The sequence below is a fragment of the Eleutherodactylus coqui genome, chromosome 10, assembly GCF_035609145.1.
Source record: "Eleutherodactylus coqui strain aEleCoq1 chromosome 10, aEleCoq1.hap1, whole genome shotgun sequence".
NCBI lineage: Eukaryota > Metazoa > Chordata > Amphibia > Anura > Eleutherodactylidae > Eleutherodactylus > Eleutherodactylus coqui.
This window is the reverse complement of record NC_089846.1, coordinates 16,680,190-16,752,278: the sequence shown is the minus strand read 5'-3', so window position 1 is coordinate 16,752,278 and position 72,089 is coordinate 16,680,190. Positions and strand designations below refer to the sequence as shown.

General features: G+C 45.0%; 2 protein-coding genes across 2 annotated transcripts; one reads left to right on the top strand and one right to left on the bottom strand.

Annotated features, from left to right (window-relative positions):
* Positions 1-20,058: 20,058 nt before the first annotated feature.
* On the top strand, positions 20,059-21,312 carry LOC136579690 (uncharacterized). The gene has a single exon (XM_066579747.1). The coding sequence runs from the start codon at positions 20,059-20,061 to the stop codon at positions 21,310-21,312; it is 1,254 nt and encodes a 417-aa protein (XP_066435844.1).
* A 12,186-nt stretch (positions 21,313-33,498) lies between these two features.
* LOC136580117 (beta-1,4-galactosyltransferase galt-1-like) lies at positions 33,499-64,178 on the bottom strand. The gene is made up of 2 exons (XM_066580397.1): positions 64,167-64,178; positions 33,499-38,513 (listed from the first exon to the last, which is right to left on the bottom strand). Exon 2 carries the CDS (start codon positions 38,442-38,444, stop codon positions 37,065-37,067), a length of 1,380 nt encoding a protein of 459 aa, XP_066436494.1. The 5' UTR covers positions 38,445-38,513; positions 64,167-64,178; the 3' UTR covers positions 33,499-37,064.
* Positions 64,179-72,089: the final 7,911 nt, after the last annotated feature.

Sequence of the window (72,089 nt, the reverse complement as noted above, 5' to 3'; positions counted from 1 at the left end):
GGTTGCCCCCTGGGTTCTTTGTAGCTGTTACATCATTTGTCCAATTTTGCATGAGCTATGCCGTAAGCAACAGGGTAGAAGTAAATTGACCACAAAGGCACTTGCCAGGACCACTCTACCCATTTCAGGGATTGCAAATTGACGACATTCAGCTCCCACGTGTTGGGAAGTATGAATATGTGCTTGTTGTTGTTGATGTTTTTCAGGTTGGAGGCGTACCCTGTTACAAAAGTAAATGAGCAGGTAACCGAAAAGAAGCTCATGAATAAGGTAATCTGCAGATACGGGGTACCAGAGGTAATCGAGTCAGATAGAGGTACACATTTCACAGGTGAAATAATGCAACACTTCATGTCTGCCCTGGGTAACTCCCAGGCATTTGACACCCCCTTATCATCCACAAAGAGCCAGAAAACAATTGTGCATTATAATATTTCTCTTCAGGCAATGAAACCCTGCACCAGAGGAAAACGAAAATGGTATGATACCCTATTAGGGGGAATTGGTACAGGTGTAGGGGTTCTGAACGCTATAGATTTAGAGGTGATGAAGAATAAAATGGCTGGGGTAGGACAGGATGTTTCTAGATTGATAAATGTTCAGGCACAATGCATGCCTTCCTTGTTCCTCCCCCGATGTCTTGCATTAGGATATGATAAGGATGTATTAACGCCTTTTTAATCTGGTTTTGCGGTTTAAAAGGATTTGTTTGTAAATGTGAGTAAATTCATGAACTATACTCAATGTAGCCTGCAATATGTATATATGATTCACGAGAGGGACAAAGCAGTCAGATGTGATGACAAATAATGAAAAATTGTGGAGAAATATTCTCAATAATGTAATTCCAGTAGCATCTTGGATACGGCCCGGGGCTGATACTGTAGAATACTCTGATGAGTATAGCACTGGGGAAATGATTTTATGATGTAAAGGACACAAGCCTGATGTGTAAGTCTGTAGTACTACCTGTGGTGTTCGGACCGCCTCTATATGCTTTACAATATTGGTTGCCCAAGTTCACAGGTATGATGATTTATAGTGAAAATAAAACCCATGGTATAGAGAACTGTGAAGAAACACTGGATGGCCTAGCATGCGGACGGAGTACAGCCGCATATGAGCCATGTTTCCAGCAGCCTTCAGTCAGCATATGTGATTGGACGGTGTTACCTGCTTCATTTATATGCTGATAGAAGTTGGCCCCCAATATGTATATATTCTTTGTTGCCAACCGAACTGGAACCACCAGTATGTATAATCTCACCACTCCATTGTCTGGATGTATACAGAACATATCGGTGATACATTGATTTACAGAAACTTACACATTTTTGTCAGATGCTGAAGCAACATTAAGGTACTACTGGTACCCAGATACTATCCCTATGTCAACTCTGACAGTATCCTTGGGTAGAATTGTAAGACTAATGATAGATACTGAACACCTTTAAAAGCATTTGGATGTTACTAACCTCTCCCTTATGGAATTAGAAAAATGTATGGGTAGGAGATAAGCTAGTCAGCCTAGGTATTGAGATCCAGATAGACACAGAGTATAACTGGTATGATATTTTTACTGAATGGTCACCTATTGCAGGAAAGATGATGGATTTTATGTTTCACCCTTTACTAATACTGTTTCTTTTGTTCATTCTTTTGAGTGTTTGCAATTTATGGACATTCTGTGGGATACGGAGACAAGCAAATTATCTGGAATCGCTCCCTCTACGATATCGTTAAAACAGTCATACGTAAAAGAGCAACAACAGTGGGGATCCGGCGAAGAGGATAGAAAGACCGACAGGGGTGGCTTAGCACCCTTGATAGTACCACTACAAAGGCTCTTTTCAAGATGGACTGTTTCAAAATGGGGGATTGTGAGGGTTATGAACATATTAATTTATATATGTATGTATCTTTGATATACGTTTCCGGAGGCTGTAGGCCTAAATTGTACACTCTATTCTGTGTCCTATAAAAAGCTCTGCTAAATGCCTGTACATTTAGGTTAGTACTTAATTACATTAAGTAGAGGTGTAATCTTAAATGTCCATCATGTCTCCAAGAGCTTGTTTATCTCGTTACACTGATAAAAAGGTTGTATGGAATGCTTTGTTTTTTACTGCTGTCTAGGTAGGGCATGTGATTAAAATGTAGAGTGTGATGATAATCAGGATACCAGACACGATGTCTACATACAAACAAATAAAGCATTGTTTATAGAGAAGACAAAATTATGTACCAGTAAAACAGGTCAACCTCTGTAACACTAGCCTACTGATACGCCTACTATTTTCTGTATAAGAATAAGGCAATGTACACAATAAACTCAGATTGCTTCTAGACACAGGCCTGATCTCTGTGTTTCATAGCTTTCTCACGGCGGCCGCCATAACCACCTTTGATTTGGAGCCTCACAGCATATTGACGGAACATTGAATTCCCTAACAGTATGTCTCTTTTCGACAAAGTGTTTTGGAACTGGGAGATCTATATATTTATTGTGAATAGTGCTTTTGTGACTAATGATTCGACTTCTGATCTCTTGGATCGTTTCCCCAACATATCCTAAGCCACTAGGGCAAGTTATAAGATATATGGCAAAATTAGTGGTACATGTGAATCGCTGTTTGATCTTGAATCTTCGTCCTGTGTAGGGGTGGCAGAAGCTAGAGCCCCGTGTCATATTGCCACAACATGAACAGTTGTGGCAGGGGTAGTTACCTTTTTTAAGGGGAGCTAGAACCCTTTGTGAAGTCGTCAGTTCTGGACCAAATAAGGGTTTAACGAGTTTATCCCTCAAATTAGGGGCTCGCCTATATGCCATAAGTGGTCGGTGTTTGAATTCAATAACATTCTCACTACCATTGGTCAACAATGGCCAATGTTTGTTGATAATTTTGGATAATTTCTTACTTGCAACCCCATATGTGGAAACAAAGGGAACTCTTCCAGTGTTGTTTTTTCGCTTTAGGTACCAGCAGACTGTCACGCTCCACCCCCTGTACTTTTGTCATGGTTTCATCAACTAATGTAGTAGGATAGACCCTCATCTTGAATCTGCGGCTCATCTCTATCAATCTCTTATTGTGATGTGAGTCATCCGTTACACGACGAACCCGTTGCATCTGACTAAAGGGTAAAGATTCCAACATTTTAGTGGGATGAAAACTATTAAAATGTAGTATACTATTTCTATCCGTTTCCTTTGTGAAAAGGTCGGTAGAAAGTTTGTTGGCGTCTTTGTAAATTAATACATCAAGGAATTGTATACTTTCTGTCGATGAAACGACTGGGAACTGTAGTTTTGGGTATATGGAGTTCAAAAAACTCTGGAATTCCATTAGTCGTGTGGCACAAATCAAAAAGATGTAATCTATATATCTTAACCAGCGTCTAACAGAGGGCCAATACTGGGAGGTGTATACATGTTGTTCTTCGAAGCGCTGCATAAATATGTTGGCGTAGGCTGGAGCTACATTAGAGCCCATAGCAGTGCCCTGTCTAATGACACCAACATCACACACCAAAGTTAAAGCAAAGGGGTCAAAGTGTGGTGCAAGAAAAAGCATATAGGCTTATTTATATTAGATTTGCCATCACCATATCCTCAGGCAGAGCGTTCCATAGCCTCACTAAGTAATCTTGTGTGGTGCAGAGTGTTTAGGCAGCAGTATGCAGTCCTAATCTCTCGCTCACGACCAGGTTGCAGGTTCACGGTTGACTCATCCTTCTGAGGTCAGTAAAATAAATACTAATTACCTGAAAGGTGTGCTATAAAAATTACCTCACTGCTCTGACTATTTGTTTGACAAGGAAAAAATCCCAAAAAGTAGCCATTACCTTACCAATGAACTGATACAAGAGGAGTGGTAGAAACCTGCAGACAGCCAAATGGGGAAGCATTGCACAGGTAAAAGGAACTATGTTTCCATGTAGCGGTTGCTGGTCCTCCTGGGGCGGCGGTCTGTGGGGTCCCGTGGTCAGGGCCCCCTGGTTTGCTGTCCAGCTGCCAGGGGCATGGGCGGCGTGATGCTGGTGGTGCGGTGCCGTAAGTGCAGCTGCCGTGCACGAGCTCCCTTTTGTTGTGTTCTGTTGGGAGTTGACTGTCTGCTTCTCTCCGCCCCTGAGTGGAGTCTTTTGTTTAAAGGCCGGGTAGAGACTTGCAATCACTGCCAGTTATTGGTTTCCCTCGGTGTGCTAGCTAGTCTGCCTCTGTTGGTCTCCTCACTCTGTCATCTTGTCTGCTATACTTTTGTATTGTCCGCCAGGTTTTTCCATCTGGCTCAGTTCTCCTTAGTATTGTTCATTTTGGTTATTTACATCTGCCTTTCCATCCTGGTACGCCAGCGCCCCTTTTTCGGCTATCCCCAGGACGTAAGTTTACGCCCTGTTGCAGGAAGTACCCCGCTCCCAGGACGTAAACTTACGCCCTGGAGCACGAAGGGGTTAAAGGCTTAGGGACCCATGTTCAAAAGTTCAGCTTGTGGGCCCCTCCCTACCCCAGCCATACGTAAACCGCGCTGCCTACAGCTGCAAAATGAATTTACATACATGATCTAGCCCCTTGGCATAAGCTTTCCAAACACGACTCATTTCCTGCACTATGTAAAAATGTGTTTGTAGTGTTGTAGTAATAATAATATAAATGTGTTTCTTAAAGCAGCCGATGCAAATATATGTATGTATATATTCATATATCCACCTTCATAGAAAATAGCTAGCAGTCAAATTGTTAACTGGTTCATTCTTATGCTGGTATCCTGAAATACACGCCTTATTTCAAGTTCTACAAGGTCCTGAGATGTGTTTCTCATGAGAAAGACCTGCGATGCCCAGCGCTCATAAGGAGGGGTGCTACTTCTGATCTACTCCCTTGGATTCCTAAGTCCAGGCAGAGATATTGATAGTCTATTCTAGTTGCGTTTCCTAGAAATTACGTGTTCACATAGCAACATACACCTGAGGCATAAGCATATGTTAATCATTAGCATCATTACATGATGATCATGAGTTGTTATGATGTTGGAGGGGGCGTGCATGTAATTGGTGTGTCATATTCAGTATAACTGTATTGTACTTCCTTACAATAAACCAGAAGGGTATGGGGGCTGACGGGGAGTATCCACGAGTTCAAATACATATATTCATGCATGAAGCTTCTCATTATAACCAATCTGGAGCAAACCAGTGAAATCTTCTGGAATAGGATTTAATCCGATAACTCTAGCCTCTTAACCGGGCTCGATTACCGTGTATTACGCTGCATGTACGCATGTGTAATACGCGGTAATTTACAGACAATCAAATACATTGCCATACACAGTTCTGCTCACATTTGTAAACAGAAATTGAATAATACGCGAGCACAAAAAAGAGCGCAGCCTCTTCTATTATGCTGAATATTATGCGCTAGAGCGCCCATTGTTCTTTATGTATAAAACAAGACAGGTAAACTGCGCATAACAGGCTATACCAGCATGGTCCATATCCCTATATACAGGAAGATGTATATACACATCTCTTGTATACAGTGCTATCGGCCGTGCTGGGGTAAGGCCAGTTTCACATCTGCGTCAGAACCTCCAGTCGGGGTTCCGTCACCAATCCGGCTCAAAATAGTGGAAGAAAAAATGCTGCATGCAGCGTATTTTCTTCCAAACATAAGAGAGCCAGATGGGCAAAAAAACAGATGGACCCCATTATAGTCCTGTATATAGTGATACGGACCATGCTGGTATAACCTGGGTATCTCCTCTATATAATTATATATGTACAGCTGGTATAAGTTATACATCTCCTGTATATAGTGATACGGATCATGCTGGTATAACCTGGGAATCTCCTGTATATAATTACATATTACATATGTACAGCTGGTATAAGTTATATATCTCCTATATATAGTGATATGGATCATGCTGGTATAACCTGGGTACCTCCTGTATATAATTATATATGTACAGCTGGTATAAGTTATACATCTCCTGTATATAGTGATATGGAGCATGCTGGTATAACCTGGGTATCTCCTGTATATAATTATATATGTACAGCTGGTATACGTTATACATCTCCTGTATATAGTGATATGGAGCATGCTGGTATAACCTGGGTATTTCCTGTATATAATTATATATGTACAGCTGGTATAAGTTATACATCTCCTGTATACAGTGATATGGATCATGCTGGTATAACCTGGGTATCTCCTGTATATAATTATATATGTACAGCTGGTATAAGTTATACATCTCCTGTATATAGTGATATGGATCATGCTGGTATAACCTGGGTATTTCCTGTATATAATTATATATGTACAGCTGGTATAAGTTATACATCTCCTGTATATAGTGATATGGAGCATGCTGGTATAACCTGGGTATCTCCTCTATATAATTATATATGTACAACTGGTATACGTTATACATCTCCTGTATATAGTGATATGGATCATGCTGGTGTTACCTGGGTATCTCCTGTATATAATTATATATGTACAACTGGTATAAGTTATACATCTCCTGTATATAGTGATATGGAGCATGCTGGTATAACCTGGGTATCTCCTGTATATAATTATATATGTACAGCTGGTAAAATTTATACCAGCTGTACATGCAAGATTACATGCGTAACGTACCTCATTGTACCGCATGGTCCGCTGACTCCGCTCTACTCTCCTGCTAGCAGCCACTGCTAGCCGGACAAATAACAACTGCAGTCTCTCAGTGGAAGTGAGTACCGCGCACCGAGGGGAGTCTATAGCCTGTAATTGGCTCCTGGCTCCCCGGGTAACGGCCCTCCCCTCTCTGAGCGCCACCCACAGCTGACCCGCAGTGAAACAGCATATGGCAGGGCGCCTGCGAGGCCCCGTTCACTAAGGGGCCGGGTTGCAATTGTGACTCCTAGCGGTACGCCGGTCCTCTAGATGTAAATGCTTTCTTTTAGTTGTTCATTGCCTCCTTTACAACTTTATTGAGCCCCATTGTTTTTCTTCTATTACTAATCCTTTTATTCCTGTAAGGTATAAACCGCTCCCAGTAATTAATTAAGATGTTTTTAAACATTTCTCATTTATTATCTGTACTCTCATTTTTGGGGTGATTGTCCCAGTCAATAAAGTTAAGGCCGCGCTCACACAGGCAGATCAGATTCCGCATGCGGGAGGCCCGGAGCAGATTGTGACTGAATAAGCAGAACATTCTGGAGGGGACCCCATTAACTATGTGCCACTATAATTCCCCCTTGCCGATTTTCACTTTTTCTCAATGAGGGGGTGAATTCCACACAAAAATTTGTGATAAAAGCCGCGTCAAAACCGGCACCAAATGGTGTGGGTTTTGAGGCAGACTTTCTGCAGCAAATTAACCCCATGTGGACCCAGCCTCAGGGTATATTAACACATAGCAGTACTGGCTCTAGCCAGCAAATGGCGTCATTGTATAATGGCAGAAAGAGAAAGCCCCCTAGGAAACCCTGAATCCAAAATTGGATTGAAAAGGGTTAAATAGAGTTAGACTTAAAAGTAGACACTCTAATAATGCATAGGATCAAAAATCAATGTCATTGGCTTATACTAATAAAAACTTTTTCCTTCTGCTGCATTTATTACAAACACAGAGATGTGATTCTTCTTCTGTAGGATTTTTTTTATTAAAAGGGACTTTGTTAGCCCCTATGAGCCCCATAAACTTAAGTTATAGGGTGTTAAGAGCTGGGGCGCTGCATCTCAGCTGGGTGTGATTCTCATACTTCCCTTTCTCACCAGTTTCCCCGCTCTCCACCCTCAAAGCCGTTGCTAAATGGATCATGCGGACTATTATCCCTTTCCAATCCAATTTGTATCCTGGTTTTCCTAGGGGGCTTACTCTTTTTCTGCCGTTATACAACGGCGCTATATGCTGGCTGAAGCCAGTACTGCATGAGTTGACACATTGGATAGGCTCCAACAGCAGAGAGGCTGGCAACATACAGTAAGAGAACCTCGATGGACGTCTTCTAACATCAGAGCTGTACAGCCTTAAAGGGGTTGTCCCGCGAAACAAAGTGGGGTTATACACTTCTGTATGGCCATATTAATGCACTTTGTAATGTACATCGTGCATTAATTATGAGCCATACAGAAGTTATTCACTTACCTGTTCCATTGCTGGCGTCCCCGTCTCCATGGTTCCGTCTAATTTTCAGCGTCTAATCGCCCGATTAGACGCGCTTGCGCCGTCCGGTCTTCTCCCTTCTGAATGGGGCCGCTCGTGCCAGAGAGCTGCTCCTCGTAGCTCCGCCCCGTCACGTGTGCCGATTCCAGCCAATCAGGAGGCTGGAATCGGCAATGGACCGCACAGAAGACCTGCGGTCCACTTTTTCGGTCCCTAGTGAGAATAGGGACCGCCGCCCAGTTGCCCGCCTGGGGTTAGCCAGGAGTGGAGGCAAGCAGACAGGGACAGGGGTTGTGGGTGAGATCTAGGGCACCCGGGCTGGCATATCTAGGATAGTATACCGTAACAAATTAGCAACCACACACAATCCCTTATATTAATTTAAGTGGCTGATTTGTATTATACTTCCACATTGTTAAAAGGCTAACACCCTTTGTATCTAGTGATAAAACTAATCAGCAACACCCTTCAGTATAAGGAAGTTATGCGAGTAGTTGCTCATCAGTACCTTGGTAAGTATATATCTGTTTTCTGTGACTTCTTTCTGTATATTCCTTTTGTCTGGTGATTTTAAATTGATGTTAGTGTAGAGACAAGAGAACGAGGACTCTTGCCGTGGGCTTGTGAGCTTGTGTACTTTGGCTAAAATATTAATCAATACCTTGTATTTATCAGTATGTACCAGTAACATGCAGTGCGGCTTTGAATGCCCAGAGCCAGTGTCACTATTACCTTTCAGGTGTAGGTCAGCCCAATAGACTGAAATATGGAGATATTAATAGGTTGTAAGCCTTCATGTACTATTTGTCCTGACACCCTTTGTATGCTTTAGCTATGTGCAAGTATATTACTAAGCAGTATTGTCTTTCAAGAGAGAGTTTTATAGGGGAGCTACAAAAATACTAAACTTCAGGAAGGCAAAGTTTGACCAGTTCGGAGATGCCCTAAACCATAATGACTGGGACAATGTCCTCAAAAATAAGACCACAGACAATAAATGGTTTAAAAACATCGTAAATGCTTACTGTGAAAGTTTCATACCTTACAGGAGTAAAAGGGTTTGGAGAAGAAGAAAAACAATATGGCTCAAGAAATAAGTAAACGGGGCAATAAGCACCAAAAAAAAAAAGCATTTAAACTATTAAAACAAGGAGGCAGTGAAAAAGCACTAAAACCTAAGGGAAAAAAATAAATTATGTAAAAATAAGCTAAAAGCAGCAAAGATGGAGACAGAGAGACTTATTGCCAAGGAGAATAAAAGTAACCCTAAACTGTTCTTCAATTATATAAATAGTAAAAACAATACTGACAGTGTTGGCCCTTTAACCCCTTAAAGGGGTTGTCCCGAGCCAAAACCTCAAAATTCACTATTAGCCCATTCCCCCTGTCACCCCCCGGCATAAAGCAGCCCTTTAAAGCGGTTATAAACCGCTTTCCTACTTACCGTTTTGAAGAAAGAATAACTTATAAAGTTCTTCTTCCAAGATGGCGCCTGTGATGTCCCAGGGTGCGTTCCACGGTGCACCGCGCTTCCAGGAGGCTTTCATGCGCGCTCCCGAGACGCCGGTCACGTGAGCAGGTGACTGATGTCATCGGTGGAGGCGTGCACTTGTACTGAATGAAACGCTGCTCCCGTGCAGTGATAGCTCGTCTGCGCATGCGCAGACAAGCTGTATCGCGCGGGCACGCTGGAGCGGCTCGTTCACAGCGGGGAGAGGACAGTCTGCGCAAGCGCGTCTAAAACAGACTGCTGAGGAAGAAATTAGACGGCACCATGGCGACGGGGACGCAGAGACAGCGCGAGGACGGAGACAAGTGAGTGAATAACTTCTGTATGGCTCATATTTAATGCACGATGTATATTACAAAGTGCATTAATATGGCCATACAGAAGTGCTTACCCCCACTTGCTTTCTCGGGACAACCCCTTTAATGACATGGCCTATTTTGGGCTTAAAGGGGTTGTCCCGCGCCGAAACGGGTTTTCTTTTTTCAACACCCCCCCCCCCCCCCCCGTTCGGCGCGAGACAACCCCGATGCAGGGGTTAAAAAAGAAAACCGGACAGTGCTTACCTGAATCCCCGCGCTCCGGTGACTTCTTACTTACCGGTTGAAGATGGCCGCCGGGATCTTCTTCCTCGGTGGACCGCAGAGCTTCTGTGCGGTTCATTGCCGATTCCAGCCTCCTGATTGGCTGGAATCGGCACGTGACGGGGCGGAGCTACACGGAGCTACACGGAGCCCCATTGAGAAAAGAAGAAGACCCGGACTGCGCAAGCGCGTCTAATTTGGCCATTAGACGCCGAAAATTAGACGGCCTCCATGGAAACGAGGACGCTAGCAACGGAGCAGGTAAGTGAAAAACTTCTTATAACTTCTGTATGGCTCATAATTAATGCACAATGTACATTACAAAGTGCATTAATATGGCCATACAGAAGTGTATAGACCCACTTGCTGCCGCGGGACAACCCCTTTAAGGACGCAACGATTTTTGGCGGATTTTCATCTCCATCTTTCAAAAGCCATAACTTTTTTATTTTTCCGTCGCCGCGGCCGTATAAGGGCTTGTTTTTTGCGTGACGAACTAGTTTTTATCGGTGCCATTTTTGGGTACATAGACTGTATTGTAAAAGTTTTATTTTTTTTTATGATAACAGGGAGAGAAAACGCATCAATTCTGCCATAGATTTTTTTTTACTGCGTTAATCATGCAGCATAAATGACACAATACATTTTTTCTGCGGGCTGGTACGATTACAACGATACCAAAATTCTTGTATTTTTTTAGGTTTTTCCACTTTTTTGCAATAAAAACCCTTGTTTTGGAAATCTTTTTTTTTCTATATCGCTGCATTCAAAGTCCTGTAACTTTTTTATTTTTCCATGTACGGAGCTCTATGAGGGCTTATTTTTTGCGAGACATGCTGTAGTTTTTATTGGTACCATTTTGGGGAATATACGGCTTTTTTGATCACTTTTATTGCATTTTTTGGGAGGCAAATTCTAAAAATTAGCATTTTGCCTTTGTTTTTTAGCGTTTTTTTAAATGCTTTTTGCCATACAAAATGAAAAGCACGTCATTACGGACGCGTCAATACCAAATATGTGCTATTTAAATTTTTTTAACCTTTTTTATGCTAATATTAGAAAAAGCACAAAAAAAGGTTTTTTATGTTTTCCTTTTTTTTACATATTTATTTTCCTTTTTTTACACAACTTGTGTCCATCTGAGGGACTTACAACACTGTGCTGATGATCGCTATGATGCCTTATCACTTATACAGCAATCATAGGCTCTGGCAACACAGGACCCCAGTATTTGGCGTCCTGTTGCCATGGCGACAGGCCGGGCTCTCTGCGATTATATCGCAAGAGCCCGGCAACTTCACAGAGGGAGCGCGCTCCCTCTGTTAACCCTTCCCATGCCACGATCTACTTAGATCGCGGCAAGGAAGGGGTTAACAGTGGGGGGCGCCTCTCCGATGCACCCCCGCTGCTGCAGTGGGAGGCCGGCTATCACTGACAGTCATGATCTCGCGTTATTCCTATGACATAAGGGTACGTCATTTTGCGGGAAGTACCATGACGTACCCTTACGTCATGGGGTGGGATGGGGTTAAGAAATAATGTAGGAAAATTTGTAGAGGGTGATGAAGAGAAAGCAAATCTATTAAATAGCCTTTTCTCCTGTGTATTCACAGAGGAAAATGAAATGTCAGATGAGATGCAAAGTGATAAAGTAAACTCTCCACTAAATGTCACCAGTCTAACCCGGAAAGAAGTGCAGAGCCATCTTAAAAAGATTAGGGATGCCTGCACACGGGCGGGTTGCATTCCGCATGTGGAATCCGGGCCTGGCAGCAGCAGCATCTGCGCATACCTGCTCTCTTTTTCTCGAATGTGTACTGTGGATGGTCCACACGGCTTGCCATCAGATATGTCAGATTTTTTTTTTTAACTCCTGGTTTTCCCCTGGAATCTACGGCTCATTGCGGATGGACCGCGGGGTCAGACAGCTTCCATTGACTTCAATAGAAGCCGTCCGTGCGGACCCCGTAGTAAAATGGAGCATGCTGCGATTTTTTTCTTCCACGATTCCGCAGCAAAAATCCGCCAATGTGCAGGCGGCCTAAAATAGACAAATAGCCGCGTCCCAATGCCATACATCTGTCATGATCACTTGCAGGTTCAGAGCATCTTGATGCAACCAGTACAAGCCGGTAGCGTGGTCAGGGAGAAGCCAGAGCTCAGTACATGGATAGTATCTGTTGTGGTTCAAAGGACCAGACAGGTAGCATAGTCAGGGTGAAGCCAGAGGTCAGTACATGGGTAGTATCATTTGCAGTACAAAGGGGCAGACAGGTAGCCTAGTCAGGGGAATCCAGAGGTTGGTACACATGTAGTATCGATTGCGATACAAAGGAGCAGACAGGTAGCGTAGTCAGGTAAGCCAGAGGTCGGTACACAAGTCAATCTGTTGCAGTAGGGGGAAGCAGGTAGGTGGTGGAGCTTAACTAAAGGCTAGGGAGCACAATAATCATGCAATGTTGAGTGGTGCTAGGCTATGTTATATAGGGTGTGAAGTCAGGGAAACGGTGGAGCAATCACTGGATAAGAGCAAGGGTTAGAAGAGGACTGGATAGCTCACCAGGTACAGCTGTCGCCTGGAACACAGGAACTCCTGGGTATTGTTTCTTATATTTAAGGAATTAATAGTGATATTTGTTCCAACGGATTGGCGCATAAAAGAGCCTGGAAATTACTTGCTATCCTGGAGTACCTCAAGGAAAAACTCAGTATCAGTATGGGTTTATGAGGGGTCAAACCAATCGGATCAGCTTCTACGAGCAGGTCACTTCTAGACTGAACCTCCTGATCTATCCCACCAACCACACAATACGCCCCCTGCCCCCACCCTTGCCTATCATGTACCCTTCCTGCCCGATACCTCCTGTACTATCCCCACCTCGTTTGTGTCCTAAAAACTGTATATCACATGTTATCTTCACATTTCTGTTTCCCCCTTGCTCCGCCACCTGCCTCTGTACCTTCTATGATCACCCCACCCCCTCTGTTTCTAAATAATTGTAATTTCTGTAATTTCTACATGAAACTTTTATAATTTCTGGAATTTTCGTATTGTATGTGTTCCCCTTGGGCCTCGAAAGTGCTACAGAATAGGTTGGTGCTTGTAAAACTATGTAAAGAAATTAACACGAGAGGCTGCAATGTGGTTACAAGAGGATCTGGATAAGTTGGGGGTTTGGGGCAAAAAAGTGGCAAATGAGGTGTAACACTGATAAATGTGCGGTTCTGCACATGGGTAGAGGAAATACATGTCACCATTACACACTAAATGGGAAACCACTGGGGGAACACCGACATGGAGAAGGACTTGGGGGTTTTAGTTCACTAAAAAGTTTTATGTTGTGTTGAAACTTTCTTTCCTCTTGACCAGGGGCGTAATTAACCCCTTAAGGACATGGCCTATTTTGGGCTTAAGGACGCAAGGATTTTTGGCGGATTTTCTTCTCCATTTATCAAAAGCCATAATTTTTTTATTTTTCCGTCGACGCGGCCGTATAAGGGCTTGTTTTTTGGGTGGCGAACTGTAGTTTTTATCAACGTCATTTTTAGGCACATTGACTATGTTGTAAAACTTTTTTTTTTTTAATGATAGCAGGGAGAGAAAAAGCATCAATTCTGCCATAGATTTTTTTTTTTTTACAGCGTTAATCATGCAGCATAAATGACACAATCCATTTTTTTCTGCGGGTCGGTACTGTTACAACGATACCAAAATTCTTGCATTTTTTTTAGTTTCTTCCACTTTTCTGCAATAAAAACCCTTTTTTTGGAAATCTTTTTTTTTTTTCTAAATCACTGCATTCAAAGTCCAGTAACTTTTTTATTTTTTGATGTACGGAGCTCTATGAGGGCTTATTTTTTGCAAGACGAGCTGTAGTTTTTATTGCTACCATTTTGGGGTACATACCGCTATTTTGATCACTTTTATTGCATTTTTAGTGAGGCAAAATGCTAAAAATTAGCATTTTGCCTCAGTTTTTTAGCGTTTTTTAAAATGCTTTTTTCCGTGCACAGTTAAAAGCATGTGCAACGTATTGTATGTGTTGTTATGGACGCGGCAATACCAAATATGTGGGGGGTTTAATTTTTTTACCTTTTTTTATGCTAATCTGAAAAAAAGCATGAAAAAGGGTTTTTTTTACATTTTTTTAATTAATTTTTTAAATCTTTTTTCTTTTACAACATTTGTGTCCCCCTGGGGAATTTTTATCACTGCCCTGATGATTGCTGTGATAAGGCATGGCAGGGCTACTGCCCTGCCATGCCTTGTCGCTTACACAGCGATCTCAGGCACTGACATCTACTTAGATCGCGGCAGGGAAGGGGTTAACAGCGGGAGCGCATCTCCGATGCCCCCCGCTGTTGCAGCGGGACGCCGGTCATATGTGATCCCGTGCTATCCCCAGGACGTAAGTTTACGCCCTGTTGCAGGAAGTACCCCGCTGCCAGGACGTAAACTTACGCCCTGGAGCACGAAGGGGTTAAAGGCTTAGGGACCCATGTTCAAAAGTTCAGCTTGTGGGCCCCTCCCTACCCCAGCCATACGTAAACCGCGCTGCCTACAGCTGCAAAATGAATTTACATACATGATCTAGCCCCTTGGCATAAGCTTTCCAAACACGACTCATTTCCTGCACTATGTAAAAATGTGTTTGTAGTGTTGTAGTAATAATAATATAAATGTGTTTCTTAAAGCAGCCGATGCAAATATATGTATGTATATATTCATATATCCACCTTCATAGAAAATAGCTAGCAGTCAAATGGCTAACTGGTTAAGAATAAGAATTATGCTGGTATCCTGAAATACACGCCTTATTTCAAGTTCTACAAGGTCCTGGGATGTGTTTCTCATGAGAAAGACCTGCGATGCCCAGCGCTCATAAGGAGGGGTGCTACTTCTGATCTACTCCCTTGGATTCCTAAGTCCAGGCAGAGATATTGATAGTCTATTCTAGTTGCGTTTCCTAGAAATTACGTGTTCACATAGCAACATACACCTGAGGCATAAGCATATGTTAATCATTAGCATCATTACATGATGATCATGAGTTGTTATGATGTTGGAGGGGGCGTGCATGTAATTGGTGTGTCATATTCAGTATAACTGTATTGTACTTCCTTACAATAAACCAGAAGGGTATGGGGGCTGACGGGGAGTATCCACGAGTTCAAATACATATATTCATGCATGAAGCTTCTCATTATAACCAATCTGGAGCAAACCAGTGAAATCTTCTGGAATAGGATTTAATCCGATAACTCTAGCCTCTTAACCGGGCTCGATTACCGTGTATTACGCTGCATGTACGCATGTGTAATACGCGGTAATTTACAGACAATCAAATACATTGCCATACACAGTTCTGCTCACATTTGTAAACAGAAATTGAATAATACGCGAGCACAAAAAAGAGCGCAGCCTCTTCTATTATGCTAAATATTATGCGCTAGAGCGCCCATTGTTCTTTATGTATAAAACAAGACAGGTAAACTGCGCATAACAGGCTATACCAGCATGGTCCATATCCCTATATACAGGAAGATGTATATACACATCTCTTGTATACAGTGCTATCGGCCGTGCTGGGGTAAAGCCAGTTTCACATCTGCGTCAGAACCTCCAGTCGGGGTTCCGTCACCAATCCGGCTCAAAATAGTGGAAGAAAAAATGCTGCATGCAGCGTATTTTCTTCCAAACATAAGAGAGCCAGATGGGCAAAAAAACAGATGGACCCCATTATAGTCCTGTATATAGTGATACGGACCATGCTGGTATAACCTGGGAATCTCCTGTATATAATTACATATTACATATGTACAGCTGGTATAAGTTATATATCTCCTATATATAGTGATATGGATCATGCTGGTATAACCTGGGTACCTCCTGTATATAATTATATATGTACAGCTGGTATAAGTTATACATCTCCTGTATATAGTGATATGGAGCATGCTGGTATAACCTGGGTATCTCCTGTATATAATTATATATGTACAGCTGGTATACGTTATACATCTCCTGTATATAGTGATATGGAGCATGCTGGTATAACCTGGGTATTTCCTGTATATAATTATATATGTACAACTGGTATAAGTTATACATCTCCTGTATACAGTGATATGGATCATGCTGGTATAACCTGGGTATCTCCTGTATATAATTATATATGTACAGCTGGTATAAGTTATACATCTCCTGTATATAGTGATATGGATCATGCTGGTATAACCTGGGTATTTCCTGTATATAATTATATATGTACAGCTGGTATAAGTTATACATCTCCTGTATATAGTGATATGGAGCATGCTGGTATAACCTGGGTATCTCCTCTATATAATTATATATGTACAACTGGTATACGTTATACATCTCCTGTATATAGTGATATGGATCATGCTGGTGTTACCTGGGTATCTCCTGTATATAATTATATATGTACAACTGGTATAAGTTATACATCTCCTGTATATAGTGATATGGAGCATGCTGGTATAACCTGGGTATCTCCTGTATATAATTATATATGTACAGCTGGTAAAATTTATACCAGCTGTACATGCAAGATTACATGCGTAACGTACCTCATTGTACCGCATGGTCCGCTGACTCCGCTCTACTCTCCTGCTAGCAGCCACTGCTAGCCGGACAAATAACAACTGCAGTCTCTCAGTGGAAGTGAGTACCGCGCACCGAGGGGAGTCTATAGCCTGTAATTGGCTCCTGGCTCCCCGGGTAACGGCCCTCCCCTCTCTGAGCGCCACCCACAGCTGACCCGCAGTGAAACAGCATATGGCAGGGCGCCTGCGAGGCCCCGTTCGCTAAGGGGCCGGGTTGCAATTGTGACTCCTAGCGGTACGCCGGTCCTCTAGATGTAAATGCTTTCTTTTAGTTGTTCATTGCCTCCTTTACAACTTTATTGAGCCCCATTGTTTTTCTTCTATTACTAATCCTTTTATTCCTGTAAGGTATAAACCGCTCCCAGTAATTAATTAAGATGTTTTTAAACATTTCTCATTTATTATCTGTACTCTCATTTTTGGGGTGATTGTCCCAGTCAATAAAGTTAAGGCCGCGCTCACACAGGCAGATCAGATTCCGTATGCGGGAGGCCCGGAGCAGATTGTGACTGAATAAGCAGAACATTCTGGAGGGGACCCCATTAACTCTGTGCCACTATAATTCCCCCTTGCCGATTTTCACTTTTTCTCAATGAGGGGGTGAATTCCACACAAAAATTTGTGATAGAAGCCGCGTCAAAACCGGCACCAAATGGTGTGGGTTTTGAGGCAGACTTTCTGCAGCAAATTAACCCCATGTGGACCCAGCCTCAGGGTATATTAACACATAGCAGTACTGGCTCTAGCCAGCAAATGGCGTCATTGTATAATGGCAGAAAGAGAAAGCCCCCTAGGAAACCCTGAATCCAAAATTGGATTGAAAAGGGTTAAATAGAGTTAGACTTAAAAGTAGACACTCTAATAATGCATAGGATCAAAAATCAATGTCATTGGCTTATACTAATAAAAACTTTTTCCTTCTGCTGCATTTATTACAAACAAAGATGTGATTCTTCTTCTGTAGGATTTTTTTTATTAAAAGGGACTTTGTTAGCCCCTATGAGCCCCATAAACTTAAGTTATAGGGTGTTAAGAGCTGGGGCGCTGCATCTCAGCTGGGTGTGATTCTCATACTTCCCTTTCTCACCAGTTTCCCCGCTCTCCACCCTCAAAGCCGTTGCTAAATGGATCATGCGGACTATTATCCCTTTCCAATCCAATTTGTATCCTGGTTTTCCTAGGGGGCTTACTCTTTTTCTGCCGTTATACAACAGCGCTATATGCTGGCTAAAGCCAGTACTGCATGAGGTGACACGTTGGATAGGCTCCGACAGCAGAGAGGCTGGCAATATACAGTAAGAGAACCTCGATGGACGTCTTCTAACATCAGAGCTGTACAGCCTTAAAGGGGTTGTCCCGCGAAACAAGTTGGGGTATACACTTCTGTATGGCCATATTAATGCACTTTGTAATATACATCGTGCATTAATTATGAGCCATACAGAAGTTATTCACTTACCTGTTCCGTTGCTGGCGTCCCCGTCTCCATGGTTCCGTCTAATTTTCAGCGTCTAATCGCCCGATTAGACGCGCTTGCGCAGTCCGGTCTTCTCCCTTCTGAATGGGGCCGCTCGTGCCGGAGAGCTGCTCCTCGTAGCTCCGCCCCGTCACGTGTGCCGATTCCAGCCAATCAGGAGGCTGGAATCGGCAATGGACCGCACAGAAGACCTGCGGTCCACCGAGGGTGAAGATCCCGACGGCCATCTTCGCAAGGTAAGTAAGAAGTCACCGGAGCGCTGGGATTCGGGTAAGTACTATCCGTTTTTTTTTTTTTTTAAACCCCTGCATTGGGTTTGTCTCGCGCCAAACGGGGGGGGGGGCTATTGAAAAAAAAAAAAAAAACCGTTTCGGCGCGGGACAACCCCTTTAAATCATAATGTCTTCAGAGGTCAGACAGTGGATTGAAAAGGGTTAAGATGCCTTCTAAATCCATTGTGTCTCATTCAGCTCCGTTCACATGGAGCGATTAACACTACCGTATGCGCCAAAACACTTGTTAGTGCGATCGTAGTGGCAAATAGAGTCCCACTGTTGTTGGCAGCACATTGCCACGTACAAGGGTCGATGTGCTAACAACGACAGATGGTTTTTGGTGTCGCCTAAAATATGTGTTTGCTCGTTTATCAGCTGATCGGCAACACCTTCACATGGGCAGATGATCGGGGGAATGAATATTCTAATTTTTTTTACACCATCTGTCCCCCATATTATGAGTGTTCACTTTCTTTTGTGAAGACTCCAATAAACAAAAGTAAAAAACCTCAGCACTCGATGAAGGAAGGACGTCCGGATAACTCCATTATCTGTCCACCAACTTTTAATCCAAAATACAACGCGTTTCGCCGCTAAACTGTGACTTTCTCAAGCATAAAACAAAAAAAAGCTCTTTCACAGATATTTATACATATACATTTACTCACACTTAGGCCGCCTGCAGATGGCCGGGTTGGATTCGGCTGCGAGAATTCTTGCAGCGGGATGCGGACCCGTGCCCCTGCAGAGACCTGCGGCTCACCCACTCCCGGCGTCTTCCATCTCTGCTATGTGCCGGTTGCTGGCCAGCTGGCGCATGCGCAGAGCGGAGCCGGCGCCTCACCAGTGACATTTCTGTGGGGGCCTCTGCGAGACCTGCACAGAAATAGGACATGCCGCGATTTCTTTTCCGCACGTTCTCACAAATCGTGGCTATATGCATAGGATTGCATTTTCTAATGCTATCCTATGGCAGCGGGCACGGGTGGAAATTCTGTGGGAAATCCCGCCGTGGAATTTCTGCCCGTGTGCAGGGGGCCTTTTCGTGGGTGCCGGCGTCTAGTCAGAGCAGTGGTTTCCCTTCCGGGTTCAGGAATCCTTCAGGGGAACCAACACGTCATTACGTTATAGAGGGTCCGTCTTACTATAGAGGACACAGTCACCCACCACATCTCCTGGTCTACAGGATAGGAGGAACGACAAGAGAAGACTGCATCTTATACTGTTTAATGCCTGCCAGGATTTGGAGGTGCTAGTGGAATATTCCAGTTGGGAACTCCACTAGTCACCGGGTAAGTCCCTTTCTTTTCTTACAATTGTAGCATAAGTGGAGCGCTGTCCTAATATCCTATTTATTGTGCTCTTTTTTTTCTAGACCTCCTCCATTGCTGTTATGCTTGGACATTTATTCACGGTCAATATGAAGCTCTGTTTGACCATCTTGCTACTAAACATCATTTTCCTGACTTCTGTCTATTATTATGACCCACTGGAGACAGGAGTAAAACCAAAAGGTCCAACTATTTCTAGGGACACGATTACTCCTCTAGGAAACAATAAAACATTTGTCATATCAGCCTATTATGATGGCAGACAGTCCAGAAGTGTGAGGGTGTTGACCATTATGCATGGTGAAGATGTGCAGGAACTATATTGTTGGTTTCACTGTATGAATGACACTGGATTTGTTTCCGTGAGAGCAACCATAGAGGTCCACTCCCAATGGTTCGGGTTTCAGTATGGTCCAGCAGATGTGGTCTGCCCTGAGCCTTCAAACTGCTCTTCTCACCACATCTCCATCCACTGGTCCAACACAAAAAATATAAGTCATGTTCCTGTATTTGAGATCAAGAACCGCAATCCTCAGCCTTTCTCAGCTAACTTCACAGTGTGTATCTCTACAATGTTTGGAAATCAGGAAAACATATTGCAGTTTGTCCAGTCCCTGGAGATGTATCGTCTTCTAGGAGCCCAGAAGGTGGTTATCTACAAGAATAGCTGCAGTAAAGCCATTGGACAGGTTCTCGATTACTATGTCTCAGAAAGATTTGTAGAGATTGTACCTTGGCCAATAGACAAATATTTAAGAACATCTGATATCTGGCATCAAAATATGGACCCCAAAATCCAAATTGGTTATTATGGACAGCTCTTGTCTCTCAATGATTGTCTGTACAGAAACATGTACAAAAGTCGATATGTGATCCTCAGTGACTTAGATGAAATCATTCTGCCGAGACTTCACAAGACCTGGGATGAATTGATGGAAGCTTTGGAGAAAGAATATCCAAATATGGCTGCATATCGGATAGAAAACCGTGTCTATCCAAAAAACGTCACCGTTGCTAATTTCCAGACGGTTTTTCCCAAAAATGTACAAGGAACCAACATTCTTCAGGTAATCTACTATGAACCAGAAAGCCAAATAATCTACAACCATAAGATGATTGTCAACCCCCGGGAAGTCGTTCAGACATCAGTTCATGATCTATTAAAAGCTTATAAGAACAAGGTTAATGTTGCCCTTCAGACTGTAGGCCTTCATCATGTCCGGGCAGCGGTGATGCCAAATCTCCCACGGGCATCTCTGATAAGAGACACGACCATATGGAAATACAATTCTTCCCTGATAACAAATGTTAACAAGGTTCTGACGCAACTTAATTATCACTGAAATCCAGGTTCTCAAATATTTATCACCGGGGCAGAGGGGTCTCGACTCAATATGCTACTCACAGAAGGAGAGCCCTAAAACTTAACTTTTATTGTACTTAGACAATAGTCTGTGCCCTACTCTCAAGGGCTCAATATCTCAGACTGAGATCTTCTTATTTATGGATTCAAGGATACGATTCTAGCAAAGGTTAGTTATAAATGAAAAGGTTCAATGCGTTTCTATTGGACTTCGCAATTCTTCAGGAACCTAATAAGTCATGGATGCTCTAGTGTGTCAGGCCTCTCTCCCAAGGCCGTAGGCACTTTTCCGTGTGCCCGCTGCATCGCAAAAACACTTGAACGGGTGCACAAGTCTAACGTTTTTGCGCCCGTTCAGACGGCATGGGCCTGGCGATTATATGCCAAGGCTGCAATGCTGTTGCCTCCCTCTTCCCTTCCCCTCACCAGCTTACCTCCTCTCTCCTTCCCTCTGGCAATTTGCAATGAAAGTGGGTGGGAGGGGGCAGAGCTTAGATTTGCCAGCTCCCATTACAACCAGCCAGAGGGGAGGAGAGAAGAGGGAGGAAGTTTAGCAATCATGCTGCTAAAGTCCTTCCCACCTCCTTTCTCCGGCCGCTGTCATTGGCTTCCATAGGAGCAAATGCAGCGGCCAACGGCCAGAAAGATAGTTCCAGGATTATCTTTTTGGCCCGGCGTTAAAAAGCGCCTGGCGCTATATTGGCCTGGCCAGGCGCTTTCATGCCACGAGAATATGGCCATGTTTTCTGATGCATTGGAATCCAATGCATCAGATTGTAGTGTATATTGGCCAGCCGTGAAAACGGCGGCCGATATACACTCGTGGGAAAGAGCCCTCAGTCTGATAACTGAAATACGGATGACAGTTAGAAAAAAGAGCTTCTTAGGTATAGTGCATAAAGTCTGTTAACGATATGCTACTCTAAAGGTCTAGAGTCGTCAGTCCACCACTAGGGCTGATGCTGCAGTGATTTCTCTTCTCTCTATTTTTTTTCTTCCTGGTTGGGGGAATTGGGCTCCTTACCTGAGGAGGGGGGGGGGGTGATTGGACTCTGGACCTTAAGAGAAGCGTACTACTAATTATTAGGAAAATATAGCACTAGTGTCTCTGCTACATACATGTCACACACACACAGCTTTGCTACGTTGCTTTCGCATATGATCTGCGCTTGATTTACGAACTTCAGCAGCTCGCTGAGGAGACATGTTCGCTTGTAGCTTTTGCATATCTGCTGTACGAGATGTACAAACTTCAGCTAGTGGCTGAGGTGAAATTGTGGCTTGTTGCTGTGTCATGTAAGTGGTATTGGCTTCACGGCGGCGTTGAACCCTCTGTGCTGACATGTTTGCACAACACCGATGGTTTGTTTCAACACTGGACAACGGTTGATGATTAGATGAAGGCTGGACTGGTGTTGGCGGCATTAGCATTTGAGATTTCATGATATCATGTTCGGGAGATGTGAAGATGGTGGTGAAGGACTATGCTTCAATGTTGTTGGTCAGTATGCATCGCCAGCTATGTATGTGGACATTTGTGAGATGTCATTTATTAGAGTCTCCACACAGGTGTGCAGCAGTCTAACAACAAACTGCCAGACTGAGCACTGCTCCATTCATAGCATCTGTGGGCACGGGGCTTTGTGGGGGACATAGTCCGCTCATAATCCCTCATTTAGACACCATGCGACTGATCACATGACGGTGACCTCATCACAGGTCGTGGCAGCACATGAGCTATGTATGCGTTCAATTGTGAGGTGCCATTTATTGAAGTCTCCACACAGGTGTCCAGCTGTCTCACAAGCAGGTACAAACTCCCAGACCGTATACTGCTGTATCCGTAGCAACTGAGGCCACAGGTTTTATTTGGGGAGGATGTAGTCCGCCCATAATCCCTCATTCACTGCACAAGGAGGATAAAGTAGCTGTGATGACGTCACCGTGATCAGGGGGCGGAACTAAGAGGCAGTAACTGACATCACAGGTGCTGTCAGACTCTGCATGTAACTCACACATTACATACGGAAAGACGGAAAAGTGGTTGTTAGCACTTTGATTGTGAGCGGTCTTTATGCGCTATACCTAAGAAGCTTTTTTTTTCTAGCTGTCATCCGTATTTCAGTTATCAGACTGACTGACACACTAGAGCATCCATGACTTATTAGGTCCCTGAAGAATTGAGAAGTCCAATAGAAAAGCATAGAACTTTTTCATTTATAGCAAACCTTTGCTAGAATTGTATCCTTGAATGCATAATTAAGAACATCTCAGTCTGAGATATTGAGCCCTTGAGAGTAGGGCACTTATCAGACAGAAGCCTATTGTCTAGAGAGGCACATATAGTCTAAATGTACACCTGGGTGACAGCAGAGTGATCCCCACTGTTACCTGCTCACTTGTGCATGCCTATACTAGCTGCTATTTTCCTATCCAGGGGTACCTTTATTTTCCACACGGTTACCGCCAACTTGAGGAGGAGGAATGGCGGTTTGTAATTATCTGGCGGATTAGCGTTATACCCGCCTTCTTGGCCAGCGACTGACCGCCTAGGTCATACCAGGGCTATTTATACATCTGGGCTCTACTGGTTATCTAGTACTTAAATTTGGTATCTGCTAGGGATGAGCGAGCGTACTCGCTAAGGCAAACTACTCGAGCGAGTAGTGCCTTATGCGAGTACCTGCCCGCTCGTCCCTAAAGATTCGTCTGCCGGCGCGGGTGAGTGGTGAGTTGCGGGAGTGAGCAGGGGGGAGCGGGGGGAAGAGAGTGAGAGAGAGAACTCCCATCCGTTCCTCCACGCTCTCCCCCGCCGGCAGCCAAATCTTTAGAGACGAGCGGGCAGGTACTCGAATAAGGCACTACTCGCTCGAGTAGTTTGCCTTAGCGAGTATGCTCGCTCATCTCTAGTATCTACCGATTCCTTATTTGTGGAGGGTAGTTTTTTTTAATGTTTTCTGTCTGTTTTGTCTCTAAGTCCCGTCTTTTAATTAAGTACAATAAAAGTTTTAGGGTTCTCCTTCTGTGAGTAAAATCCAGGTTCTCAGGGACACTTTAAGAAGACTAAACTATTGCCACACGGTCATGAGTTATAAATACCCGCAAATCAGGAAATTATGGGTTTTTAAAGAGTTAAACTAGAGGGCGCTCTTAGCACGCTACACTCCTCCTGTATGTTGTTTCTAGCATGCAACTGAAGCGGACAGCATGCAACAGCAGCCTTGTCTCCAATTCTCCAATCAGAATTGCTGATGGGGGCAGTCTGTAGGGAAGTCAACCTAAGGGCTCTTTCACACGAGCGTATATCGACCGCCGTTTTCACAGCTGGCCAATATAAGCCATGATGGGAGGTGTAAAAACTCGTGAACGGGCGCACAAATCTAATGGTTGTGCGCCCGTTCAGACGGCATAGGCCCCGGCGCATATATGCCGAAGTCGCTATGCCATTGCCCCTTCTCCTTCCCTCGCCGGCTCACCTCCTGTCTCCTCCACTCTGGCTGATTGCAATGGGAGGGAGTGTGATGGGGCGAAGCTAAGCGCCATCTCATCCCTGGCTGCAGATAAGGGGTGGAGCTAAGCTGCAATCAGCTGGAGGGGAGAAGAGAAGTGGGAGGGAGTTTAGCAGTCACGCTGCTAAACTCCCTCCCACCTCCAACCACGGTCATTGGCTCCCATAGGAGCCCATGCAACAGGCAACGTATCCCAGCTCAAAAGATAGTTCCAGGACTATCTTTTTGGCCCGATGTAAAAACACTCGGCCCTATATTGGCCGGCCGGGCGCTTTTACGTCGTGGGAATATGGCCATGTGATCTGATGCATTGGAATGCGGATTGGATGCATTGGAAAACGGCGGGCCGATATACGCTTGCGTAAAAGAGCCCTATAAGGGAAAAGACAATGTATCTTGAGAGCATCTCCAATGTTAATGAGAAAAGGTAGACCCCAGTCAGCGTCACCCTCCTCAGCCATATGTAAGATCTTATGTATATTATGCATGTAGAAACGTGTAGAAATTAAGAGGTAATTGTATTCAAAAATATAATTTCAATAAAAATAATCTGATTTAAAAAAAAAAAAGGATTTTATACACTGACAGCAATAACATACAGGGACGTCTGCTTTACTAAATGGGAGATTTAGGCTTACTTCAGTTTTCAATACATTTTCAGAAGCAGCCCTGGTCCTTACTGATCGCTACTTTGCTGCTGCTGTTTTCCATATAGATTTTCCAGTTCTTCTGCTGCCTTACTGTTTGCAATCCATGTACATTTGGGGGTGTCCTAAGCCAGCTATTCCGCCAGTATTGTACCGGTTGGGGCTTCCTCTTCCACATTTCCCATGCTGCCTTGAGTAGCCCTGCTCCAATGAGCTGCAAAGCAGCATATGTATACCCGCCCCTCTGTTGCATGTAGTAACTAGCAGTGTCCCCATGTCCCTGTTACTAGAGAAGCCAAATGCCTAACAACAGGCAGTGGATTGTAAAGCTGCTGAAAGGGAGACCCCTAGTGGCAGCCACTTCAAACTTGATTTTCAGTGGTACAGCAAAAAAAACTTTATACAAGTATATTACAAATTTAATGATACACAAAAGCTATTAGATGAGCATAAGTTGTGGGAAACGTTAGAGTCCATTTAAAATAAATGACAAAGGTATGGAAACTGATGCTGATTGGTATGGACCCCTGGCATTTATGAGGACCCTTAGAGGTGTTCTTAATTAAAGGCTAGTCTGGGAAGGAAAACTCACATTGAAACCTGCTCAGTGCTGTATAAAAACATAAAAAGTCATCCCCACCTGATCCCCTGCTGCTCCTGTTCAAGGGTGTTCAGTCCTCTGTCCACTCTTCTTCTGGCTGCAGGGGTGACTTCCTATCACAGAGGCTACTTACAGCTGGTAATTGGCTGCAGTGGTGACACATCCCTGTGACGGGACGCCATCACTGAAGCCGGAGGAAGACCAGGCACCGTAAAAATTGAAGCTACGGGTGATCAGATAAGGCAAGTATGACTTCTATGTTTTTACACAACGTGGAACAGGCTTCAATTTCATTTTTTGTCCCCAGACTGCCCCTTCTTACGGGGTCCATATTGTCAGCACACTTGTCACTGATTGGACAATATCCCATAACTTATCTCATTTTATGGCAATGTGTAGTTCGTAGCCTTCATTCCCTTAGCACAGGGTAGGGGGTGTATGTTTTATGACGTGTCATACATGTATGCGAGTCAATAAAGGGATAACTAGACCCTTAGAACTTAAATAATAAGGGGGGGGGGGGTAAAGGGGTTGTTCCAAAAAAGCAGCTACTGTTTCTATGTCCTATTAGGGTATATGATGGTCACAGAGCAGGGGCCGCAGTTCTGGACCACCACTAGGACCCTGAAGGAAGAGTAGCTCCCGTTCTGGCAGACTTCAAGCCCTCCTTGTAGTACATCTGAATGGCCATCCAGTGATCCTCCATCGCCCCGTGGCTGCTGCAGGGAAATGACTGGCCCGCCGTGGCTTTCCCATCAATATCAGCTGTGTGCCAGGAGAAGAGCCCAGGACGGGCAGCTGTGTGCGCAGGGTGCCACATCCTAAAAGGAAATGTATGTGATGCCACAATCCCTTTAATAATAAGATTCTCCAGTTCCGCCATCGGGTAGCGCTGGGGGTTACTTAAGGACAGTCAAAGCCAAAATAAGGCCGGCCTCACATGACCAGATTTGAATAGCGGATTCTGCAATCGTATGATCCCCGGTGATACGTTGTTCAATCAAATGCATTGAATTACGCGGTTCACTCACATTAGTGACATTGCGTAATCCGCCTGCGGAAAATAGTACGCAGCATGTTCTATTTCACCGTGGATATCCGCGACATACATCCCATGGTTCTGTAGGGCCGTGGATTTACCTGCAGCCCATACACAATTACACTGGATCGGCTGCGGGTAGTCGCACCATCGCGGGAAATTAAGCATTAAAAAAAAGTGTACCATGCATGATCGCCAGTGAGAGTACGAGGTCATAGCAACATGTAGGTCACTATTACTACTGGAGCCACTAAAGAGGGTCACTACTACTATTAGGTCCACTAAGGGGGGCACTTACTATTGGGGCAGCATAAAAGCTTGGGGCACCGTGACTGATATATCAGAAATGTCACAAAAATAAATAAAAAAGAGGAAAAGTTACACTAAATATCCACAAGAGGGAGCTATTGACCAACAAGAGGCTAGCAGACCTATAATACAATGTAAAGTGGATATGTAGGAGGATATATGAGCTACAGTAGGGGTGTCAAACTCCTTTTCACCGAGGGCCACATCAGGCTTATGGTGACCTTCAAAGGGCCGATTGTAAGACAGACTGTAAGGGCTCGTTCACACGAGTGTATCTGCGTACATAATATGCAGTGAATAGAAGCCATTAATGTCAGGGAGTTCATTCACATGATGTATATTGTCACACAGCATGACCTATATTGTTGTGTACTGCGCACCGCAATAGGCCATTGGGCCGCGCAAATACGTGGTGAATGCGCAGGAAACCTCTGTATTCACTGCATATCTGCGCACCATCTCAGTGGGCCCATCTGCGTCGTTTTTTGCGTGCCCAAATACGCAGGCATAAGAAATTTTCAATTGCGCAAATACGTAGCATACTTGTGCAACCGAAATACAATTATGGCCGTGTGAACGAGCCCCAATAGTTACCCCTACAGTGGTCACAGTAGTAATAGTGGCCCCCGTAATAATAGCGACCCCCACAGCGGCCCCACTAGCAATAGCGACCCCCACAGAGGCCCCACTAGCAATAGCAACCCCCACAGAGGCCCCACTAGCAATAGCAACCCCCACAGCGGCCCCACTAGCAATAGCGACCCCCACAGCGGCCCCACTAGCAATAGCGACCCCCACAGCGGCCTCACTAGCAATAGCGACCCCCACAGCGGCCCCACTAGCAATAGCGACCCCCACAGCGGCCCCACTAGCAATAGCGACCCCCACAGCGGCCCCACTAGCAATAGCGACCCCCACAGCGGCCCCACTAGCAATAGCGACCCCCACAGCGGCCTCACTAGCAATAGCGACCCCCACAGCGGCCTCACTAGCAATAGCGACCCCACTAGCAATAGCGACCCCCACAGCGGCCCCACTAGCAATAGCGACCCCCACAGCGGCCCCACTAGCAATAGCGACCCCCACAGCGGCCCCACTAGCAATAGCGACCCCCACAGCGGCCTCACTAGCAATAGCGACCCCCACAGCGGCCCCACTAGCAATAGCGACCCCCACAGCGGCCTCACTAGCAATAGCGACCCCACTAGCAATAGCGACCCCCACAGCGGCCCCACTAGCAATAGCGACCCCCACAGCGGCCTCACTAGCAATAGCGACCCCCACAGCGGCCTCACTAGCAATAGCGACCCCACTAGCAATAGCGACCCCCACAGCGGCCCCACTAGCAATAGCGACCCCCACAGCGGCCCCACTAGCAATAGCGACCCCCCCCCAGCAGGCATCTCCCATTGTTCTCAATGCGGCCGGCAGCAGCATCGCACCATGGGCTACGTGCAAGCCGTGCGATGCAATATTTCCTGATTGAAAACAATGGGAGAAACTCCGTGATCAGCCGCACCAGAGGATCGCTACTTCCCCAAAGATAGGGGATGCAAGGCGGTTTTGAGATAAAAACACCCATATCCGCAGGGGGGGGGGGGGCAATGTTTCACTTAATATGGGCGCAAATGTGCAATTCCGTGGGGAAAAAAAAAAGAGAACACATCTAGACCTCATTAGGATAAACAGACTTTTCAATCACAGCGGGGGGCTGTCACACACGTATGTGAACAGGTCTTGTGTGCACAAAAAGTACAGTACTATGCGCCGATCTGCACAATAATCTGCCTCATTAAACCTCGTTCACCGCGCAAATACGTTATACTGAAGCATGCACAATGGCGCATACGGTTGTCAGGAGCACTGCAATAACAGAAAGCCTGCAGAATAATTTTAGGGATCACCTTTCACATCAGTACGGTCGGTTCACAGAGGAAGGTCTGTACTGGAGTCCTCCGGTATGATCTACGCCTTTATAAACCAATATGGCGTATAACTACTCGCACGCTCTCGGCTCTGGAATACTACGTCGCTCATCCGGCTGGCCGATGTGCATGAACCAGACACAATTTATAGAATGCAGCGTCCTCATATGAAACTCATGAACACAAAGTCTGTTAATGACTGCAGAACACGAAATGCTACAACTATATCATTCAGGCTTTCTAAATTGGCGGTCCTGCCCTGCCTGCAGCCACCACTAGAGGGAGTGCTTACGCCATACAGATTTATACTTCTCTCTACAGGCTGTTTCTTCCACTAAAATGCATGTATTTTAGGGCAACGATCATTTCTGCAATAAGGTTTCATTTAAAAAAATTTTTAAAAAAAAAATTTAAAAAAATTGCACTGTTTGTCTTCTGCAGCTTCTACACATCCCTGTATATAGACACTGCAGTCTAAGGACCCGTTCACACTGATGCAGTTTCTCTCTGTGATGTCCATATTTTTCAAATCTGTGTAATCAGAAGCATACACTAGCTGATATACCCGGCTTTGCCCAAGTTAATTTGGTGTTTATCTGGTGTTCACACGGAAAATCTTATGAAGTCGTGGTTACTTTAGAGATACCGAGGGAAAAAAATATGTTCACCATTTCCCATGGTTCTTTGCGTTACCCAGAAAACATCACGTGGAGGTAACCAAGCAAGGTTTCCTTTATATAAAATGACATCGGGAAGTGATAGAATTAGATTCCGTACGTAAAATTTCTACGCTAATTCTTTTGCGCTAGAATTGACTAATCGAGTTGGGACCCATTAGCTTTTCCTACTTATGACAATCTATACTTATGCCAAATTTCATGTTTCTACGACATCGGGAAGTTGGAGAATTAGTGGAGAGTCAGTGAGTGCTTTCGTATATAACACATACGCACACGGTGGATTTGGAAATTGCATGCCCCCATGTGAATGAGCCCTCAGTCTCAGTAGGATATCACTGAGGTTGGAGTGGCAGCTTGGGTTCCCTCTGCAGCTTATCAGCAGCTATTTTATGACCACAAGATCATTTATCTTCGCTATGGTGATAAATTAGCTGATAAGTGCAGGAGAGGACCGATAATAATCAGCCCACAATCGGATCTCCAACTCAAACTTAAAAGTACCTGAATTTCCAGAATAAACTGCAGTCTGTACATGAGGAATAACATTATGTCTGGTCATTATATGACTTGAATCCTGTATTTTCCCCTCTACAGGGTGTATATCTGATACTCCATACTTTCAGGACTTAGTCCTCATGTCCACGGGCCCGCATGGTTTCCCGGTGCAGAATCCTGCAGCGTATTCCACCCGGCCCGCAGACATGAGGCCAGAAAATACAATATACTCACCGGTCCGGACGCTGCTCTCCTCCGTGCAGGCCGGATCTTCTTTCTTCTGCACGGCAGATGTGCTGGGGACGCTGGCAGCGTGGGCCGCGACGTCTTTTTTTAAATATTTTTTTTAAGCTCCTGCTTTGCCGCGGCACGAATGCAGTGACAGCTGTGTCTGTACTGCGGAGCCAAAAGGCTTCTATTGGCTTTAATGGAAGCCGCTGGAGCGGTCTGTGCAAGAAAACAAAAATGGAGCATGCTGCAGTTGTTTTCCTATGTGTGCGACCCACACCCCGGGGGACAACGACATCCTCAGGTATTTAAAGGGGTTGTCCCGCGCCGAAACGGGTTTTTTTTTTTTCAACAGCCCCCCCCCCGTTCGGCGTGAGACAACCCCGATGCAGAGGTTAAAAAAGAAAACCGGACAGTGCTTACCTGAATCCCCGCGCTCCGGTGACTTCTTACTTACCTGCTGAAGACGGCCGCCGGAATCTTCTCCCTCGGTGGACCGCAGGGCTTCTGTGCGGTCCATTGCCGATTCCAGCCTCCTGATTGGCTGGAATCGGCACGTGACGGGGCGGAGCTACCAGGAGCCGCTCTCCGGCACGAGCAGCCCAATTCAGAAAAGAAGAAGACCGGACTGCGCAAGCGCGTCTAATCCGGCGATTAGACGCTGAAAATTAGACGGCACCATGGAGACGAGGACGCTAGCAACGGAACAGGTAAGTGAATAACTTCTGATAACTTCTGTATGGCTCATAATTAATGCACGATGTACATTACAAAGTGCATTAATATGGCCATACAGAAGTGTATAGACCCACTTGCTGCCGCGGGATAACCCCTTTAATTGGGAAAACAATGGCGGGCCAGTCATTTCCCTGCAGCAGCCACTGGGCAATGTAGTATCACTGGATGGCCATTCAGATGTACTACAAGGATGGCGACAAGATACAATAATACCTACAAAGAGAAAGAAAAAAAACGGACGTGTGCCTCTAGTAGTGACCTACAATACACAGTTAGAGGTACTAAGGAAAACCACAAAGACACTCCACCATACCCGACACAAGGATGACCGTCTGACCACCATATTCCCGGACCCTCTGCTTCTGTGTTACAGGCAACCTCTAAATTTGAGGAACCTTATATTCAGGAGTGCATTGTCCTCTGACACACAAAAAAGGAACTTATCCCTGTAATGTAAGGAGCTGTAAGACCTGCTGACATGTATGGACCGCAGACAGGATACGGATCCCCAACACACAGCAGGACTATAAGATCCCGGGACATTCACATGTTCCACGTCTGATGTTGTACCTGATCCTGTGCAGTAAATGTCCTGTTGGGGGGGGGCTTTATATCGGGGAAACAGGACAAAAACTGAGAGCCCGGATGAGATCTCATCACCACTCAATTAAGAGATGGAAAGACTGAATTACTTGTGGCAAAACATTTTTGTGGTCAGGGACACAACATAGAGCAGATGAGAGTTATCAGACTGAAGCGCAATTTCAAGTCACAGCATCACATGGCCATGCTTGATACCCTCAAGAATGGAGTGAATCTTAGCCCAGGATTCTTGCATCAGTAGAAAATATGAAAGGTCTGAAGATAGTCAAGAGGGATGTCTTCTTCCCAATCTTTTTTTTTTTTTTTAAACTTCATAAAAATTTAGAACTTGACTTGCAATAATGTTGCCATCCAATAGGTGTGTAGGTTGAAGGAGATCTAAGACACATCATAAAACTGTCACATTCCTGAGCTCAATGGACTGATTAAGGATTTATGTCTCGGCTCAGTTTGTCTGTTTTAAGTTTGAGTGCACAAGAGTCTCAAATTTCTGTGTGTGAACATTTGTATTTCAATCACGAGGGCTGTCCTCTCTGCATTTGTATATTATATATGTGCTCCATCCAAACCAGCTCCATTTTTAGCCTGAGGAAGGATCAATAGAGGATCTGAAAGCTCGCTGTAACATCATGTATTTCTGTTACCCATTAAGAGGTATCATATCTACAAGATGACTTGGTTTCTCTCCCTGAGAACAATCACATTCAGAAGCAGAAGTTACTCCAAATATGTTGCGCCGGCCTGGGCATACTGGTGGAAGGTTCAGCTCCACGATCAGCAGTTCAGCTGTAATAGGGGATTTTACTGGAGTCTAGTCGAGTACAGCCCTGGTGACATACTTCCCCTTATGGTTTCTACATGTCTGTGGTATTTCTTTATAAACGTCCATCTATCTAGTCCCGTGGACTGTACGGAGGTCCCATACTAACCAGCTGGTACTGGCAGACCGGTGGAGCTTAATACAATGGATGTGCGATATCTCTACTATGTGAGGATGCCCATTCGCCATGTACATATACTGCAATGAAAGGCTCCAAGTTGTACAGCAGCGCCAGTTCTGGGCCACGGGAACGTCTTTTCTAACCTTTTTCTCCCCAACCAAAGACCAAGATACCCTCGTAGCCATCATGCAAGTTGTAAAATGCACTAGATAGCTAACACAGCCCTTCAATTGGATCTTCTGCACAAACAGTTCCATCGATCTCAGCTTCCCCAACGCCTTTAAATACTACTGCTGTCATACATAGAGGCGGACGGTAGCAACAAGAGACAGTTTTCAGAGCCACACTTAATATATAGAAGCTGTCACGCAAGTGTTCCTACCATAAGTTTTGGAAAGTGCATTTGAGATACTTTTGTCATGTAGGTCCTGGAAAAATGGGGTCAGACACATTTAATAGCATCAGTTTTATTATTCTGTGCATTAAAATGGCATCTAGCCTGAGGGTGGAAAAATGCATACGCCTTCTCAATCTTCACGGTCCAACGGTGGAGTGAGTGATCAGGTAACACCTGAGGTCTCAGTGGCTGAGGGGTCATAGCCAGATGTTGGGTCATGAGGGTGGCACCACTGACAGCTTATGATGATCAGCTATGCGTCTCCCATGAAAGGGATTGTCCTACCAAATAAAGTTATCCGCTATCGACTGGATGAGGGATGACCTTCTGATTGGTGGTGATCCAAGAAGGACTAGAGCGGTGGTCACATATAAGCACTGCCTCTCCATCCTTTCAGTAGAACCGCAGGAGATAGTAGAGTTCAAGCACTCCGCCATCTCCAGCCGTCCCACTGAAATGATGGAGTGGCAGTGTGCATGCATGACTGCCACTGGACTCATGTAGGGACCTTCAGAACCCCCATTCTCAAACAATGAGGGCTCCAGCAGTCAGACTGCCACTAATCAGGTAGTTATGCCCGATCCGGTGAATAGGTGATCACTTCATTTCAGGGGGCAACCCTTTTAAGGTGACCGGACCTCACAGTCCACCCTGACATTATAAAGATAGCTTTCAAATTTTCAACATTTCCCCATAAATTCCAGTTCTGTTCTAATTCTTCCAAATTTATATTAAAAGACTTAAAGGGGTGATCCCAAAATCTAAAGTTATTCCCTAGGCACAGGATAGCCGATAACTATGATTGGTGGGAGACTCATAATTGAGACCCTCCACCGATCTTGAAAAGGGTGGTCCTGTGTCCCCCATTCTCCTCCCTGCAGGCTTACTGCTTACCCCAAAACGAGGAGGAGAATGAATGGAGCGGCTCCACTCCATTCACATTTAATGGGGCTGCCGGAGTTAGCCAAGTACTAGCACTAGGCAATTTCTGTCAGCCCCATTAAAATGAATGGAGTGAAGGCCGTGCAGGCGTGATGAGCGGTCCGATTTGTCCGACATCACTGCAGGTAGGAGGAGTGACCCAACAGTGACAAGTTGAGGGGAACATGGGACCCCTTTTCTCAAGATGGCTGGGGGTCTCAGCGGTGTGTGTCCCCCACCAATCAAAATTATTCCCTATCCACAGGAGAACTTTAGATTTTGGGATACCCCCTTTAAAAACACATTAAAATATCATTCCTGGGTCAGGTTTTCAGAGGCCGAGGTTGCAGGAGAAACTTCTCTGTGTACCAATGACAACACTTCCTGTCTGAGTGCTCAGGCAGAGAAATACCAGGCGTTGCAGCAAATCAGTAACAATGAAATATTAAATTCCCCAGAATAGGTAAGGATCCTTTTACACGGGCCGATAAATTGGTCAGATTCTTGTACCCAGCAGGAATCTGAACAATTATAGTTCAGTGTAAAGGCACACCCCGACTGAACAATGAATGAGAATTCGTTCACTTCTTGTTCGTCGTTCAGTTTCTGCACGCATAAAACAACGGATCGGCCATGTAAACAGGCAGTATCACTTATAAAGGACTGCCTGTTTATTTTGAATGGAGGCGGGAGGGCCGGTCTGCCTCCATTAATGATCATTCCTGTGTGAAAGCGCAGGAACGATTACCGGTGGGGACCACCTGTCGGGTATCTGATCCCAACAGGTCATCCCATGTTAAAGAGGCCAGAGAAACAGATCTGGTTGGTTGTTTCAAAGGTCCTATGATAACAATAATCTGTCGGAGCACAGATACAGAAAGTGTTGGCATGGGGAACAGGGCAGAAAATCTCTTCTTGCACACAGCCCATCATGCCACCCTCTAATAATTCAGCAAGAATAAGATATCCTTATTCTAGTTAAAAATCAACCCTCCGATCCTGGACAAACAAAGATGGCCGCACAACTTCACTGACTACCTGTGCATTACTATGAATCGGTAGTCTAAGATCCTACATGCTTCTCTGATTGGCCAGCACTACTCATGTGGGCAGCACTGGCCAATCAAAGCAACGGGTAGTGCCTTAGACTACTGATGCGCATCAGGTAGTCCGAGAAGAGGAGCGGCCATCTTTCTGTGTCCAGCTCCGGAGGGTTGCTTTAACAGTTAAAACATCAAGCTGCAGACATTTAGGCACGTACATAGCTACAGCAGAACATTCTCTGGAGAGTTTACCTCCAAGTTCTCATTGCTATACCCACTTAAGTAGATTGCGCGACAAGAATAAAATGCTCTTAGTCTATTAACTCATTCAATGCCGCCACACTGTTGGAATCTTTGGTAAAAAAAACAAACAAATCAATCAGCCAACCAAAAAACTAAAAAAAAAAACAAAAAAAAAAAACCTGTCATTTCCAATTTCATGCGACTAAGAATTAAAAAAAAAAAAAAAAATCAGAGATGGGGACTTTATATCCTGCATATTGTCTGTGTTCGCTTAGGCAACACTTAGCAAATGCATTAAGAGGTTCGTCCCTGGTGAAATGGGTTATTAAATAATCAATATCCACAGTTCACCCTTACAGCATAGAATACATTCTCATCTTTTCAGTGTAACGGAGAAGAAAAGCTTTGGACTCTTCACATCGTGTTAAGAGTTTCCGTTAAAATGTATGCGCCGAGAAAGTCTCTTACAATATAACGGAGGGACTGGCTACATCATCCATAGGATATAATGGGATTCGGTATACACCGTATCTGTTAAACGAATTACATTGCAGCTTATGGGGGACGGATGCTGCTCTTTGACATATGGTCAATGGTGGATTCCCAACAGGTTTCAGTCTACATCCAGCCTTTTCTCTGCAGGTTCCATCTAGACTGAACCATTGAACTAGTCAAAGGGAGACCAATAAAGTCTCCGTTGAACCAGGGGCCTCCAATCCTTTCCAGCATTTGTGCCGGAGAGAATAGCAAAGTCGACTACACCATTCCCTCCGGCACAGATGCCAGGAACAAATTGAAACCCGGCCAAAAAAAGTCCAAAAAAAACAGTAAAGCCTACATTTCCATCTGGATGGCATTTTTCAGGGTCCCGAAGGAAACCTCAAATGGAAGTTCTGGACACAGACCAAAATGTGGAGTGAATCCACCCTAATGCATCCGTCACCCATAAACTACCATGATATCGGGATAGGTTTTCACAGAGGACATATCTGGATGTAATAGCACAGTCTCACTGCACTATTCCATCCAGAAAAGAAACCCAGCATCCCCAACAGATACCAAGCAAATGAAGGCCAAAAGGACCTCCGCCCAGTGAATGGGGAGCTACAGATCAAGCGATTACAAAAACACAAAGTGAAAGTAGACTTCGGGTACATCCACAAGTAGCATAAATGCTGACAATTAGTGGCCAACCATGTATTCTCCGAAGAAAGCTAAGCAGAGCAAACAAGAGACAAAGTTTTCTCCTGAGCTTACTGTTGCTCTCTGCTGAGTTATGCACTGCCACAAAGAGTGAGGAAAAAGAAGCTACACTTCTGGATTAAAAAAAAAAAAATTGGTTGCCATTCATTAAGCCCATTCAGCCACTGTCCTGTCAAATGTTACTGCATCCTATGTAAAAAGTTCTGGTTCTCAACAAGTAAGAGGATCGTCACACCTCGCCGAAACGTTCTTTATGTAGTTGGCCTCAGTTAATACCCGGTTTACTCTTTCTATCAAGTCTGTTTCATATTTTGACAAGATGTGGTCTTTGATCAGGAAGTTCCTGTCTAGGTCTTTTTGCTTGGGTTCTCGGTAATGACAAAGTTTAGCAACATCACTCGGAACTTGGTATTGATTGCCGGCAAACTCAAGTGGAACATGAACTGATACTTTCACAACACTCCTGGGATTTATGATCATCTTTGTCGGATTGATTTCATCGGGAAGGTTGGGTTCTCGATATACATGATGGAGGAAGTTGACTCCTGGGACAGATAGCCACTCTTTGGGAGATAAGGGGTCAGTTTTATCTTGAGGAGCAGTTGGAAAGACATGGTTTTCGAAGATGAAAACATTCGAAGCAGGGTCAACACCGAGAAGATAGTCCAACATTTCTGACCAGTCTTTGTGAATGATTGGGACAATCAGCTCATCGATGTCGTTAAGAGCTATATATTTACTCTTGTACATGTTGCGATAAATGCAGTCATTCAAAGCCGCAGTCTGACCAAAGTAATGGAGGTCTCCCGGATGATCCGGGTAGTGCCAGCCTTTGGAAACATTTATGAAAGAGGTAATGGGCCAAGGAATTAGTTCTACAAACGCCAAGTCTATGTAATAGGAGAGGATTTTCTTCATATGTGGACTTGAGTCGGTGTGATAAATGATCACTTTTTCGACACCCAACTGACGGTACATCTCCATTGACTGAATGAACTGGAGGACATTGCTGTAGGCCCCGAACATTGCCGAAATGCACATAATAAATTTGTACTGGAATTTAGGCTCCAATGCATTAACCTGTTCATTAGTATTTTGTATTTTTAGGTATACAGGTTCAGGCGCATCCATTCGATACAGAGAGACGTATTCTGGGTCTCTGTCATTTTGGACATAGCACAGAAGATCTGTTGTACCATAAGGGTAACCAAAGTGGTCAGTGTGGACCTGAAGCTCTGCAAAATGTGTTTTATTAGAGCTAAATAGACAAAAGTCACACACCAAAGAATCTGGTTCATCTCGATAGGTTATTCCTAAAATCCGGACAATCTTATCACTTCGAAAATCCAAGTAGGCCGAAACAAGAAAGGTCTTGCTGTTCTTGACTTTGATGATGGTATCTTCCGTTATATTGCGTTTACATACTGGCTGTTCCAATACTGTTGATCTAAGAAGGGTGAAGGTGAAAGAACCATCGGGCAAAGCAACTTTTACAAACACGATCATGTATATCAAGTAGACTAGGCTGAATGTAGCAAAAAGGACAGAAAAGACTTTGCAGAGTTTCTTAAACGATGCACATGGCTTCATTCCTAATAGGTGTCCAAGATACAATGTTTTATCTTTTCTTCTTAATTTCTGCCATTGAGGAATGACAACCTGCAAAGAAACAAGAAAACACTTTGGTAAGTCTTAAAACCTATTATCAATAATTTAGGTATAATCATAGACAGGTGCATTTGAAAATTAAAGGGCGATTACCATGACCTTTTAAATTCATTGATTATGTAGCCATTCATCCCCCTCTCCTAGTATATATAAGTGCTAGTGCTACCTTCATTAGTTATTTCTGTCTGAGACCCCCAACCTTTTTCCTCAGATGGTCATGTGATCTCAATTCTGACCAGCTCAAATTTACCTAGGATCATGGATTCATTTTCTAGTCAATTTCTTAGTTCATATGATGCTGTTACATTATCCCTACCATAGAAAATGCCTACAGGGGGACACAGACGCTCCTCTCATTTACTGATGATCACACAGGTATAATAGAGGAGATCACAGATCATATCCCTGACTTTATACTAATGTGCTGTAGCCCATCTAGAAGGTAATAAGAATTAAACTGTCCTGCCAGCAGGCAAAAACGGTATAGCCTCAGCTAATGCAGTGCTGATGCATCATGGGATTGATGTGAAACAGAAGGTTAAAAAAAAAACCTCAGTCATCAGATGGTCCCTGATAAGCATCAGACAGGGGTTACACTGCAGGGAAGTGGTTACAATACACAGGAGAACTCCAGAGTGCGACAGGCAATCAGTTGAGGAGGGCAGAGATGGAAAAAAATGTATTTCCGCCAAAAGTCGCCCATTAAAGAGGTTCTCTGCTTAAGACAATCCCTCCGACAATAAGCCAATCACAGAGTGAACTGCCTATGGGATCAACTGTAATTTGCAGAGCGACCCGGCAACAAGTGTTCAATTTCCCTGCAGCACCACCACAGGACAAATGAAGCACTACATAATATCTAATGAAATCAGTGGGCTGCCCATGTAAAGGGACCTTTATACAGAATGACTAACGGCCGATGAATCACTCAAAAGAGCAAATTCATATTGATAAAACAGAAGCTCTATCCCATAATATACCCTCACATACGCAAAAACTCATAAAGCTCAACTTTGGTTTTCAGACACCCCCACACTTCATTACCCATTTAGGGTGCATTCCCACGAACGTATATCGGCTCAGTTTTCACGCCGAGCAGATATACGTCGCCCTCGTGTGCGGGGTGGGGGGGGGGGGGGGGGGGAGGGAGGATGGAAGAGCCAGGAGCAGGAACTGAGCTTCCGCCCCCTCTCTGCCTCCTCTCCGCCCCTCTGCACTATTTGCAATGGGGAGAGGCGGGGCGGGGCTAATTCGCGACACTTAGCCCCGCCCCCATCCCGCCTCTCCCCATTGCAAATAGTGCAGAGGGGCGGAGAGGAGGCAGAGAGGGGGTGGGAGCTCAGCTCCTGGCTCTTCCATCCCCCCCCCCCCACAGATGAGGACGACGTATATCGGCTTGGCGTGAAAACCGAGCCGATATACGTTCGTGTGAATGCAGCCTTAGGTATCAAACTCTCTCTCGCTCTCCTTAGAATCACTATATAAATGGAATTACCCCCGACTATTTAGCTCAATCAAAGCCTATATGAAAAAAATGGGACCAACCCACCCTCTCCTGGGTAGGACGTATAAACTTCATCAAAATGACAGTACTACCCGCCTCCTCTACCCTTTTTAGATGTCTCCCCATCCATGTTTCCACTGCTGACCTAAAGGAAATACAACAGGCAATCTACCTTTATATGGAAGAACAAGAGACCCCGCATCAAACAAAAAGTTATGCACTTCCATAAAAGTGTCGAAGGCCCATCAGTCCCTAATCTGCAAAAATACTTCTTGGCAGCCCATTTGTCACAAATTCCCCCCCATGTCCGCTTGCCTAAGGGCTCCTCTATTGGTAGAAATAGAAACATCTCTTAATTCCCCAATCCACCTCAAAGCCATTTTTGGGATAAAAATGTAAAGACTTCCGACATCCAACACCCATCACCACTAACATTCCATCTTTCTCATCTAGAGGAGGTGCAGATTCAAGTTCTCGCCGATGTCAAATCTTGCCCCTCCTGCTACCCGTTATCCCCAATCAAGTGTTTGCTCTAAGTTCCCAAAAAATAGCCTCCTATGGTGACGAAACAGAGGCCTAAATTTACCATTACATGCTTCATGGTAGACTCCGTGCGCCACAACAACTCCTAGATAAATACTCCATCCCAGGACGTCTCTGGTTGGAACAGTTACAAATAGTGTATATAGCTTCAGTTGAACCCCAGAAAATAACAACTTCCCTGCAAAACCCACTGGCTTTGAAAGCCTTTGTCTATGGTTCCTCCATCAGCCCAGCGCGATATCCTCCCTATACACCAATATGATGGCATCACTGCAGCACCTTTCTATCAAAGGGAAGCGATCAGGTAACTCTAGTCGAAAACATCATTAAAAAAAAATACTTCACAGGACCTATTTGGTTCCCTTGATAATCCACAAGTACTCCCCAAGTACCTCGCCCAATTGTTTCAGGGGTTGTAACTCTCTGGGGATGCCTTCTCATATCTGGCGGATGTGCCCGGTGGCGAGGTCCCTCTGGAGGCAGGTGACTAACCTCATATCCAGGGTCCTGGGCAAACCATTCCCCTCTCTCCATCCCCTTGTCTCCTGGCCGACAAACCCACGGGGTTCAATAATCATTAGCATAAACTCTCGCAGTACATCTGTTTGGCTTCTGGATTATACATCGCCTCTCAATGGCTCTCACCCACTCTTCTAGTTAGCCAAATTTTAGCCAGGGTTTCCAGAATCATGCTAAACGAAAAACGGTCGGCCATGAGAAAACCAAATGGAGTTATTCCCCTCAAAAGGAGAGAAAGAAGAATAAAAAAAACAAACCCCGCTACAGAAACACTTTGGATTTCCAATAAACTGACCTTGTGTGGTAGTTAATGATTTACTTGTTTTGTTTTCACTGTGAAATTCCTCTATTGCACCCCCCCCCCCCCCCCCCGCGAGGGGAATTTTCTAGATGATCAGCATTTAATATTTTGCATTTTTTTAAAAAATAAGCTGAGAAAAAATAACTCATCTGGTATAAAGTTGGTGTTTATATTTGCATGCCTTGTGGAAAAGCTTGTAGGGAGATCCCCTCTATGAGATATCTCAGCAAACAGCTAATAAACAACCATCGAACCATGTAAAAGCTAACTAACAACTGTTGCTTCAACGACTTTTATGAGCGACTACCTGAACAACAATTGCTCTGTGGAGATGAATGCGCAGATGAGTCGGGTCCTCAAAAGCACCATTTCTGAAGTCTGGCCCTCAAGTGCCCACGTTGCATCCGGTTTTCAGGAAATCCTTAGTATTACACAGATTATATAATTACTGTCCGTGCCTCTATGGAATATCTTCAAGTTGTAACCTGATGAAGGGTCTTGAGGACTGGAGTTGAGAAACATTGTTATCCAGAGTAAGAGACCCTTGATGTGCTCTACTCTGGATAACAAAGGAGGGTCCTGAAGAAGGGACCTCATTCTATTAACTTAGAATTTCCTAAAAAATTATTTGGATTTGTTTTTTTCTTACCAAATTACTTTAACCGGCGTCTACGGGAAATCTAGTCATCGGTGACTAGTCATCTAGTCATTTAGATTATACTCGCGACTTGTCTCAGCATGACAATCTAGGCGTACAGACATCTACGTGTTAGAAAGGAGAAGTGCTCTACAAGAGTCCATGCATTATACAGACAGCTAGTCATTTCACTGGCTGCCCTTTAAAGAAGCACGCAGGAAAAATGATCAGCATCTCTGGGTCCGTTTGCAATTAAACGCCCATTTAGACAATGATTATTGCTCAAAAGCCATCCTTTGAGCGATAATCTTTGCGTGTAAACGTGCGCCCATTGTGCACTATTCGTTCATCCCTGACTTTAAGCAAGCTTAGTCAGTGATGAGCCTCATTAGCCCTGCATGCTGAGTTCTCAGCGGGATACCAGCTGACAGCATTCTTTCAGCTGGTATCCCGCTCAAAATTCTTAGCCGGATACCCCTGACAGCTCCAAGAACAAAGCAGCTGTTTGCAGATAACAGCGCTCCTGCTGTCATCTACATACAGCAGAGCCTTCATTTACACACAAATAAACTCTTAAGTATCTAGTTAGCTACTTAAGAGTTTATGCGAAGTGATCGCTCAAAACTGTCACTCAAACTGGCGTTTGAGCGATCATCTTTTAGTGTAAATGGGCCTTAACATGAGGTAAATAATAGTGCAGGTAATGTTCTTATTTCAGAATTAATTATCATCATCATCTCCATTCTGTTGCCCTGCTCTACCACAAGACTCACACTCTGATGCTCTGAACGATGCAGCATCTTAGGTGTGAATCAGTGGTCAGTCTATCTATGCACCCTTATGATAATCACATTGAGTGTGTAACAGAAAAGCTTACAGAGACCGACTTCCGGACCAAAAATAAGACGCTGTATAAGTCGAAGAGTCAAAGTGTGGGTGATGTGATACAATAGGGGAATGGCATGGAGACAATTCGGAAATAGTGTTTCTGGTAAGTTACCTGCACCAGTATTTACCCCATGTGAATTACAAACCGAGTGAAAATACATTTTTCAGAATGCTTCCTTTTCCCAATCATTTTCATAACAAAAAGTCCAGAAATACTGTTAATAACCATTAAAAAAGTGTACCTCCAATTATAAACAACTTTCTAGATATCAATAGTTGCAGAAAAAGGTCTTTCTTCACCTACAAGACTCCTTTCCTCTTCCCCTGCCTCCTGTACTGATCCCCCTCCTTTCTACCATATAGATTTTTATCTGCTCACTGAGAGATCAGATTATAGTTGCTCTTCATACAAGTTTACAGAGGAAGGAGGAGGAAGTAAAAGCAAAGGACTAACTGCTATGGCATCTCCCATATACCGTACAGTCAGAAGAAGAGGAGATCTTGCTCCACAGTTCTTTCATGCACACAGAAGCAGCAGGGAGGACATTATACAGCATTAGGCCGGCTGCAAATGGCCGGGTCGGATTCTGCAGAATTCTCCCAGCGGGGTGCAGAACTGTGCGGCTGCAGAGGCCTGCGGCTCACCCACTCCTGGTGTCTTCAGTTTTCTGCTATGCGCCGGCTAACCAGCGCATGCACAGAGCAGAGCCGGCCCCGTCACCACTGACATTTCTGTGCGGGCCTCTGCGAGACCCGCACAGAAACAGAACATGCCACGATTTGTTTTCACACGGACAAATCGTGTCCGTCTGCATAGAATTGTGTTTTGTAATGCAATCCTATGCAGGCAGGGGTGGGAATTATGGGGGAAATCCCGCCGTAGAATTCCCCCTCCCCCCCCCCCCGTGTGCAGGGGGCCTTACTGTTTAGTCTAGCTGTGAATCCATCACTGAGTCAAGATAGTAAATCATTTACTAAAGCCAGCAACATCTCCGAGTTTTTCCCTCCCTTCTTTATACACTTCTATAGAAAACTACTGTAACCTGATCTCTCAGTAAGGTAGAAAAATCAGTATTTTCGCTGCACAGATTTTGTTAGTGAATTCTGAGTGAACAGTAAAAGTGATCCTCCAGTTTTGAAACAAAATTCTATCCTAATACAGGAGGGGTTGAGCGTATAGTAATTGCAGATGTTAGTCTCTGCCACCAATCCGATCTGCTGGTTCTGGGCCCATTTTTGTGGTTGTCCAAGATGGCTGCAGCAGTTTTTCCAACTACCTAAAGCACATTGTGCACCGCCCAATAATTGGCCAGTGAGGATTATATGGTCAGCTACAGCCAGAAAGCAGGTATAGTACACTGGTAGTCTAACACTACCAACGCACTGTGGGGGATTAGGGAGTCTGAAGAACAAGTGCGGGTAATGTACCCCACTCTGTTCAGTTCTGGGACAGAATCGAGTTGACCATGATGGGTCCCACAGCTTACAGCCTCCATGATGAGATGCTACTTCAGTGATTAAGCACAATTATGTAATAACTCAAAATCCAGCATTTCATCAGGGGATCATTCTTACCATCAGGTCAACGCGCCGTAATGGGATTTAGCAAACAGACTTCTTGATTTTTATTGCAGTAATTAAACCATGCCATCCAGTTGCCCAATAGCGGACTGAATAAGAACGGGCGTACAAGGTAATGATTAAGTCTACTCGTTGCCTGCTTAAACAATATTATTTGATTACGTAATGTTGTAACTGTGACGCGGCTTAATTACATATTGCAGTAAAACTTCCCAAATGTCTCAGGAACTCCATTCAGACTTTGAAGTGTCAAGGCGATGGTCGGAATTCCAGCTCAAAGTATAACAATATCAGGCGACTAACATTAGCTTGCTGGTAAAATCCCATCATAATTGGTCCATTGTGGCCGCCTTTAGGCAGATGTAGAAATTGTGCAATTTTATTATGTTGCTTTTACCAACTGCATAAAATGGAAGGTTCTTAGAGCACATTTTGATCAAAACATGAGGGCCCATCCACCGCATTGATACCTTATGGGATGGGCATTTTTATATAGTCCGTATAAACAACAGTGTGCAGTTTTATTCAGATAGTAAAATGTACATGAGTGCTGAAGTGTGTGTTTATCACAGCCCCCCCCCCCCCCCTCCCAATGTTGATTCAAAGGAAGGGAGAAAAAAAAACAAAAAAAAAAACACTGAAGATAGAAGCCAATTTTCCCCATGTCAGAGAAGAAATTCCTTCCCAACTCCAATCAGCAAATTTGCTGTGTACTACATATTTTATGCTTATGAAAACCACATGCGTGACACGCAGGACACCAACACCCATGCGATCTCTCTTCGTAATACCCCGACGCTGCAGGACGTAAGTGTCCGTCCTGGAGCGGGAAGGGGTTAATGGCCTTAACACTTTATCATCTTCATTTAAATGTAAAGGGGCCTCCAGGAGCTGTTTGCAGAGCCCAGTGTGTGATTAATCACCAGAGGAGCTGTGCACACAGCTGCATTTTTCTGCTCGAGCATACCGGCAGATAACATTGTAATCTGCCGACTCTCGTGGAGATAACAGCATGTGGTCTATTTACCTCTTAGTAGATGAAGGCTGGACTTTAAATTGACCTTAAAATCATCGTTCAAACTAAAAGGGCACGATGTCCGCGTTTTCATATAACAATTATCGCTCATTTTCGGTCGTTTGAACGAATATCATTACGTGTAAATGGGCCTTTACTAAAAAGCAAACAGACTGCACTCCTACTACAGGGCTTACGCCAGCTTCGGAACATGAACAGATTGTCCATCAGTGGCGGGTACTACCATGCAGCCAACTGCCCAGCCACCTGTTTCTTGACATGTCGGGGTCTACTGAGGAGGTTGATCTAAAATAGTCACTCAATAGTGGTTTAAAGTTCATGATCAGAGACCAGTTCAATATTCTATAATATCACGCATCAAATATAAAATACCGTTTTAGAACATTGCTAAAATTCTAACTCGGTTTTTCACCTTGTTTTGGCAGGAGGTTTCTAGAAATGTCCCAGCCTGCACCCCGGCCCCACGGGTAGATCTCGGGCCTTCAGTATCTTAGTCTTCAGACAACCGTTTCCACAATAGACGAGAGCGGGCTTGTGTCTGAAGGAATGTATCCTGAGGGCGTAAATGCTTTGATAAGGCAGAAGAGTCAAGTGAATCAGAGGGTTTTTGCTTCTAAACGTTGTTGTTTTAAGCTTGAAACTCTCATATTCTGGAGTCGGGCCATCGTTTTCTTAGGATTGGACCCAACGCTTCCAACTCTAAAATAAATACTAGGGATATAGAATATGAAGCTTCCACATCACCAGGAGAAGGAGAAGTGTATCCAAACTAACCGAGAAGGTCTGGATACATGAAGTGCACTGAAGCATAAACACACGGAAATATCCCCGTATTATGGTCCCCTCCCTTCTTTACTGTTCCCGTTATTAAATGACTTATTATATAAGTAGTAATTATAAAGGCTCTCTCTTTGATTAACATGAACAATTTGGCACCAAATGTAAAATGCTGCATTTTTTAAATACATCTTTGTAATAGGTTTTTCTTTACCTACTTTGCCTCAATTTTCAGTCTGGAAACCATCAGCAAGCTACAGATCTGTTGAATGCTGTAAGAGTCTTATCAGGGATTCACAGCGTGATACAGCTGATACTATAGTTTTAGCTGTATCCCGCTCCTTGATGACAGGTTGGATACGAAGAACAGAGTGGTCCAGCTCTGTTCTCCATACCCCGCTCGGAGCGCTCGGCTGTATAACAGCCGTGCGCTCCAACAGAGAACAGCTGGATGCAGAAGACGAGCGGAGACACCCCACTTGTCTTCTGCATCCTCCGCTCCGAGCGCAAGGTGATCGCTCAACATTTGAGTGACCATCTTGAGCTGTAAACGGATAATCGCTGGGTCTAAATGTGACTTTATGCCTATTATGTGTCTTCATCAGCAGAGTAAATGGTAAATTTAAAAGCAACGTTGGATTAAAATATTAGAAAAAAAAATAAAAAAATTAAAAAAAAAAAAAAAAAAAACACAAAAAGGTATATGTTAGGGCTCTTTTACACAATCTGCCGTAGGCTCCCATGCTGCCGATCACACATATTGCTCATTATAAAGATCGCAGCATGGCGTCTATAAAACGCCAAGATAGTGCATGGCAATCGCCAGGCCACAGCAAATCCGAGATGTTATTTTGTACTCGTTGCATGCAGCGTGACTATCTCATGCAGGCGGCACTAAGTGAATTACGCTCATGTGCAGTCGGCCTTACAAAGACGTTACACAGCATTCCGCTCTGTTGTGGCGCACAAGCAGGAATCCGCTCCTTAAACGGTCTCTAATTTTTTAAACAGCTTGTGTTTACACGATAGCCAGTGTAATAACTAGCAAAACTGCCATTTACTTCATTTACCTAAAAATGACGTTTTTGTGCTGAAAAGTCCCTCTAAAGCATGGGCCACTCGGAATCTCCCTTCTTACCAAGTTGCTGTCAACTGCCTGCAGCCAAGTGATGTTATCTTGGTTAATGGAAAAACCACAATGGCACAGAAGGAAGTGGAGAAGGAGGATGAGTCAGTGAAGTCTATGAAAGTAGAGGCGAAGAGGAGGGATAGAAACAGAGATTCACACGGATGTGCGTAGAGCTAGGCGAGTTATCTGCTGTTATTTATACACATCTACACGGCCCAGTACTGCTGTAAACTGTGCTACATGATAAACAGTCTAGCAGCCTCCTCCCACCAGTTCTGAGGCAACTGAGAATCAGATGAGCAGCCTGCAGAGGGGAAAAATGCAGGATACAAGTCATACTGTATAATGGCCAGAAATAGTGTTACGGTAGGTATGCTTTAAGTGTCAGTGATTGTGGGAAAAACTCAGCACTCCATAAGCGCTAAATCATGACTATGAGCAATCCAGAGACACTAAGTGACATTTTCGTCCTGTTGTCTGGCACAAACGTTGAACGATCACCTTGCACTCCAAGCGGAGGATGCAGAAGACAAGCGGGGCCGCTTGTCTTCTGCATCCGGCTGTTTCCCGCTCAGCTCTGGACCGCTCTGTTCTTCATACCCAGCCTGTGTTCAGGGAGTGGGATACAGCTGAAACAATATTATCAGCCGTATCCCGCTGTGAATCCCCGATAAGGTTCATTGTTGCCTTTCAGCATGTGCAGTGCAGTTAGACACAACGAATATCGCTCAAAAGACAGATTTTGAGTGATAATCATTGTGTTTAAATGGGCCTTAACCAACAATCAGATGTTTTAAAATTACTGACTGCCAAATCGAGGGGCGATTACTCCCTACTGATCCTCCTTCTCCGCAGCATTCGATACTGTTGACCACAAACTTCTCACTACGCTTCGTTCCATTGGACTAAAGGATCCTGCTCTCTCCTGGTTCTCCTCCTACCTATCTGACCGCTCCTTCAGTGTCTACTTTGCTTGCTCTACCTCCCCTGCTCTTCCCCTTGCTGTTGGGGTCCCCCAGGGCTCAGTCCCCTCCTCTTCTCCATCTACACAGCCCCCATTAGACAGGCCATCAGGAGATTTGGTTTCCAGTACCATCTCTATGCTCCCGGGATTCCTCCAGAATGTCAAGCTCTAACACCATGTCCTCTCTCTACCTCAAACTGAACCTCTCAAAAACTGACCTACTGGTGTTCCCGCCCTCTACTAACCACCCTCATCCTGATATCTCCATCTCAGTGATTGGCACCAACATAACTCGCAGACAGCATGCCCGCTGCCTTGGGGTCATATTCGATTCAGATCTCTCATTTAGCCCCTACATCCAATCTCTGGCCTGAACATATCATCTGCACCTCAAGAACATCGCAAGAATACGCCCTTTTCTCACTGTGGACACGCTAAAAACGCTTACTGTTGCCCTCATCCACTCCCGGCTCGATTATTGCAACTCTTTGCTAAAAGGCTTCCCCTGCTTCAGACTCTACCCTCTCCAATCCATCCTGAATGCGGCAGCCAGGCTCATCTTCCTGTCCAGCCGCCTCTGCCCTGTGCCAGTCACTGCACTGGCTGCCCGCAAATGCAGAATGCAATTTAAACTCGCAACCCTCATCCACAAAGTGCTCCACAGCACCGCACCGCCCTACATTGCTTCCCTCCTCTCAATCCACCACCCAGCCCATGCCCTCCGCTCTGCTAACGAATTCAGACTAAGTGCCCCTTTAATTCGAACCTCTCATTCTCGCCTCCAAGACTTCTCCAGAGCAGCACCGGTCCTCTGGAACGCGCTACCAAAAATATCTGGGCAATCACTGACACACCGCTTCAGGCGTGCTCTAAAAACGCACCTCTTCAGGGAGGCATACCATATCTCCTAAACCAAACCCCTCAGTACTCCGCCTGATAACATGCTCCCTGACCTACTGACTGCAATTCCCGCTAACTGTAATCAACCGGCACTTGAAGTCATCCCGATTTCACCACTATACGGCCTGACCATTGTCTATGTGTATAGCATCCCTCACTCTCCACCTCACCATACCGTGCATATCTCCCGCCCTTTACCTTCTGTATCACCCCATTATCTGTAGTATGTAAGCTCGTTGGAGCCCCTCCCCCCTACTGTTTCCATCAATTGATTACTTCATGTAACCGTGGTCTTGTGTTATTTCCCCTATATTGTAAGCGCTGCGGAATATGTTAGCGCTATAGAAATAAAGATTATTATTGCCAATGAAGGAGATTGGCACTTGTGTAAGGGCTTTATACCGGCTGATGCTTGCTGTATTAGGGATCGGTCGCATTGGCGCCAAAAATCATGTAGACGTTAGACGCGGGGAAAAAAAATAAAATCGGAGGTAACTCACTTGAAAAATCGGGTGAATAGAGGATTTTCCGCAGTCAAGTTTTGAGCCTCATTAGCATTTAAATGGCCCATTCACACGATTGCGTGTTGCTGAAATTCCCTCAGTAGTTAGAAATCCTCCTAATGTCTTAAATACAGGCACCTGTCTTCTTTTCCGAGCATTGGACGCAGCTAAACCCCCTCCCCCTCCCTTTTTCCCCCCAGCTCCCATAGGAGTCTATGGAGGCTTCTGTGATTTTCTGCCAGAGGTTAGGGCAAGTCCTATTTTTTCTCGCAGCAGGTAATTCCGGCCGCTGATGTCCCGTCTTCTTAGGTGCCATTATTTTGTGCGGCTTAAAATTGTTCATCTGAACGCTTCCATAGGAAACCATTGGTTCTATCAGCTGCAGAAAATAGTCCACGTGAATGAGGCCTTAGACGATATCAGCGTCCGAAGCACATCCCTCATACATGTGGGGAGATGCGCTGACGAGAATAATCATAAACTACCCGCTCTGCCGAGGAATGAGCGTTTGCCACTTCATCAGCTGAGTGTTGCCCTGTTTCAATGAGCCAACGATCCGCTGAGCAAGCGCTCTACTGAACACTCATTCACAGGTATTGGCCTATGTAAATAAGCCTATATAGTATAGCTCTGCCCTTGATAAAGGATATGGGAAGAAAATAGATACAAAAACAATTTTTTTAATCGACTTTCCTACAGTTCAGTGGATTCAGATATCCCAAATGTTCATATCAGAACAATGGAAGGACAGCGCCTTTATAAGACGCAGTGGGTGACCTATCATATTCCAATGCTATAGTCAAAGTCTTGACAAGATGTTCCATAGAAGAGCAGCAGAAAAAAGGAGAGCCTCCAACATAAAAGAAGGGGGTAAAGATACAAGAAAATGGTTAGAAAAAACCTTTTTGCACTCCTGCGGAGAAAGATGTAATAACTGTCATTATGCCACTTACTTAGAAAAGGAAGGCGGAGGGGGGGGGGGGGGGCTTCTTCAAACTCGAATTCAGAGAAAAACCCCTCCCTGCCTACATATAATCAGTCTATTATTAGGGGTTTTCTCTGAATCGAGTTAGAACCCCCTATCCCCTTCCTTAGTGGCATAATCAATATTACATCTTTCTCCGCAGGAACGCAAAAAGGTTTTTCCCTAACAATTCTCTTCTTTCAAATATTGATATTGTCCAAGATAGTCTTTTGTATATTAAAGTCCTTTATATGTCCAATGTTCTTAACAATATAAACAGTAGCAGTGATATTTATATTATCACTTGACATTCGTGTGAAGTAGGTCCGGTAACTGCACTCAGTCTGTGTATGGAATGTCACGTGCTGCTGCAGCCAATCACAGACCTCAGGACTTGAAAGCTGAGGTCTGGGATTGACTGCAGTAGCCTGTGATGTAAAACAGGCTGCTGCAGCCTGCACACATTGCATCACAATGAGACCCAGAGCTGATGGCACAGGAGATGTGGGGACCCGGGAGAGGAGAGTATAAGCCTGTTTATTATTTTTTGCCATGGGAAATCTGTTTTTACAATAAAGACTTATCTTGGACAATCCCTCCAAGTATCATTCTATCTCCTGTGAACCTCACAGCCGTGTGGCTGAGCAGAGTTCTAAAATCCAAGCGCAGAACCAAGTTGTGTCAAGCAGCACCTGGATATTTGAACAAGCAATGTCTATCATGTGCGGCATGGAGGTGGCAGCAGGAGATCAGGAAGGCAATGACTAGGACCAGATCACCCACCACGCCTCATCAATCTCTATCACAGATGACTTGCTTTGTCCAGGATTTGAGCCTGCTTCCTCTAATTACATGAACTGGTTTCCAGGAATGGTTTGCAGGGACTTCCTGAACACTGTTGCTAAGGAAATAAACTGATTTAATGCTCACCAAAAGCTGATATGAGAATATTGTTCAATATGAAGTCAGATTACACTGTTCCCCTCAGTAGTCCAAATGGTATACTAGTCCTATGTGAATGATATATTAGCTGATATTAGCGCATATCTGCGCTACCCAGATTGCTATGTATGCAGTACACCGAATGACCCCTTTATTGGAGACCCCAACCCTTCCACAATTGGGGCTTCATTATATCTTTTCTCTGGAGCTTCCACTCCTACTCTTGGCTTCGAAATGCTGACCAGAATCCAGCCGTGTGGCGGCCTTATAATGAGCGGTCTCCGCCTTTAGGATGCGTTCCCACGTACCGGTACCAGCTTGCAGCTGAGACTCAGCCCAGCAGCAGCCGCCAATGGAAGCGTGATCTAGCCGATCAGATCTGCAAGATCGTGCACGCCAGACTCTGCGCACGCCGCTCCCTGTACGTATGAACACCGCCTTATGCAAATTTCCCCTTTTTAAGCACAAGGCCCATTAACCAAAACCTGACATTTTCTTAGTTCTTGCTGAGCGGTTTGTGCAGCGCAGAAATAAAATCTCCGTGTGCAATTTCTTTCTGGCACCTGCGAACGCCGGCAGGAAGTCACAGAGGACCGCGGTCATATTTACATTTCCAGCAATTCAACACTTTTTCATCATTAAAGGGTAGCGAGCATTCGCTATGTAGACATTTCTGTATATGTAAACATATGCCCTACCTCTAGGAGGCACTATTCCAGATCACTCAATGAATATTTAGACACTAAAACAATCTTCTACTTTTCCGGTCTAGGGGAAAACACTTTATTGCTCGCTGTACTCAGCCATTATAGGATGATACATTCTACCCTGTGACCTATATGAAAACATTTAGACCGCCTGCAGACGGGCGGGTCGGATCCGGCTGCGAGGATTCTTGCCACGGGACCCAACCCGCGCCTCCGACTGTTTGATGTGCCGGCTTGCCGGGCAGCTGGTGCATACGCAGACCGGAGCCGGCGGCCGGGCAGTGACGTTTCTGTGTGGGGCTCTGCGAAGTAAGCGTCTTAGCACCCTCTAGTGGTGGCCGCAGGCAGCCAGAATTTTATAATTTATATCTCTATGTAGGGGATTTGGGGCGCAATTCTGTGTTCTGCATACCCCGCTCGGAGCACACAGCTGTACACTAGCCGGGCGCTCTGAGCAGAGAACAGCTGGATGCAGAAGATAAGCGGCCCCGCTTGTCTTCTGCATCCTCCGCTCGGAGTGCAAGGTGATCGCTCAAAGTTTGAGCGATCATCTTGAGCTGTAAAGGCACAAAACGATTATCGCTCAAAAGACAACTTTAGTATGATAGTACATCTTCCCGTCAATGTGGGGAGATGTACCGCCAGCCTACGGGGACGAACCGTTGTACTGGAAGCTGTTTGTCCCCGTACGCCGATCCTCTATTAATTTAAAATAAATTTAAACAAGCGCCGGCCAACCCTCGTTACAACGGACTGAGAATCTGGCCGGTGTAAAGAGACCACCAAGGATAAGTCAGTAACGTATTCCCGGGAAACCATTGTGACAGACAGGAAATTGTACCCAAGATTCTCTGAACATCGACTTATATTGGGAAATTACATAATACAGCCTCGATAATTTGGCAGCGCTGCTGAATACCGCTTTCCTGTATGTATTCATACCGCTTATATGAACACAATAGGTTTGTGACTTGCAGCACACAAGTAGCAGGAAGGAAGGGTTAACGACTTCTCTTTTTTGTAACCCCATTAGCAGTTCTTTGCTATACAGATCACCATTTACGCATTAAAGGTAACAAATATCTCCGCACCCCCCACCACCCCCCACTTGGTTGCTCATGTCCTACATATTACACATTGATCTTTACATTTACCTCCTTCATAGAGTTTCCTTATGAACCAACTTTAAACTCCATTTCCTGTTCTATTTCCTCCTATTACTTAATGACAGAACTTCATAACCTTTCCGTTGTTATACTGGAACGCAAATATCTGACATAAGACAATCTATGCAGCGTGTGATGAGCATTTCTGCATATCCAAAGTGCCCCTTAAAAACTGTTTTTTCTTACATTAAAAGGGGTATTCCAGCGATTCAAAGTGGACGGGATAACACAAAATTGTGCAATATAATGTTATAACTAGTTTTACAAAGTTGTAGAGATATGGCTTTACCCATAGTCTCCTCCCTTCTTAGTTCTTCATTGGTAGTCAATGGTTACGTCCCGTATGCTCCTCTGGTCAGGCATGCTCAGTGCATTCAAATTCTGGAATGATGACACGGTTTGTACCGCTGTGAATGCACATTCTTCAGTAACTGGCAATGGGGCATTGTTGGAGATGTAGTTTTTGTAGTTCTTCCAACAGCAGTTTCCCACGGCCTCCCCCATACACACCAATGTTCGGCTCGGTTAAGTGTTCACGTGTTTAGGGAAGTAAGCTGAGAGCTCTGATGTTGGCTTATCTCCAGTGGGTTGAGGGTTGCAATTCAATGTGCCCAATCCTTCTTTCCCTCAACATTATCTGTCGGGGGAAAGTTGAGCTACCCCCATGCACGTTAGAGAGTCGTCCGGCTCTGCAGTTATCAGTTCAGCCATCTAAACTCTAATATGTATGGGTGAAGTAAAATGAGCCTTTTAATAGGGTCCTGGTCATAGGCTTAACAGAGTGATGTCATCAAAGCAACCAACTTTTGCTGCGGCTGTCAATATATTGACAGGAGTAAAAGTGCACGATTACATGCCAGACATTCAAATAAATCATATTATACACGGTGAACCAAGCCCACCGGAGCGAGCGCCACTCCTCAGGTCTATTTTACTGTTCGGTTTGCAGACAGGAACGGAGCACCAATCAACATTTGGGCAAGACGATCGTAGCTTTTTCAGCTCCATCTACATGGACTGATGAGCACTTCTACTACGTTTCCCAGAAAATAAGACCCAGTCATTAATTTTTGCCCCCAAAGAGGCACAGGGCTTTATTTTCGGGGGATGTCTTATCATACCTACCTAGCTGGCGCTGTGCGGGTCCCTCCCACTGCTCTCTAGAGCTCTTGCTTCAGTCCTCAGACGCGGACAGAAGATCGCTTGCTGGTAACGGAGTTTGCAAACCCCGCCTCCAGCAAGCGATGGCTCCGATTGGTTCTCAAGCGCCGCGGCTGAACCCATAAGAGCCATCGCTTGCTGAAGGCAGGGTTTACGAACCCTGTTACCAGCAAGCAATTTACTGACGGTGGCTGAGGACTGAAGCAAGAGCGCCGGATGGTCTCGATGGTGCCTGCTAGGTAATGTATTGCTTTTTTTTTTTTTCTAAATGTAGTGTAGCTAAAGCTTATTTTGTGAAGTAGGTCTTATGGTTGGGGAAACACGGTATGTTTCATTAGGCCAGTTTTGACCCAGGCTTCTTATGGACAAACGCCCCGGTCTGACTCAGGGTGTATTGACCCAAACTCAGAGCACCGTAAGGATCTACGCTTCGACAATATTCTCAGTTCAGGGCAGAATTAGGGATGAGTGAAGTTTTGAAAAAGCAAGACGATTTACCGAATTTCAGCAAAAAGTTGGTCTGAATTAGTTCGAACCAAAATGTACCTTCAGCCATACCGCTAAAACACTGTCTAGGGGCCATAACAGCCCCGTATAAACATTCTTATAGGACTGTATAAAGGTCACTTCGGATCGGATCCAAGAACTTCGGAGCTATTTTTAAGGCAAAATTAATGAAGGAAAAAAATTCATTTTCCATCTTCCTACTTCACCGAGTTCAGTCAAAACACCTACAGTGAGGCCGCGACATACCCCCGTATTAGGGATGCAAAAATATGGCCGAAATACGGTGGCTTATCACCAATCTAAAAAGCATTTGCATCTTCACATGGGCAGACGATCGGGTGGATAAATGTTCATTCGCAATTATCTGCCTGTCTAAAAGGTATTTTTGCTGGCGGCTCCCCCCTCAGGCGAATAGAGGAATCCCCCCCCCCCCCCCCCCATACGACATCCAAATGGCTAAGAGCCGTTCCACACTAACATTTTGTTTTCCGTTTTGCTGATCCGTTGTGGGAACAGCAGAACGGAAAGCAAATGTTTCCGTTTTCAAGCCCAAAGAAGGTCTTCAGTTTGTTTATGCATATTCCTTCTCCGTTCCATTTTTTAAATAGGATCACAAAGGCCCAGACCGCAACGGTTTTCTTTCTAGTTTCGGAAATGGAATACAGAGGGAGGCGGATGAAATTTGAAGACAAACCATTTTTCATTTCCACTTTTGTTCTCTGCGTGGTCGTGGTTGTCCTTCAATGAATATGGATGAGTAGTTAGCACTTATGGCTGTTTAGAGGGGACAAGTGTCGGGCAACCGATGCCTGACACTCGTCACCGCACATACTAGCTTCCGTGCACCTGCACAGGAGCTAGTATGGTTAGGCCTCAGTGGGGGGGCTGGAGGAGATCTCTCTCCTCTCGCTCCCCTCTCAATTGACATAACACAGAGGCTGTTCAGTACTGAACAGCCGCTATTTACACTGAGTGACGAGCGGTCAGCTGATCGTCCATCGTTTATGCTGCATAAACGATATACATACATACATGTCGATATACACACACACACGTCTGATTAACTGGACTGATAAAGAAAGTGCAATTTACGGGTGCAAACAACAGCTAAGAAAATAGATATCAAATTTACCTTCTTGCAAGGCTGTATAGTAAGAAAGATACAAAGCAAACTAGTGCCGAATGTACCCAGGAAGATAGCTGCTTATCTTATGCCAATACTCCAGCTAGGGCAGAGGGGGTCTGACCACTGGGGGTCTGATCACTAGGGCCCTGATCACTAGGGCCCTCACTGTTCCTGTCAATGCGAGTGCTCGAAAAATGACACCATCCATCTAACCAGTTTTTCCCTCCAGACCTGCATTTTCAGCTCATCCCTTTACCTCCGGCTGTGACACGTCTGGCCGTGGCTGCCATAGTCATCACCTCATGGCTGTAGACCCCAGAAGATAGATCTTCAGTTGACAAGAGCCCAGACTACCCCTTTAAATCAGAACTTTGAGGATCAGTCTTGGAGCTCTGCCATGGATTATAAAGAATGTATCACCTAGATTTTTTTCTCAATTGTTATAGAGCTGGGACTAATAATTCTTGCCTATTGGGGTCACTTGGGGATCGGGTGGTCTTACATCTGCGCTCGGGGTCTCGCTTTACTGAAGGAAAAGGGAATCCCCTAGCTGAACAGCTCAGTCTTCAGATGGAACTGAACAGCGCCAAACAGACCCCATTGACTATAATGGGGTCCGTTCTCCTACCGCTTGGCTTTTAGCCAAAGGAAAAAAAATAAAAAATTTGTGGCATGCTCTATCTTGCCGCGCTTTGTGACTTTCTATAGCCCGTGTTTCCCTATGGAGCCTCCTTGTTCATTGCATTGCGCAAACTTGCGATGCGTTTTTAACATTAGAAAATCCTATTGACTTTCGCGCTAAAAAAAAAAAACAAAAAAAAAACAAAAACAATTTTAATCGCAAGTGACTGCGATGCGAGATTCTCACAAAAAAGCAGCGATATTGCTGAAAACTCGCAGGAACAAAGCAAAAAGAAAATCGGTGTCACCCGTGTGAAAGAGGCCTTATACTGAAGCATCATTTGTTCTGTCGGTGGGGGGTATTGCTTCCCCCGGAATTGTTGCATAACCCTGTGTTTGTTTTTTTTTAAATTTTGTAACTACATTATCCGCCCCGCATCCTGAAACCTGCGCCACACATCACTAGCCGCGATGTGCGTACTAAGATTATACACAATTATGTCACAGCGAAACACTCAACTAACAAATACGCCTCGCCAGCTGCCCGGCTCTACGCCTATATACAGCCTCGCCAGCTGCCCGGCTCTACGCCTATATACAGCCTCGCCAGCTGCCCGGCTCTACGCCTATATACAGCCTCGCCAGCTGCCCGGCTCTACGCCTATATACAGCCTCGCCAGCTGCCCGGCTCTACGCCTATATACAGCCTCGCCAGCTGCCCGGCTCTACGCCTATATACAGCCTCGCCAGCTGCCCGGCTCTACGCCTATATACAGCCTCGCCAGCTGCCCGGCTCTACGCCTATATACAGCCTCGCCAGCTGCCCGGCTCTACGCCTATATACAGCCTCGCCAGCTGCCCGGCTCTACGCCTATATACAGCCTCGCCAGCTGCCCGGCTATACGCCTATATATAGCCTCTCCAGCTGCCCGCTATACGCCTATATATAGCCTCGCCAGCTGCCCGCTATACGCCTATATATAGCCTCGCCAGCTGCCCGCTATACACCTATATATAGCCTCTCCACCACCCTATACATAAAAGGAGGGAGACCATCTGGGATCTGTAAGGATATGTTCACACAGTATATGCCGCACCAAAAATACGCTTGAATACGCGCCCCATTGATTTGTAATAGGAAACAGAATCCCTGTCTCCAAGCAGCGGTTTTTACTAATGTGCACTTAAAATACCTGTCGTAGAAAAAAAAATAAAAAATTCATAGACTAGCCTGGGTACTCCGTACAGAACGCGTGAATGCGAGCAGCCGCTTGTCGAGTGCGTTGATTCTCAAGTTGGCTGTTAATTTGCCCCGGCGCAGCAGCTACCCGAGCGGCAGCTACTTTAAGGCCTCATGTCCATGACCGTGATGGACTCTGCCAGCGGAATATCGCAGCGAAGTCCAACACGGTGCCCCCCAAAGACCCCGTACTCAGCTCTCCGGATCCGCCGCGGGAGTCCCATCCAGCAAGTCAGCGCAGGCGGTAATGCGTAATTACACGATACTTCTGCTGTGCTCACAGCAGAAGTATCGCGTGACGGCTGGCTTCCGTTGACTACAATGGAAGCCGGCCGCACGGTTTTCCGCAGCAATTAGAACATGCCGCGATTTCTTTCACACTGCGGAATTCCGCGGTAGAACTCCGCAGCGTGAACATTGAGCCATTAGGTTCAACAGAACCTAATAGCTGCGGAATAACGCCGCAGATTTCCACCGCATTTCACGCAGCGGAAATCCGGCCGTGGGCATTAGCCTTTAGTGCGGCTCTTGTCCTTCTGCCCAAACAGGTCCTTCGCTTGCTTGGCGTCTAAAACAAAATCTGTTTGTGTCGTATACAAATCCCCAGTTCTGGTCCGATTTGAGGAAAATTTGGCATTTTTTGTTGCCAATAGCAACCAATCATAGCTCTGCTTTCATTTGTTATTCTGCTGAGGTAACAAATGCTGCTCTGTGATTGGTTGCTATGGGCAACAGCTTTTAATCCTCTTAGTACTGAGGTAAAACTAAAGCTGCTCAGTGATTGGTTGCTATGGGCAACAAAAACAGTTTTTTCCCGTTTGTTGATTTCCTGTTAGGCAGTTTTGATAAACGGGGGCCAGTGGTCATACATTTGCTCCATGTACTCCTGTCTGCATCGGATTCTGGCTTTGCTATGATATAGGAGGCCCTTAAAATACGCGTCGCCATGCTTGAACGAGTATTTTACCACGTATCCATACCTTAAACACAGGGGAGTAGTTAGACGCCCCTCGGGGTGTTCACACTGCAGAACGGCCGTGGAGTTTTCGTGGTTGATATCAGCCTACAAAATTAACAAAAACCAAAAAGCAGCTTTCTGCCTCCGACCCGCACAGAATCTGCCCTGCGAACGGACAAAATGAGCATACAAAATTCCTACATGTCAGTTTTTGAAGTGGAAACTTGCTAAAATGCGATTTTTCCCAGAATTCCACGTGTGGATTTTGCCATTGGCGGGGCAGATTACACACCAGAAACCGCGACAGAAGGCCTCAGATTTTGACGCGGTTTTCGAGGGCATGTTCACATGTCGCCGATTCGCTGTGGATTTTGGATCTGCAGCACATCTCACCCCTTCCCTTCAATTTAATGGGTTAGATCTGCTGCGGATCCACAGCAAAATCTACAAAGATCAGCGAGGTGTGAACGCACTCTTTGGGTGGGTTCACAGCAGTTTTTGGAAAAACGGAAGACTTTTTCAAGTAGTTCTTTAAGCCAAAGCCAGAAGGAAGCAGGAGTCGATGTCCTTCCCTTATCGTCCCCGTTCCTATGGGATCCACTTCTGGCTTTGGCTCCAAAAATGGCCTCAACAATAGCAGTGGGACGGCGGCGGCAGGAAAGCCGCAGCGTTCTATAGGATCACAATGGGGCTTTTCCTGGAGTTCAGGTTTGTGTGGGAGGCTTCAGCTGGAGGAACCCTTGTCATTACACGAGGCCACAGAAACTTAACCCCTTCCTCTCGGCTCTCCTGCAGTAAATATATGTATCTCCCACATTTACTGCGGCAAAAACCATCAACCAATGGTGCCGCTTTGTCACGGATTTCATAAATGCGCCAAATGCTGCGATCTGCACTGAAAATCCACAGCATAAACACAGGCTGCAAACTTTTTCCATAGCGTGAGGATGAGATTTGTTTAAAGGGAAGCGGTCATCAACTATAGACACTAGAAACCAAGTTACGGCGCTTATAGTTTAGGTGATGTGGAATCCGGGGAGCACTTACCTGCTGCGCCATACATTCAGCTGTATGGGGGTATGTGGACAGCCCTCTGAAAAGAGGCGAGCTGGCTGACCAACGGAGGACACCACAGGAACGGAGGACCAGCTCAGTATGAAAAGAGACTCCACATCACCTATAAGCGCCATTACTTAGTATATAGTGCCTATAGTTGGTAACAGGTTCCCGTTAACTCTCACCCACATTGCTGCGACCATTCTACAGACTGTGAACAGAAACCCTGCAGCAGCGCCCTCCCAGTAATCAGCAGCGCCCCTGGTGTCTAAAAGTACCTTGCTCATTGTATTTGGCGTCTCTGTGTACTCCTTAATGGTGCTGCTACTAATCAGTCTTGTTGGGGGGGGGGTGGGCTCCAAGACCAATCAGTCTCCTTCTATTTCTATTGGATGCCCTGAAGGGGGCAGCGGATCCAATGCAGAGACCTAGAAGCATGTGTGTCCTCCGGCTCATTAGTAGTGTTGAGTAAATTGATCCGGTAGATCAAGTCAAACTTTGCTAAAAGTTCAGCACAAACCCGATTCGAACTTGTAGCAAAGTTCTACCTGAAACAGCGTCCTATTGGCTGGCTGAACACTGGCATGTAACACTAAGGCCGGACTTATATGGGCGAGCCAGATACCGGCCCAAGAAACGCAGACCTATATTGCGCTTGCAATGTATTTTGTGATTTACAATGGGTTATTATAGCACGCCCGTTCTGTACACCTCACCATCTTCACACGCCCGCATTAAAATGGGTTCTTCACGCGTCCGTATTTTGCGTGCACATTTCGGTCATACGAAAAAAAAATGCAGCATGATCTCCTTTCCTGTGCATTTGCGCACCAAAAATCCCCGTAAAGTCAATAGAGGATGCACAGATGGGGCATTAGCACGCTACAGAATTAATGAGTCGCGCTGAGCCACAACTCGGCACCGCTATGCTAATTGCATGGTGCAGCTAAAAGGCGCGGGGTGATCTGTGCTGCAGATTTAGCGCCATCCTTCTAATGCCATGCTAGCAGAATGCTGTCAGTTCTATTGTAGTGCATTGCAGGGCTTTTTAACCCCTTAACGCTACAGGGTGTACCGTTACATCCAGCAGTTCGAGGGGGAGGTATGAAGGGGGACGGGGGTGGATCCGGCTCCATACAATGCGGGTGCCGGCTGTTTTGTACCTGTGGCGTGGCTTGATAGAATGCTTGTCAAACGGTGGGATGATGTTATGCTGTGGCATTACATCATACTGCAGGAGCGATCAAACCATCACAAAAAAAAGTAAAAATAAGTTTTAAAAAGTTTTACTAATTATTAAAAAAAATGAAAGGTATTAAAAGTTAAAAAAAAACAAAACATATGTATAATAAAAGAACCTAAATAATAAAACAAAAATACATATTTGGGACCGCTGCGTCCGTAAAAGTCCGATCTATCATAGTAACGCATGATTTACCCCGCAGGGCGAACGTCATCAGAAAAACAAAATAAAAAACACCAGAATTGCACTTTTTTTAGTCACTCCATCTCCAAGAAACAAATGCAATAAAAAGCGATTAAAAAGTCGTACGTATTCAAAAATGATACCCATAGAAACTACAGGACGTCCCGCAAAAAAATGAGCCGCGCACAACTCTGTCCACGGGAAAATTAAAAAGCTATGGCTGTCAGAAGATGGCGGCTGGAAATTATTTTAAAAAAATAAACATCTTCGAAAAAAAATAGAAGTAGTATGGCAAAAAAAAAAAACTATATAAATTTGGTACCGCAGTAATCATACCGACCCATAGAATGAAGTTATGAGGTCATTGTTGTTGCAGTGTGTACGCTGTAGAAACCAGACGCACCGAAAGATGTTGTTTTTTTCCATTTCACTCCACTTAGAATTTTTTTTTAAGTTTTTCAGTACATTGTACGGTATATTATATAGCACCATTGAAAAATACAAAATCGTCCCGCAAAAAACAACAAGCCCTCATGCAGCGACGTCGGTGAATAAATAAAAGTGTCACAATTTTTTAAAAGGGCGAAGGAAAAACCGAAAATGGGGAAAAAAAGGGGCCGCATCCTTAAGAAGTTAATGCACCGCAACCCACTGCAATAATGGAGTGCGTTACAATCACGTGTTTGAAAACGCTGTTCCAAAACGATGTAAAACCAATCGGCAGCGGGGAATCAACTTTCCTGCTCTCTGAACGGAGCAGAAAAGTGGAACCATGCGAACTTCTGGGTGAGTGTTATGCAAAAATGACTTCCTAATAAAGCAGCGGGTTGGGATCACGGCCAGATGCCAGCTGCCCCAGAAGCAGCTTGTGCTATCAGTGTATGACTGTGTGCAGCAGAAGGGGGCGCTGTGCTAATCCCTCCATACAGCCCGCTCCCAAGTGTTCTTCCTGGGGACACGTTTTGAGTTGAGCTGGTCAGTGGACTCTCCACCGTCTAACATCATGACATTATAAGGTCCAACATTCGGTATTGGTGACTTTCTTAGACTATTCGGGTCAGGAGGGGTGTTGTGTCTCCTTGAGGCTTAATTCCCACAAGTCTATATTGGCCGCCGTTTTCATGGCCAGACGATATACGCTGCGATGCGAGCTGTAAAAAATCGGGAACGGGCACACAAATCTACGTTTGTGCGCCCGTTCAGATGGAATGTGCCCCACTACATATACGCTGAGGCCACCATGCCGTCGCCTCTTCCCCTTCCCTCCCCCTCGCCGATTCACTTCCCAGCCCCTTGTCAACAGTCAGCAATGAGACATAGCTCCGTCCCACTGCCTTCCATTGCAATCAACCAGAGGGGAGGAGAGAAGAGGGAGGGAGTTTAGCAGTCACGCTGCTAAACTCCCTCCCACCTCCCTCCTTCGGACGCTGTCATTGGCTCCCATAGGAGCCCATGTAGCGGCCGACATATTCCGGCCCAAAAGATAGTTCCAGGACTATCTTTTGTTCCCGACGTAAACCCCCCCGGTGCTATATTGGCCCGGCCGGGCGCTTTTACGTCTCAGGAATACGGCCATGTGATCTGATACATTGGGATCCAATGTATCAGATCGTAGCATATATCGGCCGGCCGTGAAAACGGCGAGCCGATATACACTCATGGGAAAGGGCCCTAAGGAGAACACTGAAAAAGTGTGTGAGTGAGTGGGTTGGGGATGGTATAGTCTCTCCCCAAGGAGAGCACCCAAAAAGTGAGTAGATCAGCAGGGGTTTTGCGCCCAGAACCCCGTTGATCAACTGCTCACAGAGTCAGTGTGCTTGTACATTGAGCTGATTTCTACAGGAAGCAGACAGCTCCGTTCTCACTGCAGTGGCCGGGCTTGGTATTACAGGCAAAGTTCTCTAATACCAAGCCTGGCCACTACAGTGCAAATGGTGCTGTCTGCTAGCTGCAGAAATCAGCTCAGTGAATGAACACACAAGCCCAGTGAACAGCTAATCAGCAAGAATCCCAGCCGGCGGCCTCCTTTCGATCTGCTGTCAATTTCCTACCCTAAGGATAGGGTGTTAATAGTTTACAACTGAACAACCTTTTGAGCTACAATACCAGGCATAGTCGCTAAAGAGTGCAATGTTACTTCAATCAGAGCCCCCTTGCCAATCAACTATTGATGACTTAGGCTAAAGACAGGTCATCAATAGTGTAGTTCCGGAAAACCCCTTTAAGGCACTGTTAATCATGCCATTATTTTGTTTATGAAAGTTAGTCCGAACGATCATTTGTCACCTGATCGCACTGTTAAATCTGCCCATGTAAAAAAGGTCCCTTAAATGATAGAATTCTTGCTGCCGTCAACCACCACTAGGGGGTGCAGAGGAGTTTACTGCATAGTGTTTTATTATTGAGATAAAGGGGTTCTACAACCCCAATAATTCACCCTAATACATAGCTTACAATGGTGTAAAATAATACATGGAGCAGCACTCACCTTACTCCTCCAGTCCCCTGCCGGTCTCTGTGTGTCCAGCAGTGACCTCAGTGATGTCGACAGGTCTCTGCTGAGCTCAGTGACTGACTGCAGCGGTCAAATGTCGTGTTGCCACATCAGCACTAGAATAGGAACACCAGAGACCAGCAAGGGACTAAAAAATGTCTCCGTCTCTCTGTTCTGTTTTTGGAAGAGAGAAACTGAAATAAAACCGAAAAAAGCTGATTCATTTTTCCCCCATTGATTTCAATAGGGTTTCGAAAGAATGGAAAGCAAACGGGCGGGTCACTCCTTCTGGGGGTTTTACACTGTTGGAAGCTGTTTGCCAAAAAAATTAATAAGGTTTGATAATCCCTTTAAAGTGACCCTCCGGTCTCAGGTGAAGATTTTGTCCCAGGACCCGAGGTGGGTGGATATACAGTATATTAGCTGCTGCCCATGCTCTATGCTGTTGTCCCTCAAATCCATCGGTTTCCAGGCCCCGTGTTCGGTCTTGAAAGATGCGCTCCCCTAACTACCCAATGCACACTGTACATTGTTGGCACGGCGCATTTTATGCTGCTCTGTGATTGGCCAGCTTTGATTTCATGAGCAGCACTGGCCAAAAAGAGACCACGTGTAGTAAGTTGGTAGTCTAACACATGCAGTTGCAAAGTTTGCACTAGGTAGTTAGAAGATTGAGGTGGCCATCTTGGAAAACTAGAAACAGGGCTTAGGAACCAGCGGATCTGAGGGACAATGGTTCAGAGGTTGGATGGCAGGTACTATAATTCACTACGGGGTGGCAGTACTGACAGAGCGGACAATGATCGCGGTGGCTGCCACCGAATGCAGCGCACATCCGAGGGCTCCCGGCAGAGTGTTATAACGGGGCTATCATGCAAACCCACAGTAAGCAGCAGGTTGCAGGGACACTGAGCAGACGCTTCAGCCAATCAGGTAATGGGGGCGTGAATGCACTGTCAAGCAGCCTACATCTTGCTGTCACCCCTAGTTCCGGTGGTGACAAGATACAATAATACCCTATAACTCCCCTCTCCAGTCTCTGGATGGAATTTTGTCCCAGGACTGGAGGGTCATTTTAATGAATTAGTATATAAACAGTATGCAGGGAGCCCTCAGGATTCCTCCTATTGGAGTGGCTAAGAGTGGCCAGAACTTTATCATTTATGTCATTATTAGAGATGAGCGAGCACGCTCGGATAAGTCAGTTCCTCGAGCGAGCCTCGTTCTTTTGAGTAACTGCATTCTTGTCCGAACGTGTTCAGGGGGGCGGCGGGGATAGCGGGGGGAGAGAGAAAGATCTCTCTCACTTTGTCCACCGCTACCCCCCGCCGCCCCCCCGAGCACGCTCGGACAAGAATGCAGTTACTTGAGGAGAGCGATGCTCGCTCATCTCTAGTCATTATGTATTTATCTAGGTTATTTGCAGTAAAAATGGAGCCTTGACCATTATATAGATATATAAGGAAATTTCTACGGGGGAAAGGGCGACATTTGACATTACGGCTATATATTACTACAAGAGTGTACTGTACAGCTATATACTACTACAGGGGAGCAGTATGGCTATATATTACTACATAGGTATAGTACGGCTATATATTACTACAAGCGGGCAGTATGGCTATATATTACTACAGGCGGGCAGTATGGCTATATACTATTACAGAGGGGAAATATGGCTATATATTACTACATGGAGATAGTACAGCTAGATAATACAAGGGGGAAGTACAGCTATATATTGCTATAAGGGTGGTATGTCTACTTATTACTACAGGGGGACAGTACAGCTATAAATTACTACAGGAAACCATGTGTGGCATTATTAAGTGTTCATCCTAATATAGGGATTACGAATATGAAGACGTAATGAGCCAAAGACATTTATGTGGAAACCTCTGAAGGGACAAGTTGTGTTCAAGAGAAGCTTCCATGTTGATGTGGACTGGATGAAGAAGAAAACTACAATGCTAATTAGAAATGTCATGTGTGAGTCCCAATGTCATTGTTTTTTCTGCCTTTGATCAGTCCTGTAGTCCCTGTCTGGTCTGTAGAGTGATGATGGGTAGTAGCATTCTTGTGTGTGAACTGATAACTTCCATCACACAGGTTGTACTAGGAAGTACAACTTAAATAGCAAGTGCTGACTTGACTTGGTTCTGGTGCTGTATCTATGCTAAGAGCTTGGCTTTGGTGCTGTACTTATGTACTAAGCTTGGTTCTGGTGTTACATTTATGAAATGAACTATTCTACTATTAATAATTGCAATTATACTATATATATATAATACTTTGCATTCCACCTTACCTACCTATCCCTCTTGCATTCCTTGTAAAGTTCGGAGGTATGGTTAAAAAAAACAAATAAAGCCAATGTACTTTACTACTTGTCCAGGTTTCAGCTATGTACTGGCACCGTACAATACATGACTGGCACTTGGGGATACCTGCACTTGTGCTGATGTTAATATCCTGCCCTAAATGTCTTTAACATGCTGTTCCGCTCCTTGTAGTATAATAAAATGGTGTTCACTTGGACGGCGGGTCCGGATTCTTCTGCCAATGTATTAAAATAATTTCAACATGGAACGGACACAGAAACATCTCACTCACTGGTGGAAAAACAGCAGCCGCGCTAAAGGTCAGTCGCTGTGTACACAGCCAGGGGTTTAGCACTGACTCACTGGTTATTCAGCCAGATCAGTTTTTGCTCATTCCATCCTGCGCGGTCTAATACACATATGTAACATATACAATAAGTCTACTATAGGTCTGGGTAGAGCGCCTCAAGGAGCGCCCCTCTCCCCCATTAAATCATGAGAACCCCCTGAGCAATCCATCCTCTGACAAACCGTATTAATAGTCTACACTAACTGGCCTCTTTATTAGAGACCCGGGCTTCTCACGATTGGTTCTTCCCTGTATGAAATTAGACCAATGACCCCGGAGTGCAGCATCACAGGACTATTTTTCCTCTGATCAGTTTCATTGTAAATCCACATTAAATGGGAAAATCCAGGAATGTGAGCAACTTCCAACAAGGCCTGGTCACCGGTACTAGACTAGCGGGGCCAGGATTTCATCCACTGCTAACCTTTTTAGGGTTTTCTCATGTAACGGTGTGTTACAAAAATGGTGTGATCAAGGGAAAACATCCAGCGGAAGGAGGGGATCTAGCGGATGGAAATAACTCATCGATGAAAGGGGTCAGAGGAGGATGTCAAGAATCTGACCAACAGGTGGTCATAGTCGAGATCAGCCGAATACAACGCTGGTGCTGCAACTAAAGCGTCTGAACGCACAAGTCGTCGTTGTTTAGCATACATAGGCTATAACAGAAGGCGACCAGTTCTAGTCCTATTGTGTCTAGGGGAAACTGAAGGATGAGACTCCAGGGGGGCAAAAGAGCGCAAAAATTGTATCACAGAGCAGTGAAAAAAAAATATACCCTGGTCAGATGAATCCAGATTTCTATCAGACCAGGCTGATGGGAGGGTAAGAATTTGGTGCGAGCAGCATGAATCAATGACCCCTTCCTGTTAGCTGTTCAGAACATGTCCGCACCTCCATCTACTCTATGGTAACTATAAGAAGCTTCCTGTCTACGTGGGCAAGTACCCATATAGAACAACTTCATCCCCCCTTGAATCTATACCACGAATTACTGCCCATAGGAGAGCTAACATACTACTAGATGGGGTTCTCCAATAACGTGGCCATTCGGTGTGTATGACCCCCAACAGATGCTGGATGCCCAAAGTGACCGTTAACCCCTTAATGACGCGGCCCTTTTTATTCCATTTTCGTTTTTTCTCTCCCCCTACCCTTTAAAAAATCGTAACTCCTTTATTTATCCATCGACGTCGCTGTATGAGGGCTTGTTTTTTTTTGCGGGACGAGTTGTATTTTTCTATTGTACTATTTAATGTACCGTATAATGTACTGAAAAACTTTAAAAAAATTCTAAGTGGAGTAAAATGAAAAGAAAAACCACAACATTCCGCCATCTTTCGGTTCATCTTGTTTCTACGGCGCACAAACTGCAACATAAATGACCTGATTACTGCGATACCAAACTAAGGGCTTATTTAGACGACCGTATATCAGCTCCGTTTTCACGCCGAGCCAATACACGGTGTCCTTGTCTGCAGGGGGAGGAGGATGGAAGAGCCAGGAGCAGGAACTGAGCTCCCGCCCCCTCTCCGCACCTCTACACTATTTGCAATGGGAGGGGCGGGATGGGGCGGAGCTAAGTGATGGTACTTAGCTCCGCCCCCATCTCGCCCAATTTTGAATACATTTGACTTTTTGATTTTTTTATTGCATTTTGTTCTGGGAGGCAGGGTGACCAAAAAAGTGCATTTCTGGCGTTCTTAAATTTTTTTTTTTTTCGGACGAAGTTCACCGTACGCAGTAAATCATGCCTTACTTTGATAGATCGGACTTTTACGGACGCAGAGATACCAAATATGTATTTTTGTTTTATTATTTAGACTATTTTATTATAAATATGGCAGAAGGGTTATTTTTTTAACTTTTTTTTTAATATTTAGTAAAACTTTATTCTGATTTTTAGATATTTTTTTAGTCCCCACAGGGCCCAACTACTAGCTATGCTTTGATCGCTCCTGCAGTATGATGTAATGCCACAGCACTCCTTAGATGGTGAGCATTGGAGAATCTGTTCTCACAGTACCGGGGCCACAAGAAAGTTTTTTAAAGGGTTGACTTTTGCAAACCGGACAACTCTATACTAGGATTTAGTATCTTTCTGAATTGCAGTCCTTGACAGATCGGCCCAAGTCTCATAATTTACGTACTCAGCATGCACCACAAAATAAAGTGAAAAAATATCAAAGTTCTAGAAGGGACACAATGAGCATGCTGGGAAAGGCTGAACTGCCATTCGCTAATTACTTCATCACACATCGGGATTAGCTATATATGAGGGAGTCAGTCTGTACGGTTGGCTTAAGAGCCTGTTCGATATCGTTAGCTTTTTCTTCATTGGCCACTCAGCATGTAGCATCTCTCACTGGTCAGTCAACTGGGAGAATCCTTCCCACATGTTATATAACAGCTGTCATTTAAGTGGGTGCGCCTCTAGTAACCCCAGATCCCTGAGGAGGCCTCTAGTAACCCCAGACCCCTGAGGAGGCCTTTAGTAACTCCAAACCCCTAAGAAGGCCTCTAGTAACCCCAAACCCCTGAGAAGGCCTCTAGTAACCCCAACGCCCTGAGAAGGCCTCTAGTAACCCCTGAGGAGGCCTCTAGTAACCCCAGACCCCTAAGAAGGCCTCTAGTAACCCCAAACCCCTGAGAATGCCTCTAGTAACCCCAAACCACTGAGAAGGCCTCCAGTAACCCCAAACCCCTGAGGAGGCCTCTAGTAACCCCAGACCCCTGAGGAGGCCTCTAGTAACCCGAGACCCCAGAGGAGGCCTCTAGTAACCCCTAGCTCCCGAGAAGGCCTCTAGTAACCCCAAACCCCTGAGGAGGCCTCTAGTAACCCCAAACCCCTGAGAAGGCCTCTAGTAACCCCAGACCCCAGAGGAGGCCTCTAGTAACCAGAGACCCCTGAGGACGCCACTATGTTGGGGGGAGGAGGGGTGTTCTATATTTCTTTTAGTTTAAATACACAGACCTGGAGATATTTTTTAGGGAGTCATTAGTCTGCAGCAGTGACCTGCTTGATATCTTATATAGCTACCAGCTATTTAGAAGAGCTCTATAAAGCACAGTATACAGCAGATTGCATCAGCATTGGATAATATATAGGTTGCTCAGCACTCTCAGGTTTGCTAGGCAGGTGTTTGCATATTTAAACCCTATGCCTCTTAATATTTTAATTTAGTTCAATAAAAGTTAGATTTTAATGAGTGTATTCAACCGGGGGGGGGGGGGGGGGGGGTTCTTACCTTTTGGGTAATTGTGGTGTTAATTATTCTAAGGATAGGCCATCAATAGTTTGCAACCGGACAACCCATTTATATAGCCGTTCATTGAATGAATATATTCTTGAGATAGAATATGAGCCCGTCTACTGACATGACGCACACTTTCTACATACATAGACACTAATGTACCTGTACCTCATCCATACAGACTAGAGTAAAGGCTGCGGTTGCACCAGTGTAACGTCCGGCAGCAACCGAGACACAAGGCCCATGCTGAGGAGCCAGCGGGGAAGAGATGGCACTTGTGTCTCGGTATCCTGGACTGGGTGTAGCCTGAGCTCTCTGTGTGGGGGAAACATCTGGTCTCTTTGATGACTGAAGGCGTTCTGGAGTAAGAAGTCCAGTGGCTCTGCCACAATACAGGAGTCCACCTCTCGGGGACGGTCCTGAGTTTCACGCCAAAGCACTTTGGTGGGGGTACTCCTCCCCCCAACTTCGTTGATAGCCAAGGCAGGAAATTCTTGACAGGAAACATTTGGCAACAACTTCTTGGCATGAACACCCTGTGAAGGAAGAAGGTAGTTGAAGACATGGCGGAAACTTGGCACGGAGACTTAACTTTTTCTCCAAACTCGCCAGAAGGGATTTTCTTGATTCTGTGCAGTAACGCAAGTACATAGATGTGGCACAGAGGCGTTTGATCCTGTTCGTGATGCCAAAAGAAGAGGGTTATCGTAACATCCCAGAGCAACCGAGAAACAAGGCCCACACTGAGGAGCCGGCGGGGTAGAGATTGGCACTTGTGACGGTGGCTCTGCCAGACTCCTCCCCGGAGGGACGCATGCAACCTTGGCTAAGGTACTGCTAGGCCTTTTCCAGGCAACGCTGGGGCAGCGGTTACCTGTATAGGGATGTGTAGTGGACCATAGAAGTTGTCACTCGTGACGCCACCGTTCCGTCATACCATTGATTCTTCGGTGGTAGAAATAATAGAGTCCGCACACTGTTAGGCTTAAATACCTCAATCACTGGGAATGGACAGTGACTGGTACTTTACTTCTTATGATACAAGCTTGACACACCAGTGCAGAAATGACAGTTAGGCAAGGTCAGGGATGAGAACATAGGATGACATCGAACCTTCAGGCTAAGTTATCTGTAAGGTTCCGCTCCTGGAAGGGGAACACTCCGGAGGAGGAGGAGGGAAGGGAACACTCCACTGACACTCACTTGAACCCTGTACCATGAACACTGCAAGGCAGACTCCTTTCTTCTTTCTCACACGCGGTTCCTGGAATTGCGGACCTCAGGATACCTCTCTTCTGCTTCCATCCCTTCACCACATGAGGGTTGAAGGTACCCCCATGTGGCCGGTACTCTCACAACTGTTGAAGTAGATGGAACTCCATAGAAAACCACACCTAACTCTCAATCACTCATATTTATAGCATTGAATCATCACGTGACTAGACAAACTTGTTACATTTTCCAGACATATCCCAGCCACTTGCAGACATTAACCTCTTACATGCTGCAGCTGTACAATACACATAACAGAAGCCAAGACAATTTGCACAGTGCATCCACACTGAAGACATGACATGTGAGACAATTATGTAGGGGCCAAATATATCGGTTTCGGACCACTACACCAGCTCCCGCGTGCCTATGGGATTCCGAAACCCGCACATAAGAGGACAGCAATGCTATAAAAAGCATATGAGCATTTGGGAACCCAAGAATTCGGAAGAAATTTTGTAATCCATTACTCACCTCTTAAGAATGTCTTCAGAAGGACGAAAGAGATAGTGAAATCTTTATGTGCTTCACTGTAAATGCTTATCGCTAATAGCAAAACACCTCTTAGTACAGTCACATCCTGAGATAATATCATTCAGAGTGAAAGCAACACCTGCAGCCGAAAAGTTTATCTGATTCTAAAAACAGGATGTGAAATCTAGAAGTTACATCAAAGGCATCAGTGTTTAGCACAAAGCAAAAGACAAAAAAAAAAAACTTC

Bases quoted from the DNA above. Each gene is read 5' to 3' on its own strand.
- LOC136579690 (XM_066579747.1), top strand. From the start codon at position 20,059: ATGAAGCTCTGTTTGACCATCTTGCTACTAAACATCATTTTCCTGACT.
- LOC136580117 (XM_066580397.1), bottom strand. From the start codon at position 38,444: ATGAAGCCATGTGCATCGTTTAAGAAACTCTGCAAAGTCTTTTCTGTC.